Source organism: Furipterus horrens, unplaced genomic scaffold (assembly GCF_987537825.1).
Source record: "Furipterus horrens unplaced genomic scaffold, mFurHor1.1.pri manual_scaffold_17, whole genome shotgun sequence".
Taxonomy (NCBI): Eukaryota; Metazoa; Chordata; class Mammalia; order Chiroptera; family Furipteridae; genus Furipterus; species Furipterus horrens.
In genome coordinates this window covers 1,662,397-1,734,485 of record NW_028327187.1, presented here as the reverse complement: position 1 = coordinate 1,734,485, position 72,089 = coordinate 1,662,397, and the positions used below count along the sequence as shown (strand labels likewise).

The following is a 72,089-nucleotide window of genomic DNA, read 5'->3' as shown; positions in this document are numbered from 1 at the left end:
CATGAAAATACCATCAAGCCTTTGAAAAGAGAATGTTCGAGAAAAACAGCCTCTGAACCTGAATATGAATTTTAAACCTTTTTATTTTGACATTCAGATGTAAATGTGCATCTATGCAGTTCATATTTTATGCCGGCTTCTAAATTTGTACCAACCAAATGTCTCCTTCTTATTTAAAATTCTTGAAAAATACATATTCTTGATCTTCAATTATTTTATTCACTTTTGTCTTCTACTCTTTGATTTGGCAGCATAAAACTCATGAAAATTATTTCAGCTAGAGCAACTGTCATGCAGAATCTGTGACAAATAGCAATTTTAACATGACATATCACTTAAATGCAGATTTAAGTAATTCCCTATCGATCATGCTTATTATAATAGGGTCACATTTTATTTCAAGTTGCTTCACAGTCAATGAAACACGAAGTCTATGGGTAATTTGAGCGTTTAACTGCATTGATTGCAGTTTTTAGCTATTATAATTCTCAAGATAAAATGTTTTTATAAGTAAAACAAACCAAACCAGCTCAACTACTATGTCTTTTAGTTGCAAAACTGAACCAAGTGAAAGATTATTCAACCTCTTTGTAATTTAGAAAGAAATCTCTAAAGATATACTTTTTTTTACTTGGAAAGATTGAAATGTCTGACTATATAATTCTTTAGATTTGATTTATAAAGATAATATAAAAATATACTTATCAATACTATTTTGAACATGATGGTTTGATTCCTGCATTGATCCATTTAGGTTTGTCTTAACCCTGTCACCCTGAATTATGTATCCTTTGTTCTTTCTCCTATCATTTTATTCTTATTCATGTGAAGTTAAGTACTACGTATTATAAATAAAAATAAACATATTGGTTCCCTTTAGAATCTGTAGTGCCAGTAAACTGTAAAATTCATGAGGTAAAGAAAATACTCTTAAGTACAACAGAGCAGAAAGAGCCAGGGCTCAGGTGCCAGCCTGCCTGTTTTTAATCCGAGCTATACCACCTGCTAGACCAGAAACGAGCACAGATTATTGAACCTCTCTGTGCCTCAATTCTTCATGTGTAAAACCATGACATCATATATATTCTTCAAAAAGCTGGAAGACTTCTCTAAGTGTATTCAGTGCATAGAAGTGTGCTTAACGCCATGTATGACTGTAAGTGTTAGTTGTAGCTGCTGTTGGATTTCAGCTTTTTCCCCCAGGACCTAATAGAATGTTTGACATTAGCATAAACACAATTGGCATTTATTGAATGAATAAATGAAAGAATATGTAAATAGAGAATTGTATTTGTTCAGCACCTCTAATACTGTATCAGTGAGAGTGCTTTGCTAAAGGATTGAAGCAGGTGAAACCCATGTATGAGTAGGTAGCTGTGATATCACCACATTATAAGAATAACAATAAAGGCTCTAGGCTTAACGTCAGATGAGAGACTATTCCTACCAAAAAAGACAAGCTGGTCTCTGGAAGATTATATAGCCCTGGAATAGTAGAGGTGAGCTTGTTTATCATGCTTGTAATTTGCATAGTCCTTTTGTTCCCGAAGAGCACATAGTAAGTCAATATGGGCATTTTGTTTCACTTCAGTCATTACAATTTTGACGTATAATTTTTCTTGAAAAAATTTTTGCCGCACCTCAAAGCAACACATAATCAGCTGTATTTCCATGAGGTTTTCTTGGTTCACAGCCCTCAGAAATTTTTTTGTTCGCTTTTTTTTCAATGCAAGTTTACTTCACTAAGGTATCAATTTGCCCTGACAACACTGTCTATTTTCCAAGTATCAGATGTGTGCCCATGGGGTGAATCATCCCCTGCTTTCCCGCATCAGGCAATTCACTAAACTGACTGAACTCTAAAAGTGACTGTCACTTGTCTGGAAGGGATGGGGGTGGAAAGGGAAATGGAACAGTGTGAATTTAATCAAAAGCTCAAGTAGCCCCATTGACTTGGAGAAGAGCACTCTGAAAGGCCTGCTTGTGACACTCCTTAGCTCATTGCTTTTTTAAAAGAAAAAGTACTGCAGAAAGAATAGGAAGTCTTGGGCCAATACAACGTGGATTATCAGGACATGCATTAAGAAAGTAAACCCCAACTCTGGGTGCAAACTACATAAAAGTATACAGTATTCCCTCACTTACCGTGGGTATTATGTCCTAGACCCCCTCCCCCGGGCCCCCCGCCCCTGGTGATAGGTGGAAATCCATGAAGTAGGAACCTTACATTTATTTTAGTATTTATATATATTTTAAGGCTTTATAAACCCTTCCCACACACTTATAAGCCGTTCCCAGTCCCTTATTAACCTTATTAACCTTTCCCACTCCCTTATTAACCTTTTCCACACTTTTATCAACACTACTGATGTTCTTAAACATATTCTACACTCTTAAACCTATGTAACTTTAACAACATATGTATACAGTACCGCAAAATCCCGCAATAGAGCAAAAAATCCGCAATAACTAATTAAATATAATATTTTTTTAAACCCCACGATACAGTGAGGCCGCGGTAAGTGAACCGCGATAGAGAGAGGGACTCCTGTGTTTGACTCGGGGGCAAAATGTACAACATTCTGGAGTCTCCCAAGGCTCAGAGACAGATTCGAGCAAGGTGTGGACGTTGTATTTTCTCCTTATACACATCTACATTTTCCTAGTGGTTGACTGCATTTCAAGACAAGGTTTTTTGTTTGTTTCCCTGTTGCTATTTTAAAATGTGTGCTTGTCAGCTCTTCATATGACAATCATTTACAACCAGTTATTTACTGTGTGGAGAAAGAAACCGAAAACAAGGAAACGAAAGCTCCAACTCTTTCCCCTTTTATTTGAAATACGTTTGATAGATTGAACGGGGATGATCGACTGGTGCACTTAGCGATGTAGAGGTCATGACCTTGAAAAGAGCAAATGTAGTGGGTCAGATGAAACAATAAATGAATTAGGCTGAAAATCTATTTGGAACACAGGAAGTGCAGACACCAGGTACAGATGCTGTTGAAGAGCCATGTTACACAGAGCTGGTGCAGAAGGAAAGAGGTTTTATTCAGACTCAGAGGCAAATGCTTTCATTTTCAGCATTCTTATATATTGACACACAGAGTTCAGAACACTTTACATATATGGCTCTTTCTTACTATATTAATTTTTGCCATTATCTTACTTCAGTGATGGATACAACTGTATGCATACTTAGATGAGTTTTATGTTTTTTCTCTCTTGTACATGTTCTGTTTATCCCGAAGGTAATCATTGCCTTTTCTTGTTCACCTGATTGATATTCCAAATGTGTATTCATATTTTTTAAATGTGTTTTATTGATTATAATGTTACATTTGTCCCAATTTCCCTTCCCTCTGCTCCCCTCCACCCGGTGGCCCCCCTCCCTCCATGTATTCATATTTTTAATGTTTCTTCTTACTTTGATAAACATGTGCGTGTTCATAGTATTCTCTTGCATCAGATAACCTAATTACTCCCTTTATTTTCTCAAAGTCTCATTCCTCTTTGTTCTGTCTAAGCTGTTGGTTTCCAGGCCTGTTTCCTCTTGTGTTTCACTCCTGAACTCTTTTTCTAGACTCTGTTTTCCTCTACCTTGGTTTACTAAATATATCACTTTGCTGGATCACCTCCTTCAGTAGATTCTTAAGAAAGGCTTCTATACTATGTAGAATGTAAGTCTTTGTTTGTTTAAAAAATATCTATATTTTGCTATCGTACCTAAGTGTTGGACTGGAGGCTTTGAATTTCAGGTACTACAACATGAAGATGTTGCTTTACTGATTTCTGCTGTAATAATGTGACTTTTGAGAAATCCCATGTCATTCTGGTTTTCATTCCTTGGTATATGAGGTGTCCTGGTTTTGCATGTGTGTAGGTGTGAGTATCATTTGTATCATCATTGCTGATGATGGCAATGATGATGTTATCTTTTAGTTTGTTTTCTGAGTATTTTTCTGTTCATTTTTATGAATCTACAGGCTTATATCCTTCATCCTGAAAATAATATTCTTATCTATTTCTTTGGTAATACTCTTGCCTCTCATCTTTTACTTTTCTTTATAAGAAATTCTTGTTAGTTAAATGTTGGACCTCTTAGTCCCTTCAGCCCATGGTTTATTCTTTCCAATTTTCATCTGTTAGTCTTTTGGTTCTACTTTCTCAGAGATCTGTACATTTTAGCTTAAGAAATTCCCAGTGAAAGTTTTGCAAATATATTGCAAAAAAAAAAAAGAAAGAAAAAGAAAAAGAAAGAAAGAAAGAAACACCTTTCACTGAGAATTTCTGAAGCTTAAATTGCATAATATGCTCTTATTTCTCGACTGCCCATTTTCCCCAGTGTCCAATTCTTACTTGATGGATGTGACATTTTAACTTTTTAGCATATTAACTGCAATTTTTGTTTTGTTATGTTTTCATCACAAAATTCTATTTGAATTTCTATTTTAAAACTCAGAAGTATTTATAGATTTAGAAATAATGATCTTCCCGCTCAATAATAATCACTAGCCTCCAAAAGCCATCTTGAAGAGTATGATCTGATAAAAAAGACCAATACCCCTGAACCCTTCTCAGACTTGTCTGATACCATCACGACCATGGCAGCTCGAAGAGGAAACGAGGGTGTTTAGTGTCTGTAAAAATAAACATTGCCAACACATGCCTTTTTCTTCTTAGAAAAAGGTGTCAGAGGAAAAGCAGGTAAGTTCCTTTCTTCTTCACCATCTCTCCCCGTCTTTCTCTGCCTCTTCCCCTTCCCTTGTTTTGAAATGTGTGTCTTCTCATTAGCCAGACGAGGCATTTAAGGGGCTTACAAGTTAAATATGCTGCATGGTAAGATAGGTAGAAACACAAAAGAGACGATACGAGACAGTGATGAGTAGCTTACGGCCTAACCATTACAGATGGCTCATTCAGGATTAAAGAACAGAAAACATATGTCTATAGGACGTCTTTTCATTGATGCCTGCACAGTAATATTTTAGTGACTGCAAGGCCGTGCTTACTTTCCTGTTTGCATTCTTTATGTTATGTAGCATGTGATCTAATTTGTAAGAACAGGCATTTTTCTGTAGGGCTCCATCAAGCTATTTTTATCTTGAATGGAAAACAGGCTGATGATCATTTTTATTTTGCTGAACTTACCTTCATGTGGAAATCATTGCTCACCAATATGCTGTAAGAGAAGCCAACGACTAGCAACTAATGGGTCCTCCTAGACTCCTGAGACACACAGAAGGCTTCGCCTGATTAATGTACTTGGCAGCCGAGGGGGAGAGAGAGGCGTATTAATGTTCATTTCATGATTAAAAGTTTATGGAAAAACCACTACATGGAAGTAAGCATGAAAGATTTTACTTTGCATTTTTTTACTTTGCCTTCTGTAACTACCAAAAAAATATTTTGAGTGACTGAATAAATACATACCAGAAAGAAAGAATGATATTCTTAACTCACAGTCCTCACAGAGTTTAATTTTAAAACTATGCTATATATACTATAATCAGCAAGAAAGTCAGTGAACACAAAATGGATGATTTTAAAGAAAGAAAACTAAAAGAAGAAAAAATATCTTAGTTTTTCTCTTCTGGTTATAAGATTATATGTACTTGTCAAACCAATAAAATTACACATAACTAGGACACATTTTATTTTATGCAAATTACAAATTGACATTTACTTAAACTATACAGGATACAAACAAATATTTAAGATAAATTATTTCTTCAAGCAATAGAAGAAATTCAAAAGGAGGGGTCCAAAGCAAGGCCATTTTTTGGATGATCTGAGGAAGCTTATTATGCCCAGAACAAACACTCACAGCAGCTCATATGAATTGATTTTCCATCCATCTGTCACAGAGCAAAATATTCTGGTCTTAGAGAAATGCACAACTAAAGTGTACTTGAATCATTAAAATATAAATAAACCAAAGCCCTTTCATATAAAACAACTTCAAAGTTTTACACAGACCTTCCTGTACGCAACACTTGAGTTCTTAAGTGCCCTATGTTAAAGATCAGTCTTTCATTAGCTCAATCACACGTTGTCATTTATAATCTTCATTTTAATTTCTAATGACATTTGATTAGAAATGGCTGGTGAATCTCAAATTGCTCTGAGTGGTAGCTATTTTTTTTACATGGCTAATGACTCAGCAATAAACATCTTAATGTGCCAGGAGACCTGACAAGCTAAAAATAAAACCTTATGAGAAAGGATTTTGTAAAACAAAGGATCCCTCTGTAGTGAGAATAATGGCCCTAACCTGTATCCACTGTTTGCCTGGTTTGCTGAATGAAGAAGTCACCTACACCAGAATTCAAGGACGCTTCGAACTGTTATGAGCTCAGCTAGTGTCAATTAGAATCAGTTCAAACCCTGCACTTAGCATATGATAGGTGTCTTCTGTCATGGTCTTTCACTCAATGCAACTCTGTTCAGAACTAAAAACAAATATCTTTGCTTAGCATGTTGTTAAAAACACCTGTGCTTTATTTTTCAAATCTATTTCTTAGATTGTTTTTTATTAGTTAAGCATTCTGACCCTTTCCAAATAGTAAATCAATTTATTCTCAAAATGGCTTTAGTGCTTGTCTGCTATAAGAATGCAATCCTTGATAAATTATGTCAGATCAAAAGATAGGTCTAAGTGCAGTGTTTATTGCCAAAGCTGAATGACACATTTTCATTCTATATAAGACTTAATATATCTACCTCCCCTGCAATCTACATATTACATGTAGTCTATATGAAACCCATCTGTGCACAGATCACACTCCTGATTACTGTTGCTCAATAGATTTCAAGATGTGAACATATATATATATATTAACCAAACAGATGTACTGGTAAGGTCTTAGAGATTTGGAAATTTGTTCAATTTTACTTGATGGACATTACCCCTTTGTGATGATATATCTGACTACAACTGGTGCTTTGAAAATTATTCTTTTGAATATAAATCTAAAGCGAGAATATATATATATATATAGTATTTTTCCCATTACCATTTAGCCCCCTTATATCCCCTCCCCCCAGCAATCACCACACTGTTGTTCATGTCCATGAGTCATTTTTCTTTTTGCTCGATCCCTCCACACCCCCCCACCCCAAGACCTGTCAGCCTGCTCTCCATCTATGAGTCTCTGTTTCACTTCCTAGTTCAGTTTGTTCCTTAGATTCCACATATGAGTGAAATCATGCGGTGTTTGTATTTCTCTGCCTGGCTTATTACACTTACCATAATGCTCTGCAGGTCCATTCATACTGTCATAAAGGCTAAAATTTTCTTCTTTCCTGTGGCTGAGTAGAATTCCATAGTGTAAATGTCCCATAGTAGTTTTATCCTCTCGTTTACCGATAAACACTTGGGTTACTTCCATATATTGGTGATTGTAAATTACATTGCAATGAACATAGGGGTGCTTATTACTTTCGAATTAGTGTTTTGGGTTCCTTCAGATATATTCTCAGAAGTGGGATCGCTGAGTCAAAAGGCAGCTCCATTTTTAGTTTCTTGAGGTATCTTCATGTTGCTTTCCACAGTGGCTGACAAGTCTGCATTGCCACCAGCACTTTTTCTGTACTAATGCTACAGTATCCAGGAATTCTCTCCTGAATGAAACCCCAGCCTCAGGCTTTCTGTAGAAATGTGCCCATCTAGCGAGAAACATATGTGCTTAATTGGAATGGACAGACCTCTTTCTGAATGGATAGATGATCTTGACTAATTTTAGGTGATGCCTTTCCCTGATTAATTAATCAGCCATGAAGGTTTCTACTATCCTGGCTTTCTGATTTTTAATAAAATGGGTAACAAATGTAGAAAAATATTTTTGAAAATCACATTCCTAATATTGTTGTGTGTAAGAGTAAAATCTGTTATTATAACTTTCTAGAAAGTGATAAATCGCTTAATACTGACAAATTGATGTAGAATGTCCTACATAATATTGAAAAAATTATTTACTTTTGTCTAGTTTAACTTGTAATATATGCACTCAGAAAAATACTTTTACTTATAACTCAGTATATTGCTACAGTCCTCTTATGCCATATTTTAAAAACTCCTTTAAATAACTCATGACAAGAGAAAATTTATGAAAAAGAGTAATATTATTCACTTGTTCTTGGGATAAAGTGGATTATAAAAAAACTGTTTAGTCATGACAAATTTATATTTCACTGAATGATGATCATGTTTTTAATGTTAATAGTCTAATTTTGGTACTAATCATATTCTTGTAACTATATTTGCTTCCAAACATATGAAAAAATAAATGTTTTATAACAAACCATTCCAGACCAAATTAAAATTTAGAGTTATTATGCAAACTATATTAAATAAAATAAATAACAAGTCGTTGGCAGCCGTCCGTCTCGAGAGACGATGGTGTAGCTTCTTAAGAGTCTATCTGCACCGCCAAGAATGGCTGTGCAGTCCGACTTGGGAGTGACACGGTATCTGTCTCCTCCCGTGTTGAATCGACATCTTGCGATGACGCTGGAGTGTCCTCTCCAGTGAAGCTGAAGCTACAGAGCCTGGGCAGGGTGATGTGGAGGGTCTGCTGTTGCCCATGCAGCAGACCCCCCCTCTCTTCGCAGCTGAAGGGTCCAAGGGAAAGACGGAGTCAATACAGCTTGGCTTCAGGTGCGCCGCAGGAGTTGCCGGTGTTGACTACAACGTCAAACCGCCTTAGGGACTCCGGCTCCGGATTTTCTGTCGGGGTTTACTCCCTTAGCCTTTCCCCTGAAGAGGTATGCCGCAAGGCAGCGGAGGTTTTTTGGAGTCAGAGTTTTCCTTCTCTGATGTGCCCTGACTGGAAGATGGAACCAGCGACACTTAGCTCGCAGGCCGACGCTCAATCCACTGAGCCAAACCAGCCAGGGAAATAACAAGTAGTAGTCATTATTTCCATATACAGAAGAATGAGAACCCAAAGAAAAATAATAAATGAAGATCTGCAGGAAAAATAATCAAAATACAAAGTGAATTTTAACAGACTTTATTTAGATACATTTTCAACTGTCATGTTTAACACCATAGGTTTCAAAACACAAACTACAATTGATGTGTTAAAAAGATAATAATATATGTGATATTGCAGAATTTCCTTTCTTAAATGTTTGGTCATAAGTGAAAAGAAAATCAAGTGTGACCAAAAATACATAGAATGTCTTTTTTACTAAAACCATATGAGGCAAACCATTTCCCCAAATTTTAAATGAAAAAATTCTTTAGGAATTTATGTATTATAACACATAATACTATATTTTAATAGGAAATTAATCCTTCTCTGAGACAGGAGGCATTTTGGGTGAAGGTTTGGTGCTCACAGTTGTTACTAGCTTATGCTTCAAAAACTATTATTTGAACATTATAACTGTAAAATTAAACCAGGCTGATCACAGCTGACTCATGAAAAATTATTAAGGATGTGGGTTCCATTCTGGTCAGGGCATGGACCTGGGTTGCAAGAGGCAACTGATCGCTGTTTCTCTCTCACATCAATGTCTCTCTCTCTCTCTCTCTCTCAAATCAATAGACATATTCTTGAGTGAGGGAAAAAAATAACAGTATAGCTGAGAAATTCCTAAGATATCATTTGTCCAAACTATTTTTAAATAATAAAATTGAGGCCTAAAGAGAAGTGCTTGCCTGGCCAATTGGCTCAGGTGATTGAAGCGTCATCCATACACCAAAATGTTACAGGTTTGATCCTCAGTTGGGGCAAGCAATTGATGGATGTTTCTCTATCACTTGGATTCTTTCTCTCTCTCTCTCTCTCTCTCTCTCTCTCTCTCTCTCTCTCTCTCTCTCTCTCTCTCTCTTCCCCAATCCTCTCTCTCTGTAAAACTAATAAAGCATCATATCCTCAAGTGAGTATTAAAAGAAGAGAGAGAAGTGCTTAGGCCAATGGCAAAACTAGAAATAGAATTAATTTCATTTTCATTCTTATTTTCTTATCCTAAGTTGTGATACAGGTATTTATTTCTGAAGTATATATATCTACTACTTTGGCAATGTTTGCGCCTCTCTCCTGAAGACCTGAAGCTATTGGAGTTCATAGTGTTAGTGTTTACTATTATTTTGCCACACTCTACTTAATCAACATTATTAAACATGACATTTCTCAGAGAATTTCAAAAGAGCAAATAAGCAAACGAAGTGCACAGATGAATTCCCTCACAAACCAAGCAGCCTGCTTTCCCATCAAAACTCCATATTTCAGTTCTGTAATTTCCATGGTAATTATTTAAGCTGGAGACTTCAAAGTAACTCTATTCCCAAGGAGAGAGGGATCTTCATTGTTTTCAAAGTTTTAGGTGATGTGTTACATTTACTGAGTTTCATATGCTGAAACATTCTTTTTTTTATAAGTATATTTTATTGATTATATTGTCACAATAGTTTCAATTTTTTCCCCTTTGCTCCCCTCCGCCCAGCACTGCCCCTCCCCCAATAGTCCCCCTTCCCCAAGTCCATGCCCATGGGTCGTACATCCAAGCTCTCCTGCCTCACCCTTTCATACATTCTTCTTCTTCTTCTTTTAAAATTAATTAATTAATTAATTTAACAATAAAAAATAATCCCTCCCTCTCAGACTTAAGGCCCTTTATAATCTTATAAAGGACAATGGGCGAAGGTCTCGAGCTCCTCTAGCTGCTTCAAGCTGGACATGGTCATCATCCTACCTACCCTTGGGTCCAGAAATCCCTAATAAGAGTGGGGGTGTGGAGGTGGGAGTGGCCTTTCCACATGGGGAAGGATCATGCAGATTCCAGGTCGGTTGGCTGTCCCCGGACAATGGCATGCTTGATTTAACAGGCTGGCATCCTTGTTGTGTTCTGGGGGCAACAGATTTGGCAACAGGGTTAAAAGACACCATTCAGTCCATAACCACTAGATGACAAAAGGCAGGTATTAATTTTTCAATGTCCCACATTAGGAAAAAGAAGGGCTTCATTGGAAGAAGGTGTGCCAGGTACATCTCACCTGTCCAAAACCCTTTTGCCCATTATACTTAGTTTGGGATGAGGGAAATAGTTTAGGTTTCCCCCCTCTCAGACCTCTGGGCCCTTTCTGTCCAAGCCATTAGGACAGAAAAGAGAAACCAGTTTTAAAGTGAAGCCCACAGACCACCCCATTCTTCACCAACCCAGCCACTTAGTTCAGCCAAACCATTGAGTCTCAGGAGGCAGCGCTGCAGACAGGATTAAGTGAGGCCTATATGTGCAGACAATCACTCAAGTAGTGAAATCATAGGCTTATGCCCTTTGAAAACAGAAAACACATGTTAAGTTATGTAACATAACCCACATACAAGTCTCTAAATCTGTAGGACTGTCTTATCAGAAAAACATCCAGTTGCAAGGTATTTGACATTCCTCTCGCCTGTAAATTAAACATCTTTGATAATACCACAGTTTAATTTTCAAATCAAAACAAAGTTTAAATGAAGATCAACTTTAAAGACATCTAGCTGCACTACTTTATAGTCTACTACTGAGCATTGTGATTTTCCTTGAAACACGATTTTTCTCCCTAAGATTACCCTCCTTGTCATTAAAGGGACTGCATTAAGTCCAGTTTTAATTTATCCTTTTAATTTGCATAAACACAACAAGAGCAGAAAATGATCACTTATGATCTTTAGTTCTGCTTTGCTGGAACTTACACAAGGAACATTTAGGGTGACCTTCGGTCTGCCCTTCAGGGCACAGAAGCTGAGCCACATACCTGGCATTCAGCCTTGCCTGTAAACACCTGTCTTTTCCAAGTCCTTCAGGTTTTCCATTGTGCCTTAAGGTCCCTTCGAGTCATCTTTCAGGAAAACAACCTTCATTCCTTCCCTGGAAAGATTGCCATGGACCACACATCCAACCTAGGTACCAGGCCTTTTATCTCGTGGGCTTTTATTACCTTTGAAAGTCAATACCAGTTCCTCAGCGCTTTTTGGTAACAACCAGAGCCCAAGCATGTCTCCTTTCGGCATGACATTCCAGTCAAAGTCTTAGTCAAAAAGCCTCTATTAACAACTGGTCTTATTAGTTTTATGCAAAGAAACTTATGTCATTACTTACTTCTTTAGAATGCCAAACTCTGGAGGAATCAGATAGGGAGAAAAATATACAGTGTGAAGGAAAATCCTTGTCCTTCTAACATTCACTGAACTTGCATTTCTATTCTTTATATTTTTATTTTTTCCCCCACTAAAAATTTTTGTTTGTTTGTTTTTCCATTACAGTTGTCTCACCTTTTTCCCCCTCTTGCTTCCCTGCACCCTGCCCCCCTTCTTCCACATTCAGTCCCCACCCAGTTGTCCATGTCCATGGGTCATTTATACATGTTCTTTGACTAGACCCTTCCCTTTCTTACCCCCTTCTCTCCCTCCCATCTCCCCCTTTGTTACTGTTAGTTTACTCCTTGTTTACATACCTCTGGTTCAATTTTGCTCATTTATTTGTGTTGTTCATTAGTTTCCTGTAATAGGTGACAACATAAGGTATTTTTCTTTCATTGCCTGGCTTATTTCGCTAAGCATAATTCTCTCTAGTTCCATCCATGTTGTTGCAAATGGTAGAAGTTTCTTCTTTCTTTCAGTACTTATTCGTTGTCATTTTCCCCCTTTGTACTTGTGTTCCTCTCTGTCTCTCTCTGTTTCTTCATCTTCTTAAAGCAGACCCTTTAGCATCTCTTGCAATGCTGGTTTGGTGGAGATGTATTCTTCTAGCCTTCTTTTGTTTTGGAAACTCCTTATTTCACCTTCCATTTCGAATGAGAGTCTTGATGGGCAGAGTATTCTTGGTTGTAGGCCTTTGTTTTTCATTGCTTGGAGTATTTTTTGCCATTCCCTTCTTGCTTGTAGTGTTTCTGCTGAGAAATCTGAGGATAGCCTTATTGGAGCTCCCTTGTATGTTATTAGTTGTTTCTCTCTTGCTGCTTTTAGGATTCTCTCTTTGTCTTTGAATGTTGCCATTTTAATTATGATGTATCTTGAAGTAGGCCTATTGGGGTTCATCTTCATTAGGACCCTTTGTGCTTCCTGGACTTGCATGACTCTTTCTCTCCTCATGTTAGGGAAGTTTTCTGTCATTAGTTTTTCAAAGAGGTTTTCTATCCCTTGCTCTTCTTCTTCTCCTTCTGGAATTCCTATGATATGGATATTATTATGTTTCATGTTGTCCTGCAGCTGTCTTAGAGCCTCTTCAGTCTTGTTCAGTCTTTTTTCATTTTGTTGCACTGTTTGGGAGTTTTTGTCTACATTGTCTTCCAGCTTGCTGATCTGATCTTCTGCTTCTTCTAGCCTGCTTTTAATTCCTTCTATTGTGTTCTTCAATTCAGAGATCGTATTCTTCATTTCCTCCTGGCTCTTATTGATAGCTTCTATGTCCTTTTTCATGCTGGTGTAATTCTCAGTAAGTTCCTTGTAGTTTCCCTGGAGTTTCTTGTAGTTTCCCTGGAGTTCTTTGTAGTTTCCGCTGAGCTCATTGAGCTTCTCCATAATCCATGCTTTTAATTCCATATCTGATAGTTGGCTCCCCTGTATTTCATTTAGCACTCTTTCTGGGGATTCTACCTTTCCTTTCGATGGGGGGTTGTTTCTCTGTCTCCCCATTTTTGTGACTCCTATTGTTTGTTGGTGCTTCTTAGAATGATCTGCACTTCCTGGATCTGCCCCTGGTGGCGTCAGATCCTGTACCAGTCTGGGCCTAGGCAGCCTGTTGGAGACTCCCAGGGATCTACTGCCTTTGTCTTTCTCCTTTAGTTGATAATCTATTCAATCTGTGATTAGGCGTCAGGTTTAAGGACTGTGGGTGTGGCAGCTTAATTCCTGTAGGCAGGGCTTTTGCTTCCCCTCAGGCTGAGGCCAGTTGGAGGCAGGGGAAAGGTCTGCCTGCAGTACTGGGGATGAGTCAGCACTGGGACCCAGCCGGCCGCTTCCCCAGTTCTCCCCCCAAAGCCACCACATCAAACTCTCCAAGCATCCCCAATCCTCTCTGCCCTCCCTCCGCTCGAGCCCAGGGTAAGTGGGGGCCAAAATATTTTTGTATGTAATCTGCTTAAGAGCTCTTTTTCTCCAGCTGTTTCTCTCTGGCTAGCAAGAAACCCTGTGGCTTTTCGCTTTTCACAGCTGGATACTATTTTACTTTCCACTCTGCTGCTGTAGGCTGGGAAGCCCAGCTGGGGGTTTAGACCCTGCCCTTCTCAGGGGGAACCCCCGGCTGCTGAGCTGTTTCTCAGTCCCTTCAGCTGCCACCCGTGGGAGCCCAGCCAGCCCTTCCGTGTCTCCGCACTCCCTACCGGTCACATTGTGATGTAGTGGCCTTTTCTGTCTCTCCGTGGTTATAAGACTTCTCTCCAGCTAGTGTTCAGTTGGTTATTCCAGATGATTTCTCCAAAATTAAGTTGTAAATGCAGACTAGTTCTGAGAGGAGGTTAGTGTAGCTTCCACTTACTCTTCTGCCATCTTGTTTCTCCTACTAAAAGATTCTTGTATGCCAGGGATAAACCCACTGGATCTTGGTTTGTGACTTTTTTTCAATACATTGTTGAATTCAGTTTGCTAGTATTTTGCTGTGAATTTTGCATCTATATTCATCAGAGATACTGTTTTTTCCCCTAACAGCTTTATTAAAGTATAATTAAACCACGTGTATTAAAAGTATACATTTTAATAATTTTGACATCTCTATATTCTTGAAATCATCAGTACAAGAAGGTAATGAATATACTCATTGCTGCAAAAGTATTCTTATCCCACATCATCACCTTCCTCAGGCAGCTTTTGATTTCATTCCTGACACTGCAGGTTAGTTTGCACGTTCAGTGTTTTATATAGAGAAAACCATATGATATGCAATCTCTTATGGTCTGGCTTTTGTCTCTTGAGATAATATTTGCAAAGTTTGCCCATGTGGTTGTGTATATCAAAGCATACTTATTGCTTTTTATTGCTGAGCCATATTACATTGTGTGCATGTACTATACATTTCTTCTTATCTATTCACCTTGTGAATAACGTTAAGGGCATGTCCATTTGGGGTCTGCTGCAAATAAATTAGTTATGAACATTTGCGTACAAATCAGTGGTTGGACAAATGCTATTATCTTGCGAAAACACTTAGCTTATGGAATGGCTGTATCCTAATTTTTTTTTGTTATTCATTTAGAAATAGTTTCAAGTTTACTGTATCATTGTGAATATAGTACTGACAATGCCCACATAGCCAGCACCCAGTTGCCCTGATCTTAACATCTTAAATTGGTATGTTATATTTATCATAATTAACCAATACGGACACATTACTATTAACAAAATTTTATGCTTTATCAAAACTTTCTAAGGTTTTTCCTAATGTTCTTTCTGTGGTCCAAGATGCAATTGAAGATTCCACAGAATATTTATTATCATGTCTCCTTAGATTACTCCTGATTGTTTCAGTTTCTTAGACTTTCCTGCTTTTCATGACCTTAATTTTGGGGAATAATGAACAGGTATTTTTCAGAATCTCCTTAAATAGGGATTTGTCTGATTTTTTTTCCTACTTAGAGTTATAGATTTTTCAGAGAAAGAAAGAAGAGGTAGATTTCCATTCTCATGTCATCATAGGCAAGTATATGTACTATAAATATTTGTTATCGCTGTGGATGTTAAGGTTAATCACCTGACTGAGGCAGGTTTTTCCAGGCTTCTCCACTATAAAATTACTCTTTTTTAACCCTTACCATACAGTAAGAATTTGGAAGCCACTATGCACAGCCCATGCTTAAGAGCAGGAAATTATGCTCCATTTCCTTGGGGGCAGAGTCTCTACATAAATTATTTGGAATCCTTTCGAATAGGAGATTTGTCTATTACCTTGATTTATTAATATTCTATTATTTATATCCGTATGATTTATGCATGCTTATTTCATACCTTGGGTTGTAATTCAATACAATTTTATGTTTTGGTTGAATTGGCCCAGCTTCGGGTCACTGGGAGTTCTGTGAGTCGGATCTAGTTCTGTCTCATATGTCGTTTCTAATTCAAGATAATGCTATAGAATGCAAATTGCCATTCTTATGATGTATAATTTTTAATAGCCTTACCTGTAAAATGCAGTGGATCTAATTATATGAGCACTATAGAAAGTATACGATGTAGAGACATTACTAAATATAAGCTCTCTCCACACCCCACCTCCATTTTTACCCAACAGCTACCTTGTAGTATGAATCTAATGCCAAAATAACTCCTGGAAAAAAAAAAAAGGGATAGCAAAGAACATCAGGAAGAACAGAAGGGTGTGGTAGCTGCATATTTGCCCTTCATTCCAGAGACACATCTGCCTGTACAAATATTCATAGTTTATAGAATATGTTATCCATTCCCACAGTACCCTACACACCACAATTTTCTACAAGAGATTTTATGGTATATGGTCAACAAATTGCAGCAAAACTTCAAACATCCTGTATTTTACTGGCTGTAACGTGTGTCTGATGACCCCAAACTCTCACTTGACATAAAGATGGAAGTCTCCCCATATGGCCAAGCCTAGAATATAACACCCTGCGTTGTCCCAATGGATGAAGTGCAGACCTTAAACCACTGGCCAGAGAGCAGTATTAGCTCCCCTGTAACAAGAATGCAAGGAATGGAAATCGAAAGGAGAGAATGGAATTAGGCAATTGTGGCTTCCTGTGCGGGCAACTCAAGAGGAAGAGAAGGGAATACAGAATGAGGTGGGGGAAAAGGAGGCAGGTCCATTAATTTGGGCAACAGCAGCAGGAATTAGAACAGACAGTTGGCATGGATTTGCCTTCTACCGCCTTCCCCCTCATTTTACATTCTATGCTTTAGGGAAAGCATGATAGAAAATGTTTTAACTTTAACATAAAATTATAAGTGCGTTGATATCGCCGAGCAATGATAATATATCTGATGGCATTTGTGCGTCTCCTTTGTAGTGGCCATAAATCTTTCAGCTGGGCAGAGAACTAAAATGTCAAAAAGCTAGACATTGTTACTTGGTTGGGTGCTCTGCCTTTTCCTCCCTCAGACACGTTCTGCACAATTTTCCCTCCTTCTCTGTTCTCCAGCAGGAGCCTCACATCCATATACTCTAACCACCCCTCTATCTCCTCCTTGGAGCCCGACAATGGGCGTCAGTCGAGGGAACCTGGAGAGGAAGAGGGAAATGAGACTACACTATATGTACATCTTTTGTTTCCCACGGGGTTTCAATTGGCAACGAGCTGCTTACCTCAACCAGAGGCTCCAGCTCTGATCGGGTGGCTCTTTCCTCCGGCACAACTGTGTCCCTGGCTTCTGGAAAATTCTCCTTTATCTTGAACCTTCAGGTAATGGCTTCCTGACATTTTTAGTGCGGAGGGGCTTCATCAACTCTCGTTGGTTTCTTTTAAGCATTATTTAACTTTGGAAATGTAAACCTCATGGAGCTCTCCTCAATTTCCCTAGATTCCTTACATAGTACTACTCGCTAGTACATAGAAAAATTTATATAATCAATTTCTAATAACTTTTGTTAATTTCCACACGGCATCATTTTTACCAGGGATTGATGTATTTTTAGTTTACTGCTACACTAATTTTGGGATCAGTACCAATTTAAATAAATAGCTATGCATAGTTCTAATTACTTCTTCAGAAAAAAAAAATGCCTGGATATACAATGACTGAATCAGGTTTTATGCAAATGCAGAGGTCCAAATTGCCAAAATTTTACTACCAAAATCATTCTGCGAAAGTATCTCACTTCCGCAACACATAGGAGTTCTCAAAATATCAGATTGCTGTTTTGATTTACATTCATAAGTGAGGCAATAATTACATTTCTTGAAAACGTGTGTATCCCCTTCCGGGAATGGCTTTTTCCTACAGACACACCTCAGAGATCCTGTGGGTTCCACGCAAGAAAGAACACAACAAAGCAAACGTTGCACTAAGTCGCGTTGTTGTCTTTGGGCTGCTGGAGTCTTGCCTTCGGCTCGCGAAAAGGGGCAACATCCGTGAAGCACAGTAAAACGAAGGACGGTTGGAAAAAGCTGTGCCTGCCTGCATTTTTCGATGTGGGCGTCTCTAATCAACGTGCTTCCTTCAATGTGTTTGAAAACTAAGACTGGCCTTCCTCGTAGGTCTAGTGAGCAGCGCCCGGCACACAGCTCGTCCATTTCAGCGCTGCTGGGAAACGTGACCGCCACAAGGATCCTCCAACACTGCTGTGCTACACACAACTCCCCAGCGTCCCACGGGACTCGCGGCCGCGTGTGCAGACAGACGCCCTTGGCGAGTACTCAAGCACTAATGCAGATGCTACTGGGAAAGGACTTTGTCAGTGCGATCAGGGTTTCAGATCAGCTGAAGAGAAGGACGGGATCCACGTGGGCCTGGCCTAATCACAGGAGGACGTTCAAAGCGGAGAGTTTCCTCTGACAGGTTACAAAAGAGGAAATTAGACATTTAAAGCATAAAAAGAATTTCAATGTGTCATTGTTCGCTTGAAAACAGAGAGGAAAGGAACATGGGTGGCTTTTAAGAACTTAAGAGTGGCCCCTGGCTTACAGACAACAAGGAGAGAGGAACCTTGGTTCTCCAACTACAAAGAGATGAATTCTGCTCACAAGAAAGAGCCTGAAAGCATAGTTTTCCTCAGAGCTTCCACATGAAAAACGCAGCTCAGCTGACATCTGGCTGAAGAATTCAGCTCCAGGCCGAAACCCTACGTGTGATCTGTTAGGTCTGACCATAGGCTGTTACAAAGACTTTATTAGAAGGTCTCATGGGGCAAGAGCTGTATAGGAACTCTTCACTTAAGGCTTCCAAGAAGTTCTTGGAAACTGAGACTTTATGCAAAAGCACATGTAATGAAACCAATTTTATCACAGGCGAATTGATATAAAAAAGTTAAGTCCCTATATCATACATACTTCTGGTCACCAAAACACCACCAACTTCTACCTGAAGGCCCCAAACACTTCAAACATTGAAACACATGTGAGTTATTTATACATCGAATTGGTAGGGGGACTCATATGTTGGAAAATGTTAGTGTCAGGTAACAGCTGAACAAGCTTAGTGATCAATGTGAGTAGAAGCTCTTGTTTCAGGAACGGGAGGTACGACCCACCTTGACTCCAGGAGACCAGAAGCAGCCCCACCCCTGTGCCTCCTGGGACGGCAGGCAATGAAGATGGTATCGGAGCCCTTGTGCTGCAGGAGCAGGCCCAGGACGCAGACAAAGGTCACTGCCCGGGGCACAGAGGAAAGAATGCTGCAGCTTTTATCCCTGAATTCCAAAGCCCTTACCTACACTTTCCTTCTCCTCCTAAAAAAGGCCTGTTTATACCGGAGTTTCAGACAGTCTGTTAGGGTACAAACCCTCTGTCTTCTCAGATCGTGGACCATCTGAATAAAGCGTCCGTAAGGATTCCATCCCTGTGTCTGCTTATCATTGGGTCTAGTAGGTGGCAGGTGGCATGAATACCAGCTTTTCCAGTTTCATATCGAATGAAAACAAGGCAGGTAATTATTTTCCAGCCTGCTGATTCCATGCCAGGTCACTCACCCCCACCCCCGCCCCCACCCCCACACTCCCCAGACTAGATCAGTTTATAGATGTCAGTCAGCTTATTGTATGACCTTGGCATGTGGGAGTAAGCTAGAGTACAAAACAACACTGGTCAAGGCCCTCCACCCCAGACTCAGTGCACGGGCCAGCGCAGTACAGTCTCCGGAGGAAGCTGCAGTCAAGGGCTGAGGCCTCCTAGGTTGGCCATGCTGCTATGCGTGTCTGCATTCTGAGCCCAGGTGCCTCTGTTAGGAGTCTCCTCATTGGGGGAACCTTGGCTGAGTACTGCTTATATTTATTTACTTATTTTTATTTTTAAAAGGTTTTACTTATTTATTTTTAGAGAGGGGAAGGGAGGAAGAAAGAGAAGGAGAGAAATATCAATGTGTGGTTGCCTCTCACGCGCCCCCAACTGGAGACCTGGCCTGCAACCCAGGCATGTGCCCTGACTGGGAATCGAACCGGCGACCCTATGATTCACACGCCAGTGCTCAATCCACTGAGCCACACCAGCCAGGGCTGAGTACTACTTTTAAAGAACCTCCAATGAGAATTCCCTAAGAGGGGACCCGGAGCAACCTGACTCAGTACTTTTCTACTCTCATCTATTCCCTCCTCTCCCCCAGCCCCTCATTTCCTTGGACTGTAAAATGACAGGAGCCCTTTTCTTCAAGGCTTTGATCAAGGAGACAATTTTCCCCACCTTATGCTGGATATCATCCGGCCCTCATCAACAGAGTTCTGCAGATAAAAATGGAATGGGGAAGCCAAAACGGTGGGGGTTTCGTTTTGCTTTGCATCTTGCTTATGCTATCACAGTAAGTAAATTAAAGTTGGATTGTTTCTTTGATATGGTTCATTGCCCTAAATGGCCACCTCAACACCTGACAGCTATTTTCGTTTGATTTTAGTCTTTGATACTCTGAGCACAAAACCTAGCGACACCATGCTGGATTTGTGGCCTATATAGCTGTGAGATAATAAATTACTGCTATTTTAAGACAGTAAGATTTTGGTAATTTGCTATAAAGCAATAGAAATCTAACACAACTACCACTTGAATACTAATAATAACTTCAAGATTGTTGTGAGATATCACATATGTAAAGCTCCTTGTATAGAGAAAATATTCAAAAAGTATTAACTCCCTTCCCACTTCCTTATTTGAAAGCCTAGAGAAGAACTGACTCCATTGTGAACTTCAAGAACCCCTCCAAAATCCTCTGTCCCTGTATCTTCTTCACAGGCAACTTTTAGGCCCTAAGTATTCTCAGAATGTTTCTGGTGCTAAGGGCAAATAACAGTCAGGACAATAACCTAGTTACTGAAGATAAATTTGGAGAAGAAATTTATGAAGCTAAGAAAAAATGGACAGGCACTGCAAAGAATCGTCAGAGATGATGTCAGTGAAAATGATGGAGTAAGGAATTTCAAAAATCTTCTATAAAGTAATAAAAAAATTGGCAAGAAATCACTGTCAGAATCAATCTTTTCAGCCTCTGGAAGATAATCAACAGCTTGCAGCAAACTGGAAAATGCTTAATGGAGAAAAATTGGTGAATCTCTCAGTGATGGAGCGGCCACTCGGGATGACCACATTCACAGTCCAATGTATGAATCACGGGCCAATAGATAACAGATGGGGAAAACAATAGACTAAGAAAAACACTTGGAAGGAAATGCTTAAACTGAGGTGAAAAGCTCACACACGTTCCTAGGAATCTAGAAGGTCACAGAATTGCCCAGGATGGTGCACAGCTCAGGAAAGACCAGACAAAGCCACAAGCTCTCACCGCCGACTGATCTTTATGCAATCTGTATGTGAAGGTTACAACAGGGTCATGAACTGTCTGGTTGTGTGTTGAAGGCATGCCCCCCCAACAAACACACAGAGTCTAAGTGAAAGGACTGGAAAAATGTTTTGGTCTCATGTATTTATGGAAACCTGAGTCGAACACCCATTACGTGACTACTAATGAACAACATATATGAAAAGACAAAGCCGGTGCCACTTGCTGTCATGGTACCAATTTCCTGAGCAGGCCTGTGACTACCACATAGGTCATGTGTATTTGAGAGATACATTGATGACTAGTATGTGCCAAAATGCAAAAAAATAAAAAGGACAGTGCAAGTTTGCATTATATTCATATAATAAAATACGTGATGTTTATTTTCTGTTACAACCTAGAAATTGGTAAACAAAGAAATATAAAAACAAAGAATAAAAAATTTTCTTCTCAAATAACAGAAACATGTATATTGCTAAAAAATACAACCAAAAAATGTCTTTGGCATTAATTAATCAGAATCTTCAATAGTTGGCTTTGCAAAACTCTTGTAAACAGTCATCCCAAACAATATGGTATGCTCAAGGCATAATTACTTTTAACAACACTTGCAAAAATATTTTGATAAGCGACTCAAGTAGCCTTCGCTGAAGCTTTTCAACATCTCTTGGATTATCCAATAGATATATTTTCCAGCTATTTTAAATGGTAAATGAAAACACACACATACACACACACACACAACATAGATTTTGAAGTTCACAGAAAAACACAACTACACCAACACTGACTTTGGAGTTCACGATATATCTCAGATACAATTTACTAGAGAATATCACACACCCTTTGGAAATATGTGTTTTAACCATACTGACAGCTTAAACTATATGGCTTAACATTAGTACAAACATGCAGCTAGTAATGACCTTAAACCTCTGCACCCAGTATATGTAACAATTCTCAAGAAAAGAATTTGTTTGTGTCCCTCAGCTCAGCCGTGATGTCAACAGTGTTGAACATGGCTGCCATTTTACTCTTTTGAACTTACGTGCTCAGGATTGGAAAATTACTGGAAAAACAAGAACAGAACATGACTAACAACTCCCCACAGCCACAGGCAAAAAATAACATTGGAGCAAACTGCAGCTTCTGCAAAACCAACTTAAACCTCCTGTGCTGCAAGGCCCCTAGCAGCCCAGCTGCCACAAAACAGCAACCTCCCACCCTTTGTAATCCAATAAAAGTTCAAAACTCCAGCCCCTCAGGGCCAACATAGTTCTCCACACCTGGTCCCTTTCCTCTCTGGGAAAGTGAGTAAAGCTTTGCCTTCTTCATTTTCCTGTCTTTGTGAATTCTTTCACAGTCTGCATCAAGAGCCACGCTAACAATAGGCTTCAGTATACACACATTGATACAGAGGCATCTGACCAGATCATTGGGGAGGAGAGAGGAGGGGCCATAGGAACCATGAAATTATGGGCTGGGAGATTCAAACAGAAGAAGGGCAGAGACTCATTCTCTTGCTGGTCCTCAGGGATGCCTGGATGATCATGCTACAGACACCTGCACTTCCCCAAAGATGGTATTTTAAGTGGGAAAAGGAACTCCAGATGCAGCCTAGGAACAGGCTGACCTGGCAGAGGGTAGGGGGTGTATTCTTTGGGTGTTCTGGAGGGGACAGCTCCCAGAATTGTGTAGCTTTTGTATCTTATGTTTTAGTTTGTAGATTAACCCTACAGAAATGATAATTGAAACTAACATGAGGAATAATATGACTAATGCACGTGGAAAGCTGTTCTTCCAAAATTGTGTAGCTTTGGAATAAAGACTCCTTTCCCTTGTCACCAAACCCTTGCCTCTGTAATTTTGCCTAGAGGGTGGCAGCAGGCAGTGGGACTGCACTTGCTGTTTGGTAACAACGTGACAAAGGATATAGACATTACCAAAACATTTCAGAGACATTACTAAACAAACAAGCCAAATAACAACAGCTACAATAAGCAGCATTATTTCTGGGATGAGGGGAGAATCAAAATTCCAGGGTTACCACGGTATAATATATAAAACGAGCAGTTTTCAATAAAAGGTACAAAGCATGCTAAGGCAAAGAAAGTATAGGTCCCGTTAGGTAGCAGCCAGTAAGGAGCAGCTGGGGGGCAATAAAGCAGGGCCGCAGCCCAGGGCGGTCTAATAAAGAACTGGACACAGGAGGCCGAGAACAAAAGCGGGGCCTGTGTCACCCGCCGACTCAGCAGTCCTGAGCCCGGTTTGGTCAGACCGCCAGATGTTCCAGCATCACAAGCAGAACTGTGATGGCCAAAATTATGAGAATACAGGAGAACGGGAGCCCTGGAAATTCTCCACGTATTGTCTCCGCTAGCTAGGAAAGAAAACCTTTTAAAACTGTGTATTGCTCTTAAGGTCTAGAGGGGGAGCAGGAGAGGGAACCTAGAAACTGGCTAAAGTATATGAACTCCTGAACCCCAGGAGTCAGCACGCTCAGATTAACTGCTTTTCGCTCAAGCATATAGACGAACTTGCAGCTTCATTTTCCAATATCCTTGAGGCATTCAGATGACCTAGTTGCCCGCTTCTGGCTTCTGGCTCAAGTGTATAAAACAAACTTCCTACCAACTTTATTTCTTCTATACATGGGGCATCAGGCCAGCCGGGCGCCTGCGGGCAACTTTGTGCTCGTGTGTGCTTCGTAAATAAACTCGCATCTCGTTTGCACTATATGTGCTGTCCTGCACTTGAATTCTTTTACTGCGAGCAAGACAAGAACCAAGAAGTGGTTTCCCCTAACTCGGGTCTCCCTGGTAACACCCTTACGCAGGAAAAAAAAAATGCAATCAACAGAAACTTTTTCATAGAAGCTTTGACATTGGACTTATTAGACACAGGCCTTTAAATCAGCTATTTTGAATATGTTCAAGTAGCTACAATAAACCATGTCCAAAGAACTAAAGAAAATTATGAGAATGGTATCTTATTAAATAGAGAATATCAGTCAATAAATGGAGAGTATCAATAAAGTATCCCTAGAGAAACCAATAAGTAGGAGTAAGAAATAGTTATTGTAGTGGCATAGAGAACAATTTTCTTATCCCCTTCAAAGTTCTTTTAGCTTAGCTAATAATCAAATTAACAGAGACAGATTAACAGGAAAAAAAATGTCCAAAGTTTATTATGCAAATGTGCATTTGGGTGCATCTCAATGAGATGCCAAAGAGGCATTGGCCGCTGGAGCTTCTATGTCATTCTGAGTCAAAAGAGAAGAGGAATGGAGATCTGAAGCTCAGAGAGGGAAATCCTGCAATTCACATGTAGCCTAGAAAGTATGGAGGGTCCATCTGAACAGGGTTTTCCATAGATCCTTCCGGTCTACCATACCTAATTCAAGTTAGCTGAGGGGAAAATGCTAAGGTGACGAGTTCCTTTTTAAAAAATCTGCATCCCCTTAGGGAGGAAAGTAGGAAGGTCAAAGGTTCTTTCTGGGTTTCTTGTTTCTTAATAACCAGCTTAAATCAATATCCTAAAAGGCACATTTTGGGGTGGCAAAACTGTAATCCCTTTCAATATTAAGGAATTGAAAATTATAGTAACTCCAATATATTTATGGTCAATTGATTTTCTACAAGGTACCACTGCCATTCAATGGGGAAAGCATAGTATTTCAATAAATGAGGTTGGAATAACTATATCTACATACAAAAAAAATTTGAAACCTTATCTCAAACCATATACAAATATTAACTCAAAAAAATAAAATACCTAAAAATAATAACTAAAACTATAAAATTTTAGAAGAAAACAGAGAAGCAAATCTTTGTGACTTTGGATTAGACACTAGTTTCTTAAAATGACACCAAAAGCACCAGCAATAAAAGAAAAAATAGGTACATTAGAGTTCATGAAAATTAAAAACTTTTATGCATGAGAAGACACTATCAAGAAAGGAGAAATACTATTAATAGGAAGAAAATATTTCCAAGCCATATATCTAATAAGGGTCTGGTATCCAGAATATATAAAACTTTGACAACTTAGCAATAAAAAGACAAAAAAATTGAAAATGAGCAAAGGAATTTTAAAAATTTATTCAAAATTGATATGCAAATAAACAATAAGCATATGAATACATGCTCAATATCTTTAGCAATTAGGGAAATGCAATCAAAACCACTATGAGATACTACTTCACACTCACTGGGATAAGCAAAATCAAAAAGCAGGAAATACAGCCTGCGAGCCAAGTGCCGCTGGTTCGATTCCCAGTCAGGGCACATGACTAGGTTGCACGTCAGGTCCCCAGTTGGGGGCACGAGTGAGAGGCAACCACACAGTGATGTTTCTCTCCCTCTCTTTCTTCTTTGCCCTCTCTCTAAAAATAAAATAAGTAAATAAGCAAACAAATATTTTTTTTTAAAAAGCAGGAAATAGCAAGTGATCATGAGGATGTGGATAAATTGGAACCGTCCTGTATTGCTGGTGGAAATGTACAGTCGTAGAGCTGGCATGGAACACTATTTGCCTGTTCTTCAAAAGTTAGACATACAGGTATCCTATGACCTAATACTTCTACACCTGTGTATACTCGAAAGAATTAAAAATATATGTTCCCAATAAATTGTGTAAATAAATGCTCAGAGTACCATTATTGATAATAGCCAAACAGTGAAACTAACCTAAATCTCCATCAACCAACAAATAGATAAATTAAATGTACTATTACCATAGAATTAAATATTATTTACTCATGGCAGCTATTGATGAACTGACACTTGCTACAACATGAATGGACCCTAAAAATTAAGGCTAAGTACAAGTAGCCATATTCAAGAGGCAGTTTCCAGAAGAGTCAAAAAGCCATAGGGGAAGAAAGCAGATTGGCGGTGGCTGGGGTTTGGGGTGGTACCAGGGCTAGGAAATTAGAAACCAACGCTTAAAAGTACAACATTGATTTGGGGAGTGATGACCATACTCTGCCGGTAGTGGTGGTGGGTGCCTTGAAATAGCGAATTTCATTTTATGTAACTTTTCATTCAATTAAAACCTTTATCACAAAAGTAGGAACCAGCATATTATTTATGGGGACATTTAATAAACCTTCCCCATTAGCATCAAATTATAATTTCTTAGAAGAGCTTGTGCCTTATATATATGCATATATAGACATACATGCAATATCTATCTGTTTATAGCTATCATCTATCTAAACTTTATATAGATATCTGAGTCTTTGAAAAAAAGTACACCCAGTACCTTCAATAAATAATTTAAAAATTGGGATGCTACTAACATGAGTTTCTAAGGAAAATGTTTATGTTTCATCATAAATAAAAATTATTTTACAAGGTAAAAAATTAATTTAACAACTCAGAATTTTAAAAAGAACAGGCTGTAGCCATCCATTAAATACCTCAGGTATAATGAGTAAGTTGTTATCATTTATGACAAATTTGCAGGCGTGCCTATGAAAATCAAGAAATCATCAATCAAATGTGAAATTATAAGTTCCCATCAAAGTTTATAAAGGGAGAGAAACTACAAATTTAACTCTGCATGTGTCATATATGAATATGTTTGAAGAATAATGATGCTTCACGTGTTAGCATATCCAGTTATAATGCAAATGAACAGATGATTTACCTTTCTCATGTCTTTTATTATATATTATACATTGCTTTAAATACATACTCTAGTTTCTAAGTTAAATGTACTCAACCTTAATTTCTTTTTCCTAACACAGTATATAGTATGCTTTGAATTTTCTGCATTTACAATAATGTACTTAAAACTGATGTCAATCTGCTAACTCAACATTTAATCATAAAGTGAGGTAAAGTCATACCAATAGCTTATAAAATTTAGCACAACTTTTAGTTTTCTACTAAAAGTTATGGAAATTCTCCAAATCATTAAGTCCTAGAATGCTTGAATTGGGGAAGAATCATAAATACCAGGTGGCAATTCAAACATTTTCATTCTACATATAAGAAGACAAGGAATAAAGAGCCCATGTCATTTGACTTCCTAGGACTCTTTTTAACTATCCCATAAGGCTCTTTTCAACCTTTTCATAAAGCAGTTTTTACAAATATTATTTACAATAACCTGAGTCTCACAAGTCTTATATTTAGGAAGTTGTGAGAAGTAAGGCACAGTTCACAGAACATTGTCTCTTCCTGGCCAGGTAGCTCAGCAGGTTGGAGCATGATCCCAATATGCCAAGGTTGCTGGTTCAATTCCCAGCCAGGAATCAACCAATGAATGCATCAATAAGTGGAACAACAAATTGATGCTTCTCTGTCTCTATCTCTCTCCCTCTTTCCCTCTCTCTAAAATAAAAATATTTAAAGAAACAAACAAACAAACAAACAAAAAAAAAACACAAAGAACACTGCCTTGTGATCCAGACAGATCTGGGTTATATTCTTGCTCGAGTATTTATTAGCTGTGTGCACTTGGGAAATTTACAAGAACTTTTAGAATTCCACTTCTCTCATTTTTAACCTGGAAGAAATAATAATTTTTTTATTTTACAGTAATTTTGGAGATTATGATAGATAACGTAGGTAAGCACCTTGCACTTATCACACCTTTGTTTGGTGAGAGCTAGCATATCCTAACCTCCCCTTCTACTGGTTCATTCAGAACTGTTTTGATCCACTGCTACAGAAAAGAAATCTGGCCTCAAGATTCATAGCTTAGGTCTTTGTTTAGGGTAGCATTAACCTTAGAATGTTAACATTGTACTAATGAACCCTCTTCCATGAGAAGAATCACTTTTTGTTAAAGCCTGGCACTAAATTTCTACCAGGTGTTCCTTATGTCCCCATCATTGACTGCATTAGTTTGTCAGATATAGCTGACATGTAGATTTTCTCTATTAAAAAAAATGCTCATCCACATTCAAGTCGCATTTTTTATACACTTTTAAAATATTTTATTTATTTATTTTATTATTTTATTTAAAATTTTACTTATAGTCAGAGAGAGGGGAAGGGAGGGAGAAAGAGAGGGAGAAAAACATCGATGTGAGAGAGAACATTGATTAGTTGGTGATCAAACCCAACACCCAGGCATGTGCCCTAACCAGGAATCGAACCAGCAACCTTTCCCTTTGTACAATGCCCAGCCAAGTTACATCCTTAAAGTCTACAAGAAGTTGGACAATATAAGGCCATCTATAAACCTCTTCATACAACTGGCCCAAACTTTGTAAATTGAAAGGTTTACCATTAAATTTAGATGCTTACTCTGAAAAATCAAGTTACACCGCGTATGTTATGTTCAAACTGTTCAACCATTATTCTGAATGAATTTCCTATATTAGTAGGACGTATAGCTACAGCAGTGAAGCATTGCTATGGTTTTGGTCAGGTCTGAGAAGATAGGATAACACATAGTGCCAAATGTATGGTTTTGGGTCAATAGTTGGGTGAGGGTACAGCAGAGACAATAAACAGAGTTAAGAGAAAATATAAAATAATGCGTCAAAATAAAACTACATTTTTAAATAAATTTATTTGTCATAACTAACATCATCAAAATAATTTCTGGGTCCCCTGAAATACTATCTTTAAAGATCTTTGTTTTGACTGGGTCAATACAAAAACCTTAAAATCAAAAAGCCATAAAGAATTAGAATATATGCTTTCTATAATTTCTGTTCTATGTTCTTTCACTATTCCAATAATCCTCACAGGATTAGTAAGTACACACATATATGTAAACACATGCACATATAAACACATGCGGACTGCAAGTTCAATAAGATAACCATTTTCCCCTAAATTTAGGAGAGCTGAACTGACTGTGACTGATTACTGAGACCCCGGAGAGGGTCTGCTGCAGGCCAGCCTGTAGCATGTGGACTCATGGCTTCATGCAGGAAAGATTTCACAGCATGAGTCCAGCTGACGACGAGGACACATTTATTAAAGCTGGGGACCATGAAACAAAGGAGGGACTCAGATTAGAAGAAGCAACAGGAGAGCCGAGGCTTTGCCTCCCTAGAAACCTTACAGGAAAGGAGTGAGCCCGGGTGGCGCTGCTGTCAGCTCACTGGGAGGCCATAAAAAAGGGGGCCCTGGAATCACGATGGGGGTGTGAGCCCGGGTCAAGCTGCCACTACCTGCTGCTCCCTTGGTTGCAAGTCTCTTGGGGGCCCGTAGAGTGTAGGAGGAAGTAAAAAGGTCATGCCTGGGAAGGGAGATGGGTGTGCTCTAGAGAGAGCCAGCCCTGATATCTTTTGTCTAATCTCTCTTCTGTGGGTGAGAATCTGAGGGGTGGGTTTCAGCAGAATATTCATCTGCTTTCCACATGCATTTTTAATCCACTAATGCATCAAAATGAGCACATAGGGGAGTTTGGGATTACTCTTTGGTCCATTTTATTGTTTTCCTTTATCTTGGGTCTTCCTGGCTCTAATTGGGGTTTTGTTATTTGTCCCCCTGACTTCATCTGTCCTTGGGTTTAACTGCCACAAATGGCATTAATTGTGTCTCTATTCTCTATTTTTCTGACCAGGCTGATTTAAGCTATGCACTCTCTGGTCGGGGAGGAGAGGTATAAACAATTTGCTACCCCTGGCTGGTGTGGTTCAGTGGATTGAGTACCAACCTGCGAACCAAAGGGTCACCAGTTCGATTCCCAGTCATGGCACAGGCCTGGGTTGTGGGCTAGGTCTCCAGTCAGGGGCATGTGAGAGGCAACCACACAGTGATGTTTCTCTCCCTTTCTTTCTCCCCTCCTCCCCCCGCTCTCTAAAAATAAATAAATAGAAATCTTAAAAAATTATATATATATATTTGCTTCAGGTGTCCTTGGTTATGGGAGATAAGGTCTTGTGATTCATCAGCTGGCTATCAGTTGCTCAAACCATTTGGCCTTGTTTCATGTTCTTGTCCAGGAATTTCCTAGCTTCTTACTCCCCTGCCTCATGACCACCGATAGTTTATGAGGCTCAGTTATGTTGAAAAGGCAATTCTTCAAATATTGTATGCTTTTTCTTTTAATTATCAATTTTTTTATGGACTCAATTAACAAGATGATCAAGAAAATTGCACATTAGCCAGATAAGTGCATTTGTGGTCACATGACCCAGCGAGACCGGAAATAGTGTTGCCCGTAGGCACAGGACGTAATTAGGAATCTTTTCTCCATTTTCACTTGAAAGTCTCCAAAGTAGTTTCAAAACCTATTTTTAAAATGCCAGCTAGCAGTTGCAAATTATAAACTGACATTGAATTTTAAACATTTAGCATTGACATAAAATAAAAATTATCTAAGTTATTAAGGGACAAGAAACTGGCGTGTGTTTTGTATAACAGAATCCTGACTTTATCAATACGTTAAGGACCTTAACATCCAGTTACACTATATAACACTATGTGTAGGAATGCATGTTTGTACCTTCTTTTTGTTCCTAGCAAGTTATTGTTAATCTGCCCTTTCAAAATTTAATAATATTTAAGTATTTTTTTGTTTTAATTATTATGGTGTAACATGTGTTTATATTTGTTGTAAAATATAGAGCATGACAATATAAAAAGATCACTCACAGTTTTATAATCCCACTAGGATAATATAACCAGTGACAAGATTACATGTATATGACAATATCATAAAACACAGACTGCCGTTGCTATAATTAAATATATATACCACACCATTACATTGCTATAATTAAATATATACACTTTTTAGTTTTTTAAGATTTTATTCATTTATTTCTAGAGATAAGGGAAGGGAGGGAGAGAGGGAGAGAAACACCAATGTGTGGTTGCCTCTCATGTGCCCCCAACTGGGGACCTGGCCCGCATCCCAGGCACATGCCCTGACTGGGAATCGAACCAGTGACCCTTTGGTTCGCAGGCCAGTGCTCAATCCACTGAGCCACACCTGCCAGGGCTAAATATATACACATGTTAAAGGCTCTTGATACATATTGATCATATGTTCTCTAAAACAGTTGTATTTATTTGGAAACCCACAAGCGATATATGTTACTTTCTTCACACCTTCACCAAGCCTCAGTAATTTTTTCAGCATTTGAAAATTTGATAGCAAGGGAAAATATATTTTATTTTTTGCCTTTCTTCAATCAGCAGTACTTGAAGTCACAACTGAATATTGTAGAGGTTTAGTCTTAGTGTCCTACATTTGAAGAAAAACAATGCAAGGTACCAGGGATACAGAGATCTAGTTCATGTACTCTCTCATGAGTACCCATTTAACTGCTTTATACTTCAGGTTTCTCAACAGTAATGTAGGACTGACAATCCCTGTTCTGCCTGTATATTGAGTTGGTATGAATACCAAATGAATACACAGTGATCAATATGAAGCACCACACAAATATTGCTATAATATCTATTCTCATCAATTGTCATTTTCCTCTTGGCATGGGAAGGGCCTAAGGCATACTTCAGATGGAGAGAAAAAGATGGTAAGGTTAATTAACTTTTTCAAAGCCACCAAGCAAGACACAGACACACCTGGAATTGGCATTTAATCTTTTTAACTCTATTTCTTTTCCTCAGCTTAGTGGGTCATGATCCACACCTGTCTCTGCTCCCGAAACAAGCAATAAAAACAAGGCTAGAAGCAGGCTATAAAATACAAACATCAATTCCATAAAAACTTATGTCCATTTTATTAGTTAAATAGAAATTAAAGAAGTGGTCAAGGGTAAGGAAAATAATCATACATGTGCACACACACACACACACACAAGCAAGCAATTTTTATGATAGTGAGCATTATAGCCGTAGAAAAGATGTGGTTCCAGAAAGCTAATAATCTTTATTGGCAATTTTTTAAACGTAAAAGACAACATCTAAAAACATAAGTGAAACATTTTGCTTTAGAAAATAGAGCTGCAGCTGCAGGCAGATGATAGTAAAGGGCAGGGAGACCGCGAATATGTGAACATCCGTACCTGCATGTATTTCATGCAGTTGGTATGAAATCCCTAATGTGGACATTAGAATATCTGATGAATAAATTCATCAGAGAAGAGGTTTTGGTAGAAAGCCCATATTCATTAGCACCTAATTAGTTCCCAATAATTATATTAATTATGAAATGACAGCCAAATCAGCTTTGTGCTTTGTGAGATATTCTCAGATCAGCTTTCTCAGTGGGCTTTCATGAATGAAGGCTGATAGGAAATATTAATTAAAAACATACCCCAAACAACATTAGTTAGTGTAGAATGTTTTCCACTTCATACCAGAGAATCAGCGTAGAATTGACTTCATTACATGCTTCATATGTACTATAAGGATGCTAAAATGTAAAATGTCCTGCATGTTACATGATGATTTTTGTTATTTTCAATAAAGTTAACAAAGCAACAATAAAAAAATCACTGCTGCCAGTTATATAAATCAGAGAAACATGACTCTTTCATAGACTAGAACTTGAAGCAGGAGTGAATTGATGTCATTCTAAAGCCATAGAGACATGAATCTTCCACCTGGCAGTGTAGTGTCTTAACTGTGGAGCCAGGATGTCTGGGTTTGATTCTGATGCTGCATCTATTAGATGTGCCTTAGCTGCATTACCTGTAAAATGGGAACAATAGTAATAGCATATACCTCAAAAGCATATTGTGAGGATTAAATAAATTAAGCCATGCACTGCACTGAAACTAATGCCTGAAGTGCTAAATAAATGTTTAATATTTATTAGTTCTTGACATGTACAAAAATATGTGGACTAATCAGGATAGGAAAACCATGTTCTTTTTCTTAGATGTCTATAATACTTCTGTGGCAGATACTATTTACCCAATGGACATAATCCCAGTGGTAATGCCCCAAAAGAATTGATCTTCCTCTTGTAAAATATTTCTTCTTTGTACACATTTTTTTTGTGTTAGAAAATGCATGAATTCTGGAATCCGAATACTAGTCTCATCCTTTAATTATTGTATGATCTTAAGCAATGATACTTACCTGACAGGTTTCCTTGAATCTTAGATGAGCTAAGGTATGGGAAAGACTAGTTGCTTTAGCAAAATCAATCATTTTCCCCTGCCTCTGATAAGAGTGATTCTTCCCAATCTAAAATAATGTTGGAATTCTTTGTGGTAGCTGAGGATAACCTTTCCTTTGTTTTTTCTTCCTTCCTTTCTTTCTTTCTTTCTCTCTTTCTTTGTTTTTGTACACATAATATGATTTTATTGTCATTGCTTTATAAGACAAATAATTAGTAGTGTATTCATATAACATTTTCATTCACTTCATACAACAAATTGAATTCTTTTGTTCTTATTCCTTTTACTGAGGACAATGAATTCTCTGGTAGATTTATTGAAATAGTAGTTCCAGTTTTCCCCTTCACTGCACCCATGTCCCTTGCTAGGCAACAGTGGATTGTCCTCTCACTCTGACTGGGGCACTACCCCACGACATGCCACTAGGATGTTGACCTATAAAGTGTAGCCCAAGATTTACAAAACAGTTGCAAAATTAATCTTGCTCACTTTTTCTCTTCCATGGCTGTCATGTGAACATGCCTGGTCTACATAGATGGAGGATTGCAGCCAAGTGGCACAAATGGCAGTCATCATAGCCAGTTTATCTGAAGTCACCCTTGGTCCCAAAGCCTGCAGCGGGTGCCCAGACATGTGAGCATGCTCAGCCCAAATCATGGCTGACATGACCAGCAGCTGGCTGCCAGCCTATGATGAAACACTGCCAAGAAATGCCAGGCTCAGCTTAATTCAGTGCAACTCCACACATTCATAAGCTTCATAAACATGTATTGTCTTAGGCAGCTGAGGCTGGGTAGACATTCAGTATGCATAGCTGTGTGAATGAAGCTTCACAAACATTCAATGCTTATAGTAAGGGTCCAAATAAGCAAGGATTCCCACACTATAGTAAGAATGTTTTTCCTTCTCTACAGGGAAGATTTTGAGCTAGACAGATTTGGGGAGAGGAGGGGAAAGGTTAATGTAATGTAATATTTTTATAAATGTTCTCTCGATCCAGTATTTTTTCATTGGATAGCTTTCATTTATTTTTAAAATATTGTACATATTATTTATTTCTTAATTTTAAGAGTTTATTTGAGCAAATATCGATTTGAATCAAGCAACACCAGATTGGAAGGGTTAGGAGAACTGCATTGACAAGAGCTTGAATTTACTGGGGAGGACACTCGCTAATAAAACTATACAGGTTTCAGGTGTACAATTCCACAGCACATCATCTGTATATTGTATTGTGTTGATCATGCCACGTCAAGTCTCCATCCATCACCATTTATCCCCCTTCACTCTCTGCTATTGGAAATCCCCTATAGTGCTGTCCCTCTGGTAATCGCCATACCTCCCCATCCCCATGCCTCCCCTACCCCACACCCCCATGCCTCCTCTACCCCTCCACACACACCCTGATGTGCAAGGTGTACACCCCCCCGCCTCCCCACCCCCACGCCTCCCCACCCTCACGCCTCCCACCCCCACGCCTCCCCACCCCCACGCCTCCCCACCCCCACGCCTCCCCAGCGCCCTCCATGTGGAAGGAGTACACCGTGTGCCCAGAAAGACGGGCAAACAGCGCTTCCGAGATAACACTCAAGAGACAACCGATGAAATTGCCACGCATTTATTATACAATGTGTCAATTTCCTTGTCAGTTACATGTCAGTTACATGGCGTACTTCCTGGTCCAGGCCCGCGCCGTTTTATCGTACTTGGCCCTATCGGTTAGGTACATTCTTGCGATACGCGGCATTAACGGGTCATCTGGGTTGGGGTCGCATAGGAAGGAGGCGATTGACAGCAACAGCTGGGGCACAGTCAGTGCCGGGAACCAGTTGGGCCCTAAGATGTCTAGACAGATTTCTCCTCCTCTGTTGATGTTGGGGTGGTAAATCCGTGTGGTGAAGCACACATAAGGGGGGGTTGAGGGGTAATCTGCTGGGAAATACATATTTAGGAAGAAGGCTCCTCCCTCGTACGGGCTGCCTTGGGGCCCCATGATCACCCCCTCCCAGTGGAACATATGTTCCACGTCCACGGGCCCAGCAGAGCACAGGGGTGGGGGTCCTTGTTGATGTGCAGGAACTCCTTGTGGAGGCGCTTTAGAGCCCTGACTCGCACCTCCATGGGAACGGGCATCAGATCGTCCTGATAGGGAGAAGGGGGCAGAAAGGCCACGGGTTAGGGGGAGACCATAGGTTAGGGGGAGACCATGGGTTAGGGGGAGACCGTGGGTTAGGGGGAGACCATGCGTTAGGGGGAGACCGTGGGTTAGGGGGAGACCGTGGGTTAGGGAGGGGCAACGGGTTGGGGGTCCACGGGTTTTGGGGGGCACGGGTTGAGGGAAAGCCCACGAAGTGTGCCCTACGGATTGGGGGGACCTTTGGTTATGGGGGCTGGCCACCCAGCAGGTCGTGGATAAGTGGGCTGAAGCCGTCTCCAGGGTCAAGGGGGTGTCGGGGGACAGGGACAGTGGGGCGGAGGGGGGGCAGGGAGAGCTGGGGACTCGGCTGCACTGCGATGTCTTACCTGTAAACTGCTGTCTGATGCTTCGTCCTCAGCTGATGGTTCTAGCAGCTCCTCCTCCTCAGGGTCTTCCAGGTCTTCCAGGTCGACCAGCTCCACCTCCTCTGAGTCTTCCGATTCTGTCAGCTCCTCCTCTGAGTCTTCGGAGTCTGTAGTCTCCGCCCGCTCCGGGTCTTCCAGGTCTATCATCCACACCACCTCTTGGTCTTCCAGTTCTACGAATTCCGCCACGTCCGGGTTTTCCGGGCCTATCTGCTCCGCCATCTCTACTTCCTCCGGGACAATCTGGTCTGTCAAATCTATCACCTCCTGATCTTCCTCCGTTGTCATATCTACCACCTCCGACTCCTCGTCGGCTGTCAAATCCACCACCTCTACTTTCCCTTTCTCTGCCATTTCTACCGCCTCTGACTCCTCAGTCACTACAAACATCCAAAAACTGCCCTCCTCTGCCGCTCTTTCCTGTTGTGCACACTGGATTGCCCGACAACAGTAGGAGATCCGTTACAGGATGTCGGAGCGACCACTCTGATGATGTCACCGACTCATCATTGCTAGAGAGCTGGCCTGATGGGAGGGGCTGGAGGCTGGGAGGGGCCATGGAGGGAATTGGGGTGGAGGACAGTGGAGGGGAGTGGAAGGGAATGGAGGGGGCTAGAGGGGAATGGAGGTGGTACAGAGTGGGAGGGACCATGGACGGGAAAGGGGTGTTACATGCTTAGGGGACATGGAGGGCAGGAGGGTATGTGGAGGGCATGAGGGAGCAAGTGTAGGAATGATGGGGAGGAAGGGTGAGAGGCCTGGAAGAAGGGGAGGAAACGGGGTGGAGGGAGCCCCAGCTCCTCGGCTGGCCCACCACTTGCGCTCTGTCCTGGTTGGTTGGGTCCCAGGCACTAACCCCCGTGCCAGTCGCCGGAATGTGCAAGAGCAGTTCCATGAATTCCCCACCCCCACACCCCACGCCTCCCCCCCACCCCCACGCCTCCCCGCCCCCACGCCTCCCCAGCCCCACCCCCACGCCTCCCCTCACCCACCCCTCCCCACCCCCACCCCTCCCCACCCCCACACCCCATGCCTCCCCACCCCCACGCCTGCCCCACCCCCACACCTCCCCACCGCACAGCCCACGCCTCCCCACCCCCATTCCTCGTCCACACCCCACACCTCCCCACCCCACAGCCCACGCCTTCCCACCCCCACGCCTCGTCCACACCCCACACCTCCCCTCCCCCACGCCTCCCCTCCCCACGCCCACGCCTCCCCACCCCACAGCCAACGCCTCCCCACCCCACGCCTCCCCTCCGCCACCCCCACACGTCCCCCTCACCCCCTATGCCTCCCCACCCCCACGCCTCCCCACCCCCACGCCTCCCCACCCGACAGCCCACGCCTCCCCACCCCACGCCTCCCCTCCCCCACCCCCACGCCTCCCCCCCACCCCCTATGCCTACCCACCCCCACGCCTCCCCACCCCACGCCTCCCCACCCCCACGCCTCCCCACCCCACGCCTCCCCACCCCCACACCTCCCCACCCCCACGCCTCCCCACCCCCACGCCTCCCCAGCGCCCTCCATGTGGAAGGAGTACACCGTGTGCCCAGAAAGACGGGCAAACAGCGCTTCCGAGATAACAGTCAAGAGACAACCGATGAAATTGCCACGCATTTATTACACAATGTGTTACATTTCCTTGTCAGTTACATGTCAGTACATGGCATACTTCGTGGTCCAGGCCCGCGCCGTTTTATCGTACTTGGCCCTATCGGTTAGGTACATTCTTCCGATATGCGGCATTAACGGGTCATCTGGGTTGGGGTCGCATAGGAAGGAGGCGATTGACAGCAACAGCTGGGGCACAGTCAGTGCCGGGAACCAGTTGGGCCCTAAGATGTCTAGACAGATTTCTCCTCCTCTGTTGATGTTGGGGTGGAAAATCGGTGTTCCGAAGTACACATGTGGGGGGCTTGAGGGGTAATTCCCTGGGAAATCAATATTTACGAGGAAGGATCCTCCCTCATAGGGGCTGCCTTGGGGCCCCATGATCATCGCCTGCCACTCGAACATATCTTCCATGTTCACAGGCCCAGCAGAGCACAGGGGTGGGGGGGTCCTTGGTGATGTCCACGAACTCCTTGCAGATGCGCTTTAGAGCCTTGACCTGCAGGTCTATGGGAACGCGCATCCGATACTCCTGATAGGGAGAAGGGGGCAGAAAGGCCACGGGTTAGGGGGAGACCGTGGGTTAGGGAGGGGCAACGGGTTGGGGCTCCAGGGGTTTTGGGGGGCATGGGTTGAGGGAAAGCCCATGAAGTGTGCCCTACGGATTGGGGGGACCTTTGGTTATGGGGGCTGGCCACCCAGCAGGTCGTGGATAAGTGGGCTGAAGCCGTCTCCAGGGGGTGTCGGGGGACAGGGACAGTGGGGCGGAGGGGGGGCAGGGAGAGCTGGGGACTCGGCTGCACTGGGATGGCCTACCTGTAAACGGCTGTGTGATGTTTCCACCGGAAATGATGGTTCTAGCAGCTCTTCTTCCTCCAAGTCTTCTCGGTCTATCCGCGCCTCCTGCTCCGGGTTTTCTGGGTCTATCAGTCCCACCAGGTCAGGCTCCTCCTCCGCTGTCAAATCTATCACCTCCTGATCTTCCTCCGTTGTCATATCTACCACCTCCGACTCCTCGTCGGCTGTCAAATCTATCACCTCTACTTCTTCCTCCATGGCCTCCGCCACCTCCGACTCCTCGTCGGCTGTCAAATCTATCACCTCTACTTCTTCCTCCATGGCCTCCGCCACCTCCGACTCCTCGTCGGCTGTCAAATCTATCACCTCTACTTCTTCCTCCATGGCCTCCGCCACCTCCGACTCCTCGTCGGCTGTCAAATCCACCACCTCTACTTGCCCTTTCCCTGTCAAATCCACCACCTCTGACCCCTCCATCACTACAAAGACCGAAAAACTGCCCTCCTCTGCCGCTCTTTCCTGCTGTACACACTGGGTTGCCTGGCAACAGTAGGAGATGTGTTACGGGATGTCAGAGCGACCACTCTGATGATGTCACCGACTCATCACTGGTAGAGAGCTGGCCTGATGGGAGGGGCTGGAGGCTGGGAGGGGCCATGGAGGTGAATGATGGGGTGGACGGCCAGAAGGACCATGGAGGGAATTGGGGTGGAGGACAGTGGAGGGGAGTGGAAGGGAATGGAGGGGGCTAGAGGGGAATGGAGGTGGTACAGAGTGGGAGGGACCATGGAGGAGATTGGGGGGGTGGACAGTGAAAGGGACCATGGAAGGGAAAGGGGAGTTACAGGGTTAGGGGGCATGGAGGACAAAAGGGCATATGGAGGGCATGAGGGAGCAAGTGTAGGAATGATGGGGAGGAAGGGTGAGAGGCCTGGAAGAAGAGAAGGGGGCGGGGTGGAGGGAGCCCCAGCTCCTCGGCTGGCCCACCACTTGCACTCTGTCCTGGTTGGTTGGGTCCCAGGCACTAACCCCCGTGACAGTCGCCGGAATGTGCAAGAGCAGTTCCATGAATTCCCCACTCCTCCCTCCCCAAGATTCATCTTCCCTTAACATTTTACCCCACTAGCAAAGGCTTTAAGTGAAGGGAGAGAAAAAAATATTCCATGCAAGTAGAACCAAAGGAGAGCAGGCATAGTTCTACTTATATAAGACAAAAGAAAGTTGAGGCCAAAAAAGGTAACAAGAGACAAAGAAGGTATCATATAGTGATGAAGGGGTCAATTAGTCAACAGGATGTAACACTCATAAATAATATATTCACCAAACATCAAATTTGCTAAATTTATTGAACAAACACTAGTAGATCTGAGGGCAATAATAGATAACCAACTATGCATTAATAGTAGAGTAATTTAATACCCTACTTTTAACAGTAGATAGATTATCCAGGCAGAAAACTAATAAGGAAACTTTGGACTTGAACTATAATTTATATCAAATAGGTACAGACATATATGAAACAGAATATCTAGAACATTCTATTCAATAGTAGCAGAACACATATTTTTGTAGAGTTAAAGGGAGCATATTCAGGAAAGATCACACATTAAGCCATAACACTGGTATGATACCATAAATCAATCACAGATAGAAAAGTGGAAAAATCACAAATATGTGGAAATTAACATGTTTCTGAATAACCCAAATGGGTCAAAAGTAAAATAATAAAGGAAATTAAAAACAAATCTTGAAAGAAACAAAAATGGAAACACAGCATTCCAAACCTATGGTATGCTGCAAAAAAACAGTTCTAAAAAGAAAACTTATTGTGGCAAACTCCTACATTAAGAATAAAAAAAAGAGATCAAATAAACAAGTAAACTTAACACTGCAAGGATCTATACGAATAACAAATGCGCTCAAAGTTAGCAGAAGGAAGAAAATAAAGAGCAGAAATAAATGAAGTTGAGACAAGAAAAACGAGGAAAAAAGTCAACCTAACTAAGCTGTTTTTTGAAATAAACCGTATTCACAAATCTTTCGCTAGCCTAACTAGGATAAAAGAGGACACAAATTTTAAAAATACAATCAGAAACAAAAGGAGACATTACAACTGCTACTACAGAAATACAAAGAATTACAAGAGGTTGCTGTGAACAATTATATGCCAAAAATTGAATAACCCAGAAGAAATGGATAAATTCCTAGAAACATACAACCTACCACCACTGAACAGAAAATGGCTGAAACAGAAAATGGGAACAGGTCATTAATGAGTAAGGAGATTGAATCCTTCATTGAAAACAACAATAAAACAATGAAAACCAAACACAGAAAAACCCAGAACCAAATGACTTCGACGGAAAATTTTTACCAAACCTTTAAGGAGAAATCAATGCCAATTCTTTTTAAACTCATTCAAGTAGTTTTTAAAAAGCAAAAGCTTCAAACTTTTACAAAGGCAACCCTCCCTTTACGCCAAATTCAAGGAAGGACACTGTAGGAAAAGAAAGCTATAGACAAGAACCCCAATGACAATAGTTGCAAAAATGCCAACAAAATATTAGCAAACCAAACTCAACAACACATGAAAAGGGTTCTACACCGTGACCAAATGGGATTTAAACCTGGAATGGAAGGATGGCTCAACACACGAGAATCAATAACTTATATACACCACATGAATAGAACAGACGGTAAAAATCATATGGTTCAATATATGCAGGAAAAGAATTTGACAAAATACAGTATCCTTTCATAATAAAAACCCTCAACAAATTGGGTATAGAAGAGCTCCCCTCAACATATGCAAACACACAATATTATATTCAATGATGAAAAGATCAGAAATAAGACAGCTCTTACTGTCACCCAACAGCAACTGGGGCCCCGCTGCCTGCCACCACCCTCTAGGCAAAATTCCGGAGGCAAAGGTTTGGTGATAAAGGAAAGGAGTCTTTATTCCAAAGCTACACAATTTTGGAAGAACAGCTTCCCACATGCATCTGTCCCTTAAGCCTCTCAATGAAGGCTAAACTCTTTAACTCTTCGGTTACAGCTTTAATCACTAGACCTGTCAGTTAGGCTAAAAATCTTTAACAGCTGAGTTTTCCTAGCATTTCCCCTGTTTTATTTATCTTATTTCTATAGGATTAGTTTACAAACTAAAACAACATAAGATACAAAAGCTACACAATTGTTGAAGAACAAAAGACTTCCGCTTAAGAGCCCGTCCCCTCTAGAACCCCAAAGAGTAACCCTGCCACCCTCTGCCAGGCCAGGCCCGATCCTTGGCTGCATCTGGAGTTTCTTCTCCCAACCCAAACACGGTCAACTGGGAAGCACAGGCAGCTGCAGCACCATCACCTGGGCATCCTCGAGGAACCTTCTGGCCCATAATGCCATGCGCTCTGGAGGCACCAGCTTCTCAGCCAACCCCATCCTAGACTATTTACCTCAGCAACCTCCTCCTTCTCCCCAGTCATCTGATCAGATCTCTCTGTATCATTACCACTCTTATTTAGCACAGTACACTGGAAAGCCTAGCTAGAACAATTAGGCCGACAAAGAATAAAGGCATCCACATCAGAAAGGAAGATGTAAAATTGTCATTATTTGCAGGTGAGATGATAAAGACTCCACCAAAAACCTGTGGGAACTAATTACCAAATAAGGTTGCAGAAATAAAATCAACGCACATATATCAATTGCATTTCTATACACTAACAATAAAACATACAAAAAATATAAGGTGTCCTATTCATACTAGTGTCAAACCAAATTAAAACAGAAATAAATTTAACCCTGAAAGTGAAAGTTTTGTATAATAAGAACTTCGAGACTGTGATCAAACAATTTGAAGACGACACAAACAAATGGAACAATATCCCATGTTCAGGATCAGAAAATTTAATTGGATAATTTGTATAACGTTAAAATATTCATACTAATCAAAGCCATTTGTAGGATTCACTACAATCTGTATCAAAATTCCAATGATGTTTTCCATAGAAATAAGAAAAAATTCCTAAATTTGTTTGGAAACACAGATGACTTTCAACAACCAAAGCATTTCTGATCATACTTCAAAGTGTGCTGCAAAGGTATAGTGATCAGAACAGTCCAGTCCAGGCAGGAAAGTAGCCACGCGGACCCATGGAACAGAATCAAGAGCCCAGAAATAACCGTCACGTGGAGGATCACATATTAACTGACAAGGGTGCCAAGAATACCCAACGGGACAAGTGTAGTCTCTTCAAAATATGGTGTTAGGAAACTGCCTGCCACAGGCAGGAGCATTAAATTGGACCCCTACCTTATACAACTCACAAAAATTAAACGATTAAACTGAAGCAGATTAAAGTCTCTTAAATTTATTTTTATTGTATTTTTTTCCATTACCATTTATCCCCCTTCAACCCCCATCCCTCCTGCAAAATTAAAGTGTTCGATGTAAGACCTGAACCTATAGGCCTCCCAGAGCAAAACGCTGGCGATAATCTCCTTGGTCTTGGTAATGACTCCTCTGTATAAACAGTTAGACTACCTTTAAAAACCTTTTAAAACCATTTGTGAATTGTTCATTCAAATAGTCTTTTTCAGGGTTTTTTTGTCCTTAGAGAAGAAATTAAGTGTGGCCACATCAAAATGGAAAGCTTCCCCACAACCAAATTAAAAATTAACAAATGAAAAAGCAAACTATATAACTGGAGTAAATATTTGCAAATTATATCCCATTAGGTGTCAATATCCTGCATTTATAAATAATTCATGCAACTCAACAGCAAAAATCAAACAAACATATGCCGTATGTACCACACTGACGGAAGATGTTAAGAATAGTAAGGAGTGGGGGGGGGTGAGAGGAAATATACGGAAACTCTCATCATAGTTCCTTAATTTTCCTTACAAACAAAACTGCTCTAAAAATAAAGTTGTCTGTTATTAATTTTAAAGTGCATATGTGTACTTGATAATACAAAAGGCAAATTTCTTTAAAATGCATAGTCAAAGATAAAATAACTACTAAGGGCATAAATCAAACAATTAATTGATTAATTAAACTGGATTAAAACAGATCAGGTTAGTGGTATAGATTTTATTATATTTAGATACAATTCATCGATTTTCTGAAGAACATGTTCACTGCTTTCAAGATTGCAACGCAGAGTTTACATGCACAAAGTTACCTAGTCTGTAATATGACAACATGACTTTCAATAAACCTTTTGCCATTTCTGAGGACATATATCCAAGAAGAAAAAGAAAGGTCTTTATTCAAGCTGTTCTGTTACTCTACAGTGTTGTAGGTTGCTGAAGAATTTCTCTAGGTAAATATCAGACAAACCATTGTTATTGAAGGATAGATCATGAACTCTCAGCTATACGATTAGACAGCTCTGCATGATCATAACTACACTTTGTAGTTTAATGAATATGTAATGTCACACATTTTTAATATATGAAACTTAAACCTAAAAGTTAGATTAGCTTTAAAAGCCTTTTAAAACCCTCAGTGAGTTGTTCATTCCAATTCTCTTTTTAAGGCTTTCTTGCCCTCAGGCACATCCTGCTTTAAACAAACTGGAAATGATTTGTGAGTACTTTTAGAAGTAGAAGAGAATAGCAATTACTCTGTTCTTGGAATTGCGGCCTGTCTTTTAAGACCAATCCATTATTTATTTATTTATTTATTTTGCCTTCCACTTCTCAAAACATTTATTTTCTTACCTGACTTCATCTATGACACGGTGACTACTGATTACTTTTCTCTCTTATGTCTCCTTCAACTTCACAAATGAACATCACTAATATGTTCCTGTTACTTAACTTTCAAATAAATAATGAGTTAGGCCCAACAATCCCTTCATCTTTCTGTTTCTGATAGAGTTCACCAATAAGGAAAGCAATCTTTTTCTAATGAATTAGTAAATATAATGCCTTCTGATCCTATCTTCTATTCTAATATAAAGAACACATTATTAATAGTTGTTACTAAGATAGTGTCAGCTGTAAGATGTAAAGAATGTGATAGAATCATGTGGGTACATTCTGTGCATTATAGGGTTCTGAAGCAGCTTTGTAATTTAAATAGATTCAAGAGACCACTTGTCAGAGGTAAATATGATTCATACAGCTCAGCTCTGGCTGGTGTGGTTCAGTGGATTGAGCACCCGCCTGCGATTCCCAGTCAGGGCACAGGCCTGGGTTGTGGGCCAGGTCTCCAGTTAGCGGTGAGAAAGGGAACCACACATTGATGTTTCTCTCCCTCTCTTTCTCCCTCCCTTTCCCTATCTCTAAAAAATTAAATTAAAAAAAAGGCAGCTCGTGAACTTTCATTTTTAGCAACATGATAAGTTGTCCTGAATGACCATCCTTAAAGCTAATAAAATGTTGAGTAAAATATTTAAAGATCATATTTTAAAAAGCATATAAAGCTTGGCAGTATATAAAGGACTTTTTGGGCCAAACTACCATTAAAGACAGACATCTAGGGTGGTAAATAATTGCTTTAAGCTGCTTTTGCTAAGAGTATTGCTTAACCCAATGAACTTTAATTTTAGTTTTCACACCCAGGGTGCAAGTATGGAACACAAATCCCTGGATCCATTTAAGCTGGGGAATAAAGTACTAGATGGATCATCTGAAAAGCTGAGAGCAAAGAAGACTTAGTGTCCAACTTAAAACTTTGAATAAGCCCTGGCTGCTGTGGCTCAGTGGATTGAGTGTTGGCCTGCGAGCCAAGTGTCGCTGGTTCAATTCCCAGTCAGGGCACATGACTAGGTTGCATATCAGGTCCCCAGTTGGGGGCGTGTGAGAGGCAACCACACAGTGATGTTTCTCTCCCTCTCTTTCTCCTTTCCCCTCTCTCTAAAAATAACTAAACAAACAAATATAAATTATTTTAAAAAGTAGATAATTTTTTAAAAAAGTAATCTTGCATTAAAAAGAAGACTTTGAATAAAGTACCGTATGTATGTTATCATGTATGTGGTACTCAAATAATTGAAATAAAATTTTAATTTCCATATTAGTAAAAATTAAATCTAAGGAAAAATATAGTGAAGTTAAAATAAATCAAGAAGGAGAGAAAAAGGTGCATATTGCTTTCTGGACAGAAAATATAATAAAATGAGATATTTATCTGTATAATTTAAGTATAGTAAAATTATTATGTCAAACAAAAAAAATTAAATGCTCCAATTAAAAAGTAAACTTTGTCATCCAGAAATAATAAAACAAAAAATCTGACTATATGCTATTTAAAATATGAGAACTCAAAAAATGAGTAATTAAAAAAGCGAAAAAATAAAAAGCCCAGGAAAAGTTCATTCAAAATTAAGCTTATGTAACCACACTAATATCACGTAAAATAGACTGGAAATTAGAAGTATCATTTGACATAAAGGAGGTCACAGTGAAAAGATAGAAATGATAAAATTCTATACTCAAAACACCTGAAAACAGAGCTTCAAAATCTACAAATGAATAAAAACGGACCCAATTAGCAGGAGGAACTTACAAATCAACAGAGAGGGAGTTTGGATGGCCGTGTGCGAGCCACACAGACACAGAAGCACATCAGTTGCAGCCCCTGCCCCTGAGAGGGAGATTCCTGCATAAGCTTGGGCGTCTCCAATTTCTGACCTATCTGTGGAGAAACGTCTCACAAAATCTGCTCACAGACCCGAGAAAGTCTTGAGAACAATTGTGTGATAACCAAGAATGTGAGTTGGAAACTTCAAGGTCACTTTTGAGAAATAAAAGCCCGAAGCCCAGACCACAAGATGGTTGGGTTGCACGTGTGCTCTTCCCCTGGGACGTGCAGCTCTGCCCTGAGAACACATGACTAGTTTTCCAGCACAGGCCAATCGCCTTGGGTTCCAGAACCTTCCTAACACCTAGCACACAAGTTATCCACAGGAGGAACAAACAAAGCAGTTCCTCTGAAAATGAACTTGTGAAACTAATTCGAGGTGAAGAGGTAAAAATATACAATACTCAGAGGATTGCCCAACGGTCAGTCTTGGGTCTTCCAGCAACTTCCTTGTCACTTAATGTCTTTCTTTCATACATTCTTGAGCTCCTTGCTCAAGTTCAGAGCGTCTTTAACAGCTCCCCTAAATGAATGCAATACCTTGACTGGCCTACCTGCCTTCAATGCATCTCTTGTTTCATATATACCATGCATCTAACCCAGAGACATTTTGAATCAACTAAGCACTTTCTTCCTCAAAGGTTTCAATATATCCCACTATAAATACAATGAAATTAGAACTCTTTGGCATAACCCTCAAGGTGTTTGAAAACCTTTCCCCAAACTTGCCAATCTTATTGATTCTGCATCTATTTCATACTTCCAATTTTCCAAATGTGCTACTTAGCAACCTTCACATTATTATACAACAATGAGCTTTCACTCGAGTTGAGAAATGACATTTTTTCCCCCTCAGATTTGCATGACCCACTAATCTAAGCTCAGTTCAAATCACACCTCATCTAAATATGCTGTATCTATCTCTGCACCCTTGGCACTTAATATGTTGATCTACCCATAGTAGGTTTTCAATAAATATATAGAATTTCTTTAGTTCATAGTTTGGCCTTGGGGCAAGCATGAGCCCCAAGAACATTGGACAATATTTCTGCTTGAGAAAATATTATATGTTATTCTTTCTAGGGAAAACAGGGACCCTAGCCAGACAGAAAGGACAAAGAAAAGTTGATACAGCAAGTTCTATATATGAGCATTATCTATTTCACAGTTTTGCCTAAAGTGACCATGTTGAAAAGAAAAAAAAAAAGACTAATATTTTTTTGTGGGGAAGTGTCCCTCACTTTGTGGTCTCCTAAAGATGACAGTACTGACTTATCCTGAATTAAATAAAACAGTAGCATTCAATGATTTCTATTTGAAGTAAAAATATTATATAGAAACCTGTGAATAATTTCTCATACTCTACAAATATAACTCCATTCTTATTGCCTATCTAAATTTCCAAGTTTTAAAATCCACAAATAATAGCTTGTAAAACAGATTGAATTACTTTCTTCTTGTGAATATAGATACTTTTCTTACCTTAAATGTCACAGCTGACATCTTCATTGAAATTTTCAGTTTCTTCCTTTGAAATGGGTAGAGAAGATAGACAGGGAATAGGATGCAAGCAGACAACTTAATTTTTATCCCCATTTTGTTGTTGTTGTTGTTGTTGAATATAGTTAGAAAGTTCATTTGAGTATATCCAGATTGTACAATTGAAATTTGCAAAAATGTAACATATTTGAACATCCTCAACAGCAGTTCAACAGATGTATGAAAAAATAAGCCATGCCCATCATGAGGCGGATTTGTATAAATCATCTAGTCTTTGCTTGAAATGTCATTGCTTTTTAAGCATACTTTCTTGATGTATTTTAAATTACAGATTTCAAAAACAATTGGATCTCAGAGCATGGTATAGGCTGACATTATCTGCAATAAAAATATGTGTAAAATAATACTTATTTGCAAACATCACCTTATGTTATCAATGCTAATAAGTAGCCTTCAAATTAGCCATGCAACACTGTGCTGATGACTTCTCCTTTGTGATCTTGTTACAGAACCCTGGGCTGCTCCAATTGGAAACAAACCCACGGGCTCTTTAGTCAGGGGCCTGATTGCCTGCCTCCAAAATTATAACTCTCAATACCAGAGTTTGGTGAAAAGAAAAAGAATTGTTTATTTAACAGTTATATAGATTTAGTTATTTGCGGATTTCTGTTAAGTCTTATGCTCTTTAAAACACCCATAAACACATATCCTTGCCTCCCCCCCTACCAACCAGGCTAGTTTTAGAAAAGTTAGAGACACCCTTTCCCTACTTTCCAAACACAGTTCAGCTTTACCAGTAGCTGCCAATCATTCAATCCTGATTGGGGAGACCTCGTCTGTGTTATGGGGTCCACCAGCTTTTAATCTAGAACCTCGTGGATTCTCAGCCTCCTTGTAAACTGCATAGTTAGTCCTTTTGTAATCCACATGGTCAGTCTGTTCCTTTACAAAGCAGCAAGTTATGTCCCTTCCTTAAAACTGCATCGTCAGTCCCAGTTAAATTCACATAGTCAGCCTCAGCCCCAGTCAAATCCGCACAGTCCGCCTGGCTAAAATGTCTGCCGCTTATTTTTAAATCCCTGACTGCGTCCTCTGATGCTTTGGGTGAGGTAACCAGTTCTGACCATTCACAGAACCCCACGCTGGCTCTGTGTACTTTCTCCATACTGTCCCCTGGTCCAAGTCCCCTCCCATCTACCTGAGGCTTTAGATGCATTAAAGCCATTTTGCATACCAAAGACAGTAGCCACCAGCCTCAGGCATGTGGAGGCATTCTGAAAGCTGCTTCCTTCTCCCCATCCCCCAGCCGCAAACTCTGGGGATTTTTGGACTCCCCTGTTTCTGTAACAATCTGAAGAAACCTAAGAAAGCCCAACCGTCTGGGAAGCCAAATCATTAATCCATACAGATAAACATCAATTAATTACACTTTAAAATAAATTATCTAGTTTAAGTATCTCTAATTTTTGGACATAGAGAGCCATGTGATTTAATTCAAAGGCTACATGCTGAAGAGGGATACAGAAGTTGGCATTGTCGCTCCCTACTTATGTGACTTAAAATGAATCACTTAGGTTTTTTAAAGAAAGTTTCCTCTTTGATAAAGTACAGGTAATACATCTACCTGCTTATCATCACACGATTGTTGTTATCAAAAGATATAATGGATATGAGTGTCTGGCGATTTTCATGTCTAAGTAGAAAGTTTCAGCTAAAAATTTTAATGAATTCAACACTTCCCAGCCATTAAAAATGGTAGCCATGCTATCAAGAATGTATAAGCCAAATTTGCTCCCTAGATCAGAGCTAAACTGGCTTCCTTATAGCCTATGCTTGTGGAGAATGGGGTGCATACCAAGCAGCATTGAAATTTATTTTTCTTTACTCAATGTAATTAAAATTCAATTTTAAAGTTTTAGCCTTTAATGATAAGAATCCTATGAAAGATCCCAAATATAGATTTTTTTACTGTGCCGTTTTCTTGTACAGCTGCCCCGCCCAGGTTACCGGCCACAGGCCTCACTCCTTTCTGGAAATGGCCCTACTGTATAATTTAAGGAAATGTAGAATTGTTTTACATAATGAAATACAAGGAAAAGCAATGTTGAGACAACTAAGTAGTTGGATCTAAAAGCTGAGAATGTTAAAATTATGATGTGAAGTCATAACTCTATCAGTTACTTGAAATATTCAGAAAGTTTATATTTTCTAATTGTCTCTTTATTGTCAGGGCAGCCGTGTGCCGAGAAATCACTGGGCGACCACTGTGGGATAAGGCCATGGGTTTATTGAGGGGAAAAGGGGGAAGGGGGGAGGGGAGAGGCAGCTCTGGGACTAACTCAAGGGCCCATAGGAGCAAGGGAAATGGGGAGCAGGGGAACGGGGAATGGGGACTCCCAGTCCCCCTCGTGTGCCCGTAGGAGTCCCACCTGCACTTCTGCAGGCCCCTTTTTTATACTTGTCAATCACAGATTTTGGTGAGGGTGAGTTTGCTTATCAACATATTCAGTAGGTTATTTACATGTGATTGCTGTCTCCCCCCCCCCCACATACCAGGTTAGTTAACACATTGGGCTGGGTTCATTACCATTTCCCCTGGGGATGGTTTCAGTCCAGCAACACATCCTTTGGGAACTGCTAAGTCCATCAGCATATTTTTGGGAACAGCCAAGCACAGGGCCAGGTTGGTTAGCATATACCAGAAGTCCAGGTGTGCATTCTAGCTGCCTCCATGTTCTGATATTTATAACATAGATTATACTATTCCTCAAAACAATGCTGATGAATTAAAATAAATTTGAATAAGCATGAGAAAAAGAATTCAATACATATAACAAGTATTTTAAAGATATGAATAATATTTTATTTAAAGCTTGTGTGTACTGCCCTGGCCGGGGTGGCTCAGGTGTTTGGAGTGTCATCCCATAATTGAAACGTTGAGGGTTCAAGTCCCGGGCAAAGCACATACCTAGGTTGTGGGTTCAGTCCCAGGTTGGGGTGCACTTAGAAAGCAACTGATCAGTGTTTTTCCCTGGCATTGATGGTTGACTCTCTCCCTTCCTCTTTCCCTTCCTCTCTCTCAAGAAGAAATGAAAGAAAATATCCTCAGGTTAGAATAAAAAAATAAAAAATGAAGTTTGCATGTATACATGTGTTTTTATAATCATTAATATCTCATGTTTTAAACAAATCTGAAAGATACTTCATAATCATAGTCCAATACAAATAATTTGAGCTGCTACTGCACTAGGGACCTTCCTGAGAATTTAAATTGACTGTCCCCAAATCCTGCATTTTCAAGTGGGAAATAACTCATTCGAAAGGAAGAGAGTTGAAAACATTGTTAGAGTTGAAGATCACCCCATTAGTTTCAAGTTAGGTTGACCACCTAGCATAAAATTCAAATTCACGTGGCATTCATATTCAAATGTGAATCGAATAAACTATTAAATGAGAGTTGTTTAAATATGCTAGTTACCAAATGAAGACAAATCAGAATGCCCTTGCCACATGAGTAATGGTGGAAAGCAAGTTAACATGATATTCTTCAACTTGCATATCCCACGTTTGAGAATTTGGAGTGCTAAATCACTTCCGGGTCACACTAAGTTCCTGAGTATTTTGTTATTTTCGGTTAATGAAATAATTTGTACACCATTTCAATATGTGCTTTGTACGCTTTATAGGCTTTCTTGCTACAGTTTACCCAAATGAAGAAGAAAAGAGGTACACCTTAACAGAGATACAGAAGGCAGGTTTTTACACTATTATCTATTTATCAAAATAAAAGTCCTTGAGGGAAATAATGTCTTATCCAACCCCATACCTTGTCTTGCCCCTCTCATTACAGCATCTAGCACAGGCATTAGCATGCAGAGAATGTTCAGCAAATGTTTGTCCAATTGAACTTAGAGAGGAAAATCTATTTTCCTAGTCAGAAAGAAATCATCAGCTCATATACATCCCATTTCTTACCAATATTCAGACTTTAGAGCCTAGTGAAAATCTAATGATTTGTTCAAAAGGCTCATATTCCTCTCCTGCACCTAGGAAGTTCTAGCTTACTGTCATATAAGCATTTAGGCATTGGCTTTGAAAGTCAGAAAGATACAAAATCAAGCCCAGCTGTACCCCTCACTAGCTGTATCCACTCTTTGAGCATCAGTTTCATCTGCAAAATGGAAATAATAATCATACCTATGTGACAGAAACACTGGCAATTACCATGAAACAGGTATGTGAATAGCTCAATGACAGCAGCAGTACTCGGTAAAGAGCAGCTATTTTTGTAATTATCACCATTTTTCCTCAAATCTAATAACAGTAATAACATACCAAGGCCTTCTTTTATATTGCCATAATGAATGTCAAGTAATAATTTTAAAAGGTAGCAGTTTGGGTAATAAAATAAAATCATGTTAACAGGTATTAATTGCTGGGGACCAATCCCTCACCTTGCCTTTTTGAAAGCTTTGCGAAGAGCATTTATTTGTTTAGTCATTAAGTCAAAATACATTTACCAAGTGTGCGCTCTGAGCCCTGCACTGTTTGCAAAGCTGGGGGTTTTATCCATGTACCAAAAAAGATATCTATCCTTGTGAAACTTGCATTCGATGATGGAAAAATAAAACAGTAACTACTAAAAACTGAGGAATGTGTCAGTTGCGTAATATATAATACGTGCCAAGCGCAAAGGAAAACAGATCAAGGAGAACAAATGTAATGAGACGGAGACAGTGGGCTGGGGAAGAGCTCTCAGGGCAGAAGTGTTCATGGACACTCCTGGGCAGGGATGTTCTTGGCATGTGAGACGCAACACACGGCGGTTCGTGGAGAGAGCTGGCTTTTAGGGAGAGTTGGTGATGACCGGCCGTGAGCGGCCTTGGGGAGCATCGTAAGGACTTAGGCTTCTGCTGTCAATGGATATGAGTGTCTGGTGATTTTCCTGTCTGAGTAGGGAGTTTCAGCGAAAACTTAATTAATTCAACACTTCCCAACCAGATTAAAATGGCAGCCATATCATCAAGAACATATATGCCAAACTTGCTCATTAGAATGGGTAGCTAAAATCGCTTCCTTATAGCTTATGCTTGTGGAGAATGGGGTGCTCACCAAGCTCCCCAGTCTTAGACAGTCACGTTGCAGGCTAGTGTCTAAACAGTGTGTCTAGTGTCAGGGTCAAATTTTTTCAAAATTATAAAAAAACTAAGTTGAGTTCTAAGATAAAAATGATCAATAGTTTATAGGTTGTTAGGATAATTCACTGCAGTTAAGATTTCCTAATATGTGGGAGCAATGCAGGGAAGGGAGAAAATTAGGACAGGTTTAGAAGATGTTCTGTTAGGGTCATGCATTTGCCTGAGGAGAAACACACAATAGTGAAGTCTAGCAGGAAAGTGTTTCATTTAGATTTGATTAAATAAATCTCTGCCAAGCAGAGGTAAGTGATAAGATAACTGGCAAAGGGATTTTAATAGCTTTCCCAAACAGTATTTTTAAGCAAATTCATGGTTTTTAAAATTGTGGTGGAATTTGAAGGAATAATCAGGCTAAAGCCCAAACCAGAATTGTCACTGTAGCCCTAAACTCATCCAGTAGGGGAAAGAAAATAATGATCTTTTCCAACAGAAATAAGAGTGAGCTATTAATTTATTGGTAAGTGCAGAGTATTAAATTCCACTGAGCTTGTTACTATCCACCTTCCAGGAAATTTTCTTTTCCTAATGACAGAGGGAAAGGCCAGGGTACTCAAAGAGTTTCTGGTTTACTAGGATTACTTAGGGATGGCAAAACGCTATCTGCATTGAATCCTGAAGACCAAGGCTACATCTATTGCCAAGAAATTTCTAATAATAAATTGGTAACACTGGAAGCATCTTCATAAGCCTCATATTCAGGTTACTCAGAGATGTTTTTTTAAAGAAAATCAACAGACTTATCCTCCCTGGGAGAGTTGTCAGCAGGAGAATCTTGTCAGCTACTGCCCTAACCCTTTGCAGTTCAGAGCAGAATCACTCACTTCGTTACATTTGCCCAGTTCTTAGGAGGTCCCGTGACATGGGCTGAGGGCAAAAGGGTTTGGCACAGACAAATGGCAAAGCAGCTCAGGAGTCACAGCTAGGTCACCAGAGCAAGCAAAGACGCCACAACCAGCCACCGAAACCATGTAGGAGAGCGTCACATGATAGATTTTAAGGGGTCAGAGGTCAAATGATAGCGCCTGCTTTTTCAAGGGAAGAAATAATTTGAAGAATGTAAATTTTATATTTGCACACTTGTTAACATTTTTTTGGGGGGGGGAATAAAACAGCAGTTATATTTCAATCTGCTTCAAATATACCATTGATTCCAATAAAATGTCTAAGTTCGGGACTAAGAGGCATGCGCCCCGGGCCCGCACCAACAGGCACGTCCAGGCGCTCCGGGCCCACCCCAACGGGAAAAACCACCAGCCATGCCACCGCGCCCACGTGCCCAAAACCCACACCAACAGGCGCGCGACCGCCCGCTTGCCCCCACTCCAAGGTAATACGGGCCCGCCCCAACATGTGCGCAACCAACACGGCTGCCCCAAAAGGCGCACCCAGGACCCCTGAACCCGCACCAACAGGCATGCAACTAGCCCGCCTGCTGGCGTGCGCATGCGCCCCTGGCCCGCATCCACAGGCCCGCAACAAAGCACCAACAGGCGTGGAACTAGCCGGCCTGCTGGCGTGCGCATGCGCCCCTAGACCGCACCAATAGGCCCGCAACAAAGCCCCCTGCCGGCGCGCCTATGAGCGCCATGCCCGCATCCACAGGCGCGCAACAAAGCCGCCTGCGGGCGAGTGCCGGCACCCCGGGCAGGCCCCAACAGGCGACCAAACAACAGACTTGCCACTGCGCCCGGGTGCCCCTGGCCCTTCCCACAGGCACGCAGTCAAGCCACCAGGCACTGTGCCCAGACGCACCCAGGACCCCTGAACCCGCACCAACAGGCATGGAACTAGCCCGCCTGCTGGCGTGCGCATGCGCCCTTGGCCCCCACCAATAGGCCCGCAACAAAGCCCCCTGCCGGCGCGCCTATCAGCCCCAAGCCCGCACCAACAGACACGCAACCGCCCGCTTGCCCCCACTCCAAGGTGATACGGGCCCGCCCCAACAGGCACGCACCAACACGCCTGCCGAGGCGCCCCCGGCTCACCCCAACATGTGAGCAACCAACACGGCTGCCAGCGCGCCCAGGCGCCACTGGCCACCCCAAAAGGCGCACCCAGGACCCCTGAACCCGCACCAACAGGCATGGAACTAGCCCGCCTGCTGGCGTGCGCATGCGCCCAATGCCCGCACCAACAGGTGTGCAACCAACGCGCCTGCCGGCACGGCGAGGCACCCCGACCTGCACCAACAAGCGCGCCCAGGCGTTCCCCCGCTCACCCCAACAGGGGAGCACCCAACCTGCCTGCCACCGCGCCCATGCGCCCGATGCCCGCACCAACAGGCGCGCAACCAACCCACCTGCCGGTGTGCCAATGCGCCCCCAGCCTGCACCAATAGGCGTGGAACAAGGCCGCCGGCAGGCACATCCAGGTGCCCCCAAAGAGCCCCAAGAGGCAAGCAACCAACCAGCCTGCCACCGTGCCCAGCCGCCCACGGCCCACCCCCGCAGGCACGCAATCAAGCATGCCCAGGCACCCATGGCTCGCCCCAACAGGCGCGCCCAGTTGCCCCCAGCCTGCACCAACAGGGGAGCACCCAACCTGCCTACCACCGCGCCCATGCACCCGATGCCCGCAGCAACAGGCACACAACCAACCCTCCTGCGTGCGCAGCATGCGCCACCGGCCCGCACCAACGGGCTTGTGTTGGTGAGTGGCTGTCCCGTGAGCCGCGCCAGACTTGTACTTCAGAAAAGATTTTTAAGTCAATGACCTTAGCCTCACCTCTTGGAATAGTAAATATGATGTTTTGATGAGTTCAGTGGCACATCAACCTAAAAATAACTACTGACTCACTCCTTCAGGCCATGCATCTTGTTTTGCCTCTGACCAAGGCATTAAATAGCAGTTAATTAAATCCTAGTTTCCTCCCTATTGTCAGCCTCTGGATTAAGAAATTATGCCTAATATTTGCCTTCTGATTCACACATACACTCATCATCACCATCATCATCATCATTTTTGGTATATTAGTGTAAAATATTAAATAGCTTCACCCATGAGTGACTGCAATCCAGAAACATGCCCTAGGAATCGAACCCACAACCACTCAGTTTACAGGATGACACCCAACCAACTGAGGCACACAGGTCAGGCATGATCATAACTTTTTTACTTGCTTCTGTTACTTAAGACAGAACTTCTGGCCCTGCTCTAGACGTGGGTGTCACCCTGTAAACTGAGTGGTTGCAGGTTCGGTCCCCAGTTGCGGTGTGTACAAGAGGCAACAGATCGATGTTTCGCTCACACCAACGTTTCTCTCTCTCTCTCTCTCTCTCTCTCTAAAAATAAAGAAATAAAATCTTTTGAAAAAAGTCGCAGTCATTACTTTCGCTCTCATTTCACTGGCAAGAGACAAATTACTTGGCCTTACCTAGGTACAAAGGGACCCTGCAACCGCTGTCTCTAGCAGTGTGAGCCGTTCCAGGAAGAACGCTAATATATGGAAAAAGGAAAAAAAGGTTCTCATGTTTAGTGAACAGCTTTTACCACATCTGTCCTGCGGCAATCAAACTCCTCAGTGACATTGATTAGGCCCAAGCTCATGTACAGTGTTTGCACGTAGATCTGTGTGCCTACATGTATGAGCGTGTTCCCTCTTGATTTTCCACGTGCTGAAAAGCTTTCTCAGTGACCAAGACCTTCTTTCTGTGAACCAGAGCGCTGAAAAATTAGCACCATACCGGGACTAGCCATCACTCACTGATTGATGGGAATAGATGTTTAAAGAGCTGAACCACCGCCTTTCATGGCTCCCACGAGATAGCACTGAGCCGTCTGTTCCATGTTGACATTGAAAAAGTTCTGATCGCCGAGAGCCACAACCAGGTTGACGCTGCCTGTTTCTCCTTACCCACCTCACTTCCTCACTGCCTTACAGGCGTCTGGGGGAGACCATCTTCCAAACCAACTGCTCGTACCCAGATCCTTGTCTCGGGATCTCTTTTTGGGAAAATTCAAACTAAGAAAAGGGAAAATTCAAAATTAACTGAGGTAATAGTTACTAGATACTGCATTGTCAAGAAGTTGAAAATGACTTCCAAGTGCCAAAATATTAGCACTCATTTAAAATGACTGAACAGCCCTGGCTGGTGTGGCCCAGTGGATTGGGCGCTGGCCTGTGAACCAAAGGGTCACTCGTTCAATTCCCAGTCAGGGCACATGCCTGGCTTGTGGGCCAGGTCCCCAGTTGGGGGCAGATAAGAGGCAGCCACACATTGATATTTCTCTCCCTCTCTTTCTCTCCCTTTCCCTCTCTCTAAAAATAAATAAAATATTTTAAAAAAAACTGAACAAAGAAATTCCTACTTAAAGTCTAGGCCTTCTCATTGGGGAGGACTACATGTCTGAAAGAAATGTATGAACAGCTTCCCTTATGTGATGCTAAAACATATGGCTTTTGAAATATATCATTGCTGTGAAGCTTTCTGGCCACTCTTCATTGCCTTGGTCCAGTATACTGTGTACACCCATACTGTTTACTGTTATCTAACCACGCATGTGTGGCTTTTGAGCACTGGAAGTGTGGCTGGTGCTAATTGAGATGCGCTGTACGTATAAAAGACACACTGGATCGCAAAGGCTTTACATGAGTCAAGTGTAAAAGATCCTATTAATAATTTTATACTGATTACATGTTAAATAAAAATAGCTTGCTTATATTGGGTAAGATAAAACACTGTTAAAATTAAATCACCTGTTTAGTTTTATTTTCTTTAATCAGATTACTAAATAATTTACAGGTACCTATGTGGCTTACACCATGTGTGAACAATGTTATTATATACTCTTAGGTACAAGACCCGGGTTCTGGGAATTCAGGTCTAACTTGTGCCGCCCCCAGTAAGTGCTAAAGCAAGTAACCGCCTATGTCCTGGGGTTAGCCTGTGTGACAAACGTATCTTTTGCTGCTGACAAGCTTTTAGCAGCTTCTCTGTTCTCAGGGCCTACTCCCCTGTCACTAGTTCCACTTGGAGTTTTGGAAGTCCATCCAACTCCGCCACCCCTTAAAAAGCCCACCGCGGCCCCGGCCTGCCGTCACTCCAGACTCAGCACGCCTGCATGGGCCTCCCCAGCGAAGGCTTCGGACTGGTTTGTATGTCTCCTCCCTTCTTCCTCGCTTGGATCTAACATATACCAATTGGGCGTTTTTGAGTTTCCTCTGGTATGGACAAAGGATATATATTGTTGAACACCTTTAAAAACATGTAGTGACTTTTCCAAAAATAGATGATGGAATGAAATTCTTTAATTTTCCTCAAACAAAGACATTGCTTTCAAGGGCCAGAATGCTAATTCTGCTCCTAAAATTTCCAGGGCTTTAAATAAGAAAACCATCCAAAAATACATAGGTCCATGTAACTATGTATTATCAGTTGTCAGTCTTTCTAAGTCTATAATCAGAAAGTGCTATGTCAGTTTCCTTTTAGCTCTACATTAGGGGTTATATTGTAAAATGATCACTACCTAAATTTGCTGGGTATACCTTAATACTTTCTAATGACTTCCTTTAGTTCTTGCTAACATAGTTCAAAGCTTCATGTAGTTAGATCTGGTATCTGAAAGAAAGAGCATAAATAACAAAAATTCTGTTAGTGAAGTCAAGGCCTTAGGTATGTACTTGCATGACTGAACAAAATAATGAGAAGATCCGATTGCTCTTTCCATGAGCTATTATCTTACTGTGGGTTTACTTCTAAGAATGGAATTTAAATGTACATGTGAATATTTATCAACAACATTAACTACTGTAAGGGTGGAAATTTCAATGATGAAGACACACTGTTAGAATAGAGGATCCGGTAGTTCCTTGTCTCATCTCCTACAAGCACGTGGGTAACAGATTTATTTGAATCAATGTTTTCATGTGTGCTATACAATGATACCTTCCTTGGGCTGAATAATACTTTTCTTAGGAAAAAAATAACTAAATATAACTCTCTGATATAGATTAATACAGAAGATCCAAGAAAAATTGGAAACAGTTTCAATACTTAAACCTTGGTATTCTGGACTCAAAAATCAAAATTCAATGATTTAAAAAACAGCCACCACCACAAAACTTCCAGAATAACACAGTAGTCCTGGCTAGATTATTAGAGCCAGGTGAGAAACACAGATGTCCAAAAAATAGAGATATGAGACTAATGGACAAGATTCGCAAGGCTCATGTAATATGGTGACGAGTACATATGTCTAATCAAAGAAAGAAGTGCTCGGTTGCCTGTATTTTCGGACTTACACCCTCTTCCTTAGTTTGACCTGTGTTTATATTTAATGGCCAATCTTCTAGGCAGTCCACTCTTCAGTGAGCCTTGACAGCTAGCAATACTTCTTACTTATACTCATCATAGTCTAGAAAGAAGGAAGGAAAGAAGAGAGAGGGAAAATAAAATCTGGGTCCTATGTCACCACTGTCCATTAGTGCTATAATAGACAATTCTACTGATAATTCATAAGTTCTAAGACTTTATAAAAGTGGAGAAATGTGAATGATTTCAGCTAGACTGTACAGAGGTGATTACTATTTGTCGCAAATATGAGATCCTCCTCTTATACTATTGATGTTGTAATGAGTATATTGCATGGAAATCAAGGCTGTATTAAGCAGGAGTAGCCTAGATTTGTACTCATTAGTTCCACATTGGGTGGGTGAAGGATGGGTAATATTTAGATAGGTTTTGAATGAGAACCTAGAATAAGAGAATATGATTGCTAAATGAAAGAATGTAACAACTTTGGAATTTAGAAAGCTCTTGGGCATCATACTTTCTATGTTACCTATTGGTATTATCACAGCCACGGAAAAAAACCATGGTGTTCATTAAGCCATCATGCCTCACCTATTATTCTCCATATTCTAAGGCTCTGAGGAAGCCAAGCTCATTCCTTCAGTGCCTATTATCAAATTATATTTATAAAATTAATCACACTGTTTACAATCGTGCAAGCCCACCAATTTAATTGCTTTCTACAACTTGCTGCAAATAAAAGTGAACACCTCAAAGACTAAAGCAGGAGATGAGGGAGCAGGTCAATTGATGTGCTTCTTCTTAAGCAGAACAGAGCGTGTCTGTTTATGTTCTTTTATTATTTTTTTGTGGATATCTAGGTTTACTTTGGTCCCTCACTTGCTTCTCTGTCAGACCTTCATCACTCACACTAAGAGCCATTCTCAGAAGCAGCAACCAGTTTCTCTAGAGGGACATTTTTGGCTTCTTTCTTGGGCACCAAATGCATGGCTGGCAGCCATACTGTTGGAGAGGATATAAGTCCAATGGGACCAGCTTTTCTAAAGCAGGTGTTTAAATTAGTTATTTTGAAAATTGCTCTATTCCCTGCTCTCAATCATTCATTTGTTTGCCCTAAGCATGTAGCTTCTTTGGGGTTTATTCAAAAATAAGTATTATTTCCTCTGTTATTTTGGTTATTTTTTCAGCAGTTTCACAATAAGTTCGGTGCCATTTCTCCTGAAACTTCTAAAAAAAGTTTGATTTGCAAAAGACACTCTTTCTGGTTCTCAAGACTTATTATGCTTTTATTGTTCTATCATATGGAAGAAAAATATTGAGATATGAAACACCAAAGCATCACTAGATTTGAATCTTGGATCCCCCACTTAATAATTTGTCATTTGAAGAATATTACTTAACCATCTTACATCTAAGTTTCTTCAGTTATAAAACATGACAATACTCTCTATTCTAGGGGCATGATTTTGAAGATTATGTGGCATAAGTGGCCTGATCTTAGCATGTAATAAATCTTCACTACCTAGGTAGGCTATTACTATTTTTATTATTGTAATTACAGATCAGTTCTTTTTAAACTAAAAACAAGTCCATTTCCTACTCATTTTTTCCCCAGAAAACCCCTTAATGTTATTAGTTTGCCAATCAGATCGTTTAGTAATCAATTTGCTAACATATGTAAATGAGTTAGATGTAGGTAGAAAGAAATTGTGTAGATGACTCCTTTAGATAAGTCTCCTGCAGTTGTTGTGCCCTGAGAGGAAGCGGGATATTCCTACTTGTTATATGAAACCCCCTGAAGCCAAAAATCAACTCAATAGGCACCCCCGCCCCCCCCCCCACACACACTATCTGAGGAAGCTGGAGAGTGTGCAGTTAGAAACCAAATGAAATGACATTTGTGCTAAAGGTCAGAAACATTGAAAGCTGTGGCCCTGCCACATATCTATTGAGCTAACAGGAATCAGTTGGTTGAAAACTATTTTTATGTCACTATTAAAATGATGGAAGATTTATCAATTTTTCTTTTTGTTGAATTTCCTGATCTTGTATGGTGGAAAAGGTAAAGTTTCATCATATATTCTATCACATATTTATTATAACAAAAACAGTTTATAATAAAACAATACTCCTGTCCTCATCATATGGGATTAATACGTAGGATAAATTTGTGCGTGAGTCTCTGCATATGGGACATTATTCATATTTGCATCAGCTGTATGTTTGAAAAGTGTATATACCTATATATTCTTTTCTCTCCACAGAAACTTCCCTTATTACTTTTCATGCATTCTGAGGACTATTGTCGAGATATTAATAAAATGTAGACACATGACCTCTGCACATGGATATGATTTAGGTTTGCAAACCGTTATTTTATTAAACGGGGACTGTGCAGATAAAGTGTTCTAATAAAGCCACAGCGCGTTCCAGCGGCGTCCTATCTTACGTAAGCTTCGCTCGGGCTACCGTTTTCATGTCAATTGTTTCTAAGGGAGCGTTTTTCTTGTAGAAAAGAGCCGTAAACTCGGTCAAAGGTACGGTCATAGAGAAGAGTGTACATCCCGAGTCAGGGTGTGTTTTACTCCGTGCTGATCCTCCTGCAAGCAAGCTGGCTTTCAACTCCAACCGCACGCCAGTCGTGTGCGGACAGAAGTCCTGCAAAGCGCAGTCCGAGGTGAGGGCTTCAAACTAGATAGAACGCTGCGCCGCACTCTCACGTACCCAGACCTTCGTTATCGACTTCTCGGGCTCAGCAAAGTATGGGGTGGGCAGAAGGGGCTTTGTGGTTGTTCACGTGGAATATAATCTAGTGAATAAACAGTAACACAAGAATAAACTCTGCGGTTCGCATACTCTCCACTGTCAACTGTGCCCCAGCCTGTATAATGCTTTACGGCCCTCTTATGAGCTCCAGGATCCCAGAGAGAGAGAGAGAAAGACCCAGGGTAGGCACTGACTTATTCCGTATTATAGAATTTCCTACTCCCTTTCTCAGGCAAACGAGTATCTAAAGCCACCTTGCTGGATTGGATATATTTTTAAAAAGTGGTTCCAATTTGGGGGGATATATAAGGTAGTGTTGATTTCTATAAATGACTAATAATACATGTATCGGCTATCTACAGATATTTATTAAGCACTGATTGCGAGCTACTATAGTGGTAGTTACCACACAAAACTTCCTCTTTCTTCTCCTAACACACTGTTCAATCATATTAAGAAAAGAACACAAGGCAGTTACAATTTTCTAAAATTATGCAGACACACACACATGTCTGTCTGTGCATATACACAAATACACATATATACATATTATGTAGATCTTCTGATGTTAAAAATTGAACTAGTATATATATTCTTATGATTAATTTGTTTTTCTTGGTGTCTGATCTTTTTGTTTTTACTATTAAGATATTCTATCTTTGTACAGACAGTTCAAGAAACAATCAGAAAAAGCACTTAGCAACTAATATGATATCCTCCTGCAGCAGTATTTATAAAACTGAGGGGTTACTGTATTGTGCTGAACTAAATCTCTGGAGTCAATTATTTTTCAAAGAAATAACTTCTTATTTTAATTAGAGGACAGTTTTGTAAAGAGCCCACTTAAAAAGATAAGAACAGATATTAGAGAAACCAGTACAGGAGAGGGTAATACATACAGGATAAGAAAGCAGGAAGCAATTATTACTGTTAGGTCTCATGGCAGTCATTGCAGATAGCTGGGCGGGGGTAAGGGGGGATCTGTCTAACATAAACTGTGGTGTTTGGAACAAAAAATAAGTAAATGGAACCACAGGAATTTAGCAGGTAATAGACTAGGGAGAATGGCTTCAGCGTTAGCTTGTAGCCAAACAAATGGAGGTCCGGCTGCCTGCCTCAATGAAAACCAAACTCGCGAGACAGGTGCTGATGCAAAGGAAAGAGATTTTATTCAGACGCTGTGACCTGGGTGAATGGTGGACTCCCGTCTCAAAGACCATCTCATCTTCCTGCTCAGACCTGAGGTTTTTATAGGGAGGGGAGGGGAGGGGAGGGCTTTTTACCTACACAATTATCTTTCCAGCTTGGGGTGCTCAATGTAAGAACCTCCCCCTGTGGCCATCTTGGCCAATGATAGAGATTTTCTGGCGCTCCAGCTGACCGTCTCAGTATCAATCCCACGTTTCAATCTCCTGCTGCTGACTCCAACAGTCAAACTCAAGGATGCAAGGGAAGACGCCAATGCAGTGCATGCCGGTCATTCTACCAGGGCACAAAGGAGAGTAGAAAAAGGAGGGCTGCCGACGGGAGGACATAAGAGCTATGCCACACAGGGCGCATGACTGCATCCAGGAGGTCAGATGTTGTTGTAAGTAGTCTCTCTCTTTCCATCCCTTGGTCTTCCTCTCCTCCGTGTTGGCATAATCTTCAGGAAAGTTCTCCCAACATGTTGGCAAAGCGATGTTCCACTAGTTTACCAACCGCTGCAGCCAACAAGTGCCTTTTTCCAAAGCACTACAACAGAAGCCCTGGAGAGGACTCTGTTTGATAATGCCTAGCTTCTATGCACATTTCTCAACCAATCAGTGGGATTAAAGAAATACTGTACAGTGCTATGCCTGGCCACCAAAATGCTGTTAGACTTACGCCTAGGACCTAGAGGAATGGGGGAGAGGGTAACTCAACCAGAACGTGCTTTGAAACCAAATGAAAGTTCCTCAACACAAAATGCAGTTGCTATTAGCAGAGAAGAAGAAGAAAGAAGAGGAAGAGGAGGAGAAGGAGAAGGAGGAGGAAGAGGAGGAGGAGGAGAAGGAGGAGGAAGAGGAGGAGGAGGAGGAGGAGAAAGAAGAAGAAGAAGAGGAAGAAGAAGAAGAAGGGGGAGGGGAGGGGAAGGGGGAGGGGGAGGAGGAGGAGGAGAAAGAAGAAGAAGAGGAAGAAGAAGAAGAAGGGAGAGGGGGAGGGGAGGGGGAGGAGGAGGAGAAGGAAAGGATGTTGAGTAGCTAAAAACAGTATTCACAGCATCTTCTGTCTCTACCTATTTTCTTTTGCTCATTGTTTCTCAAATAAATATTTTTTAAAGAGTTTATAGTTTTGGTGGGATTTGGGCATGTTTATTTTTATGAAAGCTCCCTTAAATGATAATAATTTGAGGTGAAGTATAAGAACCAGCAATACAGCATAGTTATTCACCTGTGCACATGTCAAAAATAAATTAGCAGAAGCCCTATTTGTTCTAAAAAATAAGCTACCCAAGTTCAACCTAAATAAAATCTTCTAATAGAGAAATTACTATTTCAACAAATAAGAAAATGTGTTAATGTCCTAAGGTTCAAAGGTAATTATTAAAAACTAATAAAAGGGAATGCAGTAAAGACGTTATAAGGTACATACATATCACTAAGAAATACCATTTTGGAAATGTAGTCTGCAATATAGCATGTTTCCTTAACTTTAGAGCAAATTCAATTTTTTCCCTTCTGAATCTTTAATTTTACTTAACAAGTATATTTATTATCTATTAGTGCAAATAACTTTATTAGGTACTCTAATTGACAACTCACACACACACATACACCCATATATATACACAACAATAGACATTAATAAAAACATGGTATGAAGGTGTTAGTGAGAGAGACATTAATTCTTATAAATTCCAGACATTTCTTGAAGGAAATGTGATTTTAGTTGATCACAGAAAAGAAGTGTAAGATTTTTAGAGTTGATACATTTATATTCAAAGAATTCATAAAAATTTCAGCCTATGTAAAATAACTAATAAATATCTAGGCAGTGAATGAATGCATAAATGAAAGAATGGATACAGAACATTATTTTTTAGCTACAAAAAATCACAAAGGTATGGAACTGGGAAACTATATTAATAGTAAATATCAAGACAACTAAAATATACTTTTTCTAGATACTTTAAGTATAGGATGTTAATGGCAAAGGGAATTTGTTCTTTACATTTTATTTCTTTGTCTACACAGTGGCACATTTCTTGTGTGGTTTATATTTCCCTGAATGCACTGATTCTTGGACTTTTCTGAAGAAGGCATGTGGAATTTTTAAACTCTAAATGAATGAGAACCACTTATCCCTTAAATACGCCCCTTAGGTTACTAATAATGGGGAGAAGAGGTGCTTGTGCCTACACTGAGCAAATTGCTAGTTAGAATGGCACGTTAGAGAAGGTCAATCAGACTATCCAATTTCTTGCCGCCATATGAAGGAAAGCACCACCCAACATTCGATTGCCTCCCCATATCCTAAGACAGAGGATTCCACTTCTTTTTTTTTTTTTTTTTTTTTTTTTTTTAGCACATTCAAATTGTTTGCGCTTGTGCTCCTAATCCATTCTACCTCTATTATGGTAGCACTGTCAAAGTTTGGCACTTGGTATTAAAGAGATACTTATTTTCCAAGAGTAGCTCTAGTGATTTAAACCTCAGCATTAGCAAACTGCTAACTAAAAACACAAAATGTCTTGAAAGTGTTATCTTTTCATGATTAGAATATCTATGCCTAGTTCCTTCAATTCCATGGACAATTTGACCCTCCCACTTCATTCCAGTTTTCAGAACTTCTTAAGCACTTACTCACATTTAAAATGGCCAAACCAATTTAATAACTACACCATACCTTAGAAAGCCCTGCTAATTCTAAAGAACACATGGCAAGGTAGGCAAAGGACAAACTATCATGTTTTATTTTTATATGAAAAGATGAGATAGAGATTCAATAATTGTATCAGAACTTAGGCAGGCCAGTTACTGATGGGCACTTAGGCTGTTTCCAGCAATTGGCAATTGTAAATAACATTGTAATGTACATAGGGGTGCTTATATTCTTTCAAATCAGTGCTTCAGGTTTCTTCAGATACATTCCCAGAGGTGGAATTGCTGGGTCAAAAAGCAGACTCATCTTTAGTTTTCTGAAGAAATTCCATAGTGTTTCCCACAGTGGCGGCACCCGTCTGCATTCCCACCAACAGTGCACCAGGGTTCCCGTCTCTCTGCATCCTCGCCAGCGCTTGTTGTTTGTTGATTTGTTGATGATGGCCATTCTGACTGGTGTGAGGGGGTATCTCATTGTGGTTTTTATTTGCATCTCTCTGATGGCTAATGATGTTGAGCATTGTTTCATATCTATATAGCCCATTGGTATGTCCTCTTTGAAAAAGTGGCTATGTAAGTCTTTTGTCTCAGAAAAACTGTTAAAAAAAATCAAGTTAAAAAATGTGAGCACACATGAGTATTAAGGTCATAAAGACAAATAATAACTAAGAAAGTTTTCCAAGTTGTAGGAGAGACTAACTATACATGGCAATTAATGTACTATTTAATTCTGTATATGATTCTGAACCAGTAAGTATATTAGGAGGAGAAATAGTAAAACATGCTGAAGATCAGTAGATTATTTAATAATAGTGTGCAAATCAATGTTAATGTCCTAGTTTTGAAGTTATACTGAGGTTTTGAAAAATGTTAATAATGAGAAAAGGTGAGTGAAGGTAAATGAAAATTCTTTGGATTACTTTTACAAGATTTTGTAAATTTGAAATGGTCTTAAAGTAAAAATGTGGAAATAAACAATATAAAATCATCAATTTTATTTCTAGATGTCTTTAATGTGCAATCAGAAAATGAAATTAAAAACTAATTTTTTTAAATAACATCAAAAGGAAAAATGCTTAAGTATATATTTAGCAAAAGAAGTGGAAGACTTGTTTACTAAAAATTATGACTTAAATAAATGAAAGTCATAACATTTTCATGAATCAGAATACAATTTTTTAAATAATGCCAACACTCCCTAAATTGATCTACAAATTAGATTCAATTCTAATCAAAATGACATCTGGCTTCTTTGCAGAAATTGTCAAGATGATTCTACAGTTCATATGGAATTCAAGACCTAAAAGAGTCAAAACAGTGTTGAGAAATACAAAATCAGAGGTGTCAGATTTCTTGATTTTACAACTTTCTACAAGTATATAGCCACTGAGAATTTGTATTACTGGCATAAAGGTAGATTGATTCATAGATTGCAATTTAGAGGATAAAAACAAACCCTTACATTTGTGGTCAATTGATTTTTTTTTTACAGGAGTGCTAGAATAATTCAATGGGAAAATAATACTCTTTTCAACACATTGTGCTGTGACAACTGAATGTCCATATTCAAAAGAATAAATTTAGATAGCACACACAGCAATTAACTCAAAGGGTGTTATCGACCTAAATGGAAGAGTGAAAAAATAAGCCTCAGGGAAGAACATAGATATAAATCTCTGTGACCTAGGTTAGCTAATGCCTTCTTAATTACAACATCATAGACACAACAAAAAAATGAGAAAATGAAAGAAAATTTAACTTTAACAAAGTGATTGACTTCTGTTCTATGAATAACACCATCCAGAAGTAAAAAGACAACCCACAAATGATGAGAAAATATTAACAACTCATATATCGGAGGAGCTTTTATTTATAATGTATAAAGAAATTTTACAATGTATAATAAAAAGGCAGATAATCCAATCCAAAATGACAGAGTATTTGAACAGCTTTCCCAGAGATGACATATAGTACAAATGGCAAAAAGCACATGAAAAGATACTCAGTGTCATCAATCATTAGGGAAATGCAAATTAAAAACACAAGGAAATACCACTTCTCATTCATTAGGATGACTTGAATAAAAAAGTAAACAATAAGTGTTGGCAAGTACGTAGAAAAATCTCAACCATCCTACATTGCTTGTAGAAATGTAAAATGGTACAGCTGCTTTGAAAAACAATTTAGCAGTTACTAAAAGGAATTAAACATAGAATTACCATATAATCTAGTTATTCCTCTCCTTGATATATACCTAAGTAATCGAAACATTCATTCATACAAAAACTTGTTCACAAATGTTCACACCAAACTTACTTAAATAGCCAAAAAGTGGAAACAATCCAAATGTTCATCATTTGATGAATAGATAAGTAACATATGTAATATTCATTCAATGAAATATCATGTGATTAAAAAGAGTATTGAGATATGTGACAATGAATATGAAAGTTGAAAACATTATGCTGGACCCCCAAAGAACTATATATTATATTATCCCATTTATATGAAATGTTCAGAACATGCAAATCTGTAGAGACAAAGTATATTAGTGGCTGCCAGAGGTTGGGGTGATGAGGACAATGAAGAGTGACAGCTTAATGGTACAGGGAAATGTTAAATTGATTGTGGTGATAGCTACACAGCTCTATGAATATGTGACTTCTACATGTTAAATCAATGAATTGTACAGTATGTAAATTATATCTCTAAAAAGGTTGTTAGAATACATATGCTCTGAAAAAATGTAGAACTCTTAAAATCAGGGATACTTTTTATTAGAGTTGATCATAAGACTTCAAAATTGAATTAGTCAATAATGTTCATCAAGACAGTCCATTTTCTTTTAATTAAACAATATTTTGATGTCCTAAACCATTTTCTTCCCTTTTAAAATGTTATCTTTGGGCTCATTTGAACATTTGAGATTCAGCACATCTACTTCCCATGCTGCATACAGAAAATGCATTTGAAGAACCTAAAATTCATAGCTTCCTAGAAGAAGTGATTGAAAAATGTTTGTTTACTTAAGGAAGAGGTGAGAAAATCAATCATCTATGTGAACACTTTAATTGTTTAACTTCTCATAGGTTCATTTCCACATCAGCGAGTCAATCTGGAAACTGTTCACACGGAGTAAATGCAATAAATGAAGATGAAGCACTGTTCATTATTTTTCAAAGAAATAAGGCCAACCAGCTAATGTAGCTCTAAAACACAAGAGTGGAAATTGATGCCTGCCATTTGCAGACAAGGGAAAGTGAAAATAAAATCAAAATGGTTTATGTATCTGTAAAGCTTATTTCTTTTGTTGAACAATTATCTTTACTATTCAGCACACGGGATACTGCAATGCAGAGGTTGTATTTTGAAGACTCAAAACTTCTGAGAAATGTATCTGTGTTGAAGATTTCTATGTCTCAGAAAACAATCATGAAATCACTGCACCCCCTATAATTTATTTATTTTTTAAGTATATTTTATTGATTATATTGTTACAATAGTTCCAATTTCTTCCCCTTTACTCCCCTCCACCCAGCACCCCCCTCCCCTAGCAATCTCCCCCCAAGTCCATGCCCATGGTTCATACATACAAGCTCTCCCGCTTCACCCTTTCATATATTCTTCTTTTTTTAATAAATAAGTGATTAATTATTTTAACAATAAAAAATAACAATCCCTCCCTCTAAAATATTAAGACCCTTTATAATCTTATAAAGGGCAATGGGCGAAGGTTTCAAGCTCCTCTAGCTGCTTCAAGCTGGACATGGTCATCGTCCTACCTACCCTTGGGTCCAGAAATCCCTAATAATAGTGGGGGTGTGGAGGGGAGGGTGGCCTTCCCACATGGGGATGGATCGTGCAGACTCCAGGTCGGTTGACTGTACCCGGACAATGGCATGCTTGGTTTAACAGGCTAGCATCCTTGCTGTATTCTGGGGGCAACAGATTTGGCAACAGGGTTAAAAGACATCATTCAATCCATAACCACTAGAAGACAAAAGGCAGGGATTAATTTTTCAATGTCCCACATTAGGAAAAAGAAGGGGGCTTCTTTGGAGGAAGGTGTGCCAGGCACATCTCACCTGTCCAAAACCCCTTTGCCCATTATACTTAGTTTGGGCTGAGGGAAATAGTTTAGGTTTCCCCCCTCTCAGACCTCTGGGGCCTTTCTGTCCAAGCCATTAGGATAGAAAAGAGAAACCAGTTTTAAAGTGAAGCCCACAGACCACCCCGTTCTTCACCAACCCAGCCACTTAGTTCAGCCAAACCATTGAGTCTCAGGAGGCAGCGCTGCAGACAGGATTAAGTGAGGCCTATATGTGCAGACAATCACTCATGTAATGAGATCATAGGCTTATGCCCTTTGAAAACAGAAAACATATGTTAATTTAGGTAACATAACCCACATACAAGTCTCTAAATCTGTAGGACTGTCTTATCGGAAAGACATTCAGTTGCAAGGCACTTGACATTCTTCTTGCCTGTAACTTAAATATCTTTGATGATACCACAGACATAGTTTAACTTTCAAGTGAAAACATATTTTAAATGAAAAGAAACTTTAAAGACGGTTAGCTGCACTACTTTATAGTCTACCACTGATCATTGTCATTTTCCTTGAATAATGATTTTTCTCCCTAAGATTACCCTCCTTGTCATTAAAGGGACTGCATTCAGTCCAGTTTTAATGTATTCTGTTCATTTGCATAAAACAAGAGCAGCAAATGATCACATATGATCTTTAAGTCTGCTTTGCTGGAACTTACACAAGGAACATTTAGGGTGACCTTCAGTCTTCCCTTCAGGGCACAGAAGCTGGGCCACGTACCTGGCATTCATCCTTGCCTGTACACACCTGCCCTTTCCAAGTCTTTCTGGATTTTCATTGTGCCTTAAGGTCCCTTCTAGCCATCTTTCAGGAAGACAACCTTCATTCCTTCCCTGGAAAGATTGCTGTGGACTGCACAACCAACCACAATACCAGGCCTTTTATCTCATGGGCTTTTATTACCTTCAAAAGTCATTCCCAGTTCTTCAGGGCTTTTTGGTAACAACCAGAGCCCAAGCATGTCTCCTTTAGGCATGACATCCCAGTCAACGTCTTGGTAAGAAAAAAAAAAAACCTCTATTAACAACTAGTCTTATTAGTTTTATGCAAAGGAACTTATGTCATTACTTACTTCTTTAGAATGTCAAACTCTGGAGGGATCATGTAGGGAGAAAAATACAGTGTGAAGGAAAATCCTTGTCCTTCTAATATTCACTGAACTGGCATTTCCATTCTTCATATTTTCATTTTTCCTCCACTAAAATTTTTTTTGTTTGTTTTTCCATTACAGTTGTCCCACTTTTTCCCCCTCTTGCTTCCCTGCACCCTGCCCCTCCCTTCCCCCACATTCAGTCCCCACTCAGTTGTCCATGTCCATGGGTCATTTATACATGTTCTTTGACTAGACCCTTCCCCTTCTTACCCCCTTCTCTCCCTCCCGCCTCCCCCCTTGTTACTGTTAGTTTACTCCTTGTTTACATAGCTCTGGTTCAATTTTGCTCATTTGTTTGTGTTGTTCATTAGTTTCCTGTAATAGGTGACAGCATAAGGTATTTTTCTTTTGTTGCCTGGCTTATTTCGCTAAGCATAATTTTCTCTAGTCCCATCCATGTTGTTGCAAATGGTAGAAGTTCCTTTTTTCTCTCTGCTACATAGAACTCCATTGTGTAAATGTACCACGGTTTTTTGATCCACTCCTCTAAAGATGGGCACTTAGGTTGTTTCCAGCACTTGGCTATTGTAAATAGTGCTGCTATGAACATTGGAGTGCATAGGTTCTTTTGAATTGGGGTTTCAGGATTTTTGGGGTATAATCCTAGCAATGGAATTGCTGGTTCAAAAGGCAGTTCCATTTTTAGTTTTTTGAGGAAATTCCAAACTCTTTTCCACAGTGGCTGCCCCAGGCTGCATTCCCACCAACAGTGCACCAGGGTTCCCGTTTCTCCGCATCCTCTCCAGCACAAGTTGTTTGTTGATTTGTTGATGATGGCCGTTCTGACTGGTGTGAGGTGGTATATAATGTGGTTTTTATTTGCATCTCTCTGATGGCCAGTGATGTTGAGCATTTTTTCATGTGTCTATGGACCTTCTGTATGTCCTCTTCGGAGAAGTGTTTGTTCAGGTCCTTTGCCCATTTTTTAATTGGGTTGTCTGTCTTATTGGTGTTGAGTCATATGAGTTCTTTCTATATTTTGGAGATCAGTCCCTTGTCTGAGGTGTCATTGGCAAATATATTTTCCCATATGGTTGGTTTCCTTTTCATCTTGCTGATGGTTTCTTTTGCTGAGCAGAAACTCTTTAGTTTGATGTAGTCCCATTTGTTTATTCTTTCCTTTATTTTCCTTGCCTTAGGAGATATATCAGTGAAAATGTTGTTACATGGGATATCTGAAATTTTCCAGCCTATTTTTTCCTCTAGGACTTTTATGGTGTCACAGCTTACATTTAAGTGTTTGATCCATTTTTAGTTTATTCTGGTGTATGGTGTAAGCTGGTGGTCTAGTTTCATTTTTTCTGCAT

General features: G+C 40.2%; 2 protein-coding genes across 2 annotated transcripts; both read right to left on the bottom strand.

The window, feature by feature from the left end:
* Window positions 1-35,047: 35,047 nt before the first annotated feature.
* Window positions 35,048-35,508, bottom strand: LOC149990340 (ubiquitin-conjugating enzyme E2 D2-like). The gene has a single exon (XM_090263951.1). The coding sequence runs from the start codon at window positions 35,402-35,404 to the stop codon at window positions 35,048-35,050; it is 357 nt and encodes a 118-aa protein (XP_090120077.1). The 5' UTR covers window positions 35,405-35,508.
* Window positions 35,509-37,611: 2,103 nt separating this feature from the next.
* On the bottom strand, window positions 37,612-38,074 carry LOC149990339 (ubiquitin-conjugating enzyme E2 D2B-like). The gene has a single exon (XM_090265206.1). The coding sequence runs from the start codon at window positions 37,978-37,980 to the stop codon at window positions 37,612-37,614; it is 369 nt and encodes a 122-aa protein (XP_090121332.1). The 5' UTR covers window positions 37,981-38,074.
* Window positions 38,075-72,089: the final 34,015 nt, after the last annotated feature.

Coding starts and splice junctions, on each gene's coding strand:
- LOC149990339 (XM_090265206.1), bottom strand. CDS start 37,980: ATGGAAGATATGTTCGAGTGGCAGGCGATGATCATGGGGCCCCAAGGC.
- LOC149990340 (XM_090263951.1), bottom strand. CDS start 35,404: ATGTTCCACTGGGAGGGGGTGATCATGGGGCCCCAAGGCAGCCCGTAC.